The following is a 72,089-nucleotide window of genomic DNA, read 5'->3' on the forward strand; positions in this document are numbered from 1 at the left end:
TTTTATTGTGTTAGTCGTAGGACAACACTCTGGGGTATCTTTTATTACTTAAAAAAGTAGCAATCTCCAAACTAAATAATGAAATAGAATGTATGCAAACCAAACTTTACTTTAACATCATAAAAGCATTATTTTAGTAAAGAATCATGATAACTACCTGTAAGTAAATTAAACTGGTCTCTATTCATTACAGCAAACCAAACAAGACTGACAAAGCAAAGCTTGAAGATGCATGCTGTTAAGAATATCTCAAGGAAAATATGACCCCTTTACCTACAGTACATGTAGGTACCTAGTGTACATGATTGATATTGTAGATTTACAATCATTTCTTTCCATTTGTGTGCGTATGCTGTTATTAAGGTGTTATTTATTTTACAACCATTTCATTCTGAAGTATTTTGAAGCTGTTGAATTATTTATTACGATATTATATTTAAAATGACAGCATGGAAGGAGTGAGAGGGACTTGGGAGAATATTATATATTCTTGATTTTCTCAAATTATTTGCATATTCCTGTTTTTAACTTTTACTGAACAAACAAACATATATATGCAACAATACATTGTCCACCATTAACCTCCCGAGTGTGAAGTAATGACGTATAAGAAATTAAATAACTAACAGTATAATTGACAACAAAGCAACCTCATTTTAGACACAATCTGTAATAAAACAGAGGTTAAGACATTTTGCTAGATATATAATTATATGATTAATTCTTACAATTATGTTTCCAAACAAACAATTGCATACTAAATGTGTATAATATTATTCATTAATACTTATTGTGTTTCCAGTCGCAACATTTCTGTTGTTGAATCAGGCTGAAAGGTCCTTAATAAAAGTCCAACATGGTTAATACTTTTGTAATGACATTGACAGAGAGAGTAATCATATTTTTTCTGCAATATTTCTGGACCTGAGGTGACCCAAACCTGAGAAAAAGATGGGAAATGCAATTTCTATTGAATTTGGTATATAAGCTTAATGTCAAGCTCTAAATCGTGTCACTGTAGCCTGCAATATCAAATGTTTCATTTTGTTTAGCAGGCACATGCAGGAGGTTAACTATTGGCCACTAGGTGGCACAGTAGTTGTTTCTATAACCACAGCACAGGCTGTTGCCTATCTGAATGGCTCCCAAATACACACAGCATGTTTAATAATGATAATAATAATAATATGTTTAATTCACTTAAACCCCATATGTTGTTGAGCGGAGTCCCGATCAGGGCTCTATACTAGCCTATTTTCTGTTTTCGCTCTACATTAAATATCTTTGCTGAAAATAGCTGATTGACAAGGTCACAGTGCGTTGAAACTCGCATTGTGAGCTTGTCGATCTGCTATTTTCTGTGGACATGTTCCTTGAGGTTGAAGTGGTTAATGCACTTTTCACAGGTCAGCCCAGTGGCACTGTTAGCCTATACCCCTAATGATGATAACGGTGTGCTTGGCTTATTGATAAATGATTGGTTTCAAGGAAATACCTGTGTTAAAATTATATTCTAGAGCAGGGGTCCTTCAACAGGGGGTCCGGAACCCCTAGGGGATCCTCAGAATTACTACAGGGGGTTCGCCAAATCTTTGTGTGATGGTGAACTTTAGCCAAAAATAGCAGATCTACAAGCTCCACAACGCCGATGCGTTGTGGAGCTTGTAGATCTGCTGTTTTCGGAGAGCTGGTGCAGAGGGGTTTTTCCCCTCTGCAGACCAAGTAGAGAGCCAATGGTCAAGTTAACTAAATATTGAGGGTTAACCATCTGAAAATACACATTATGATATGAATCCAGCTGTATATGAAATCTATGGAAAAGGTTTAATCTGCAACACAATTGTAAACAATGTAGTGGGGGTCCCTGCTTCATCTCTCTCTCAGCTAAGGGGTCCTTGGCCTGAAAACGTTGAAGACCCCTGTTCTAGAGCAATGGCAGAATGAATAAACATACAAATGCAAACTCCCATTTGCTTTGTTGGATACCCATTACCATGTTAGCTGGAGCATTTCCACTGGCTGGCCCCTATAACCCTGCATGGTTCCAAGACTGATATTAGGCTACATCACCAATTCTGTCAATGAATGAATTCCCTGTTCATACAGTAGCTATCTTATCTAACAATTCAATCTCTTAAAATAGAATGATGTATTGTACAGCAGGGGTCTTCAACGTTTTCAGGCCAAGGACCCCCTAGCTGAGAGAGAGATGAAGCAGGGACCCCCTCTATATTGTATAAAAATTGTGTTTCAGATTTCACTTTTTTTTCGTTTACTTGGTCTGCTCTTCTTTCCCTCTACACCAAACACCTCTTTGCCAAAAAATAGCCGATCTACAAGTAGATCTGCTATTTTTTGGCTAAAGTTCTCCTCAGAAAAGGGATGCTTGGGTTCAAGTGGTTAAGGTTAGAAAAAAAATCACATCACACAAAGATTTGGCGGACCCCCTGTAGTAACTATGAGGACCCCCTAGGGGTCCCGGACCCCCTGTTGAAGACCCCTGTTGTACAGTATCAGTATAAGAATTATACCACAAACCCATAAGTAATTGGGAGGACCAGCAATGTGGCCCCTTTAAGCCCTATATAGTGTACTACAAGCTCACATTGCATCTCATCTTGACCAGTTACAGTATAAAGGGCCATTCACACTGAGCACTATATAACTATAAAGATAACTATAACTATACAGTATCATTCACCGTTGTATTTTTGTATATAGTTGGTGTGTTTATAGTTATAGTTGTATATAGTGCTCAGTGTGAATGACCCTTCAGCTTGTAGATCTGCTATTTTCGCTATTTCTGAAACATTTTGAACCCTTTTTTAAAAAGAATTGTGAGAATTTTCCCTGATAATGTCATGGCCAAAATAGAATGGCAGGTTAAAGTGGTTAAATGATCGACTTATTCTATGCTTGAATTGTTCTAATTAGCAGTGTATAATAAGATGTAAAAGTAAAGGTGGTTTTCACTGTCTGGCACTGGGTGATCACAACAGCCTGGAAAAATAGCCTGAGTGACCATGTGCCCGGAAATGTTGCTCACCCCTGCACTACACCAATACTGGTTTAATATCTGTTATAAATGTAATATTACTTGATATAGCCTATAGGAGCTGTTAGAAATCTATTGTGAAGACAGTTAAACAGTTAACCATTTGGCTGTAGGACTCAACTCTATAGGCAGGCTTGTGTTTTTGTGTGGTATTGTTTTGGGAGCAGGGATTCCTCTGATAACAATGTCAGAGACATACTCCTTGACTACGGCATTAAGGCACTGGTCTTAGAGCTGGAGCCGGTCTGTGGTGAGTGCCATGCAGTGCCCACTCCTCCTAACAGGACCAATGCAGGGTGAAAATTCTGGGTGTGTGCAAATCTACTTGGCAAACAATGGAAACAAACTACTTCAAAAGTAAACATTTTCTAACAGAAAAGTGCATTTCCAACATTCATGTGCCTCTTCCAACTGCATCTTATGAGATAAACCTTTTTTGATCCATAATAATATTGGGCCTGTCGCAACGGTGCCCATGGTGGACCTAAGAAGTTCTCATCAGTATCTGCGCTCATTTATTTGATTTGAATTGTATCTTTATTTTCATTTATCTTGGATTAGTTCTTGACTCTTGGAGTCTTGGGCTACCTGTTAGTAGGCTACTTCTCAAGTGTTTTGTCCAAGGCTCAGCTGGAAGACCATCCCTCTGTATGAAATGAAGTTAACAATGAAAAACCTAATGTTGCTTTATTAGTATTCTGTAGCTAATGTTCTGCACTGTTCACTTTACCGCCATACAGTCTCTCACTTATGTGAGCTATAGGCGTTATATAGCCTACTGTACTGTATATAATACTATATACAGTATTGCTTTATTTTCTCTCTCTCATATAGGCTACTCTCTCTATATATATATACAAGGGAATTTCTTTCCTTGCAGAACTACACGCAGACCCTGCACACACACACACACACACACACACACACACACACACACACACACACACACACACACACACACACACACACACACACACACACACACACACACACACACAGAGAGAGAGAGAGAGAGAGGGGGGTTATACGTCTACAGATATATGTCTTTCCACTGATATTAATTAGTTATGTGAGGATCAAAAGAGAGGATCAAACATGGCACATCCACTTTTCCATTTAAAGGCAGGTGCTGAAAACTTCAAACTTCAAACTTATAAAATCACAAAATGACACCCATGTCATTTTGTAGACATAACATATAACTCCATATGTTATGTGACTTCTTGGGTAATCTCTCCAGTCAGACTGTAGATCCTGTCATAATACAGGTTCCCATGCAGTAGCTCCCCACACACACTGCTTCTTTTTTGGGTGGATTCCAAAATTAAACTCCAGCAGCACCTGTCTCCCCCGCCCCGCCCCCTAGTCCCCCCACTGCCCACAATCCTTTGCGTGTCCAAGATGGAGGAACTGGCGGTGGAGGTCCGTGGAGTAAACGGAGCTTATTACAAGGTAGATATACCGCCTTTAAATCACACCATAACAAACACCAAGTTATACGTTGGGTTTATGTTATGCCATAGTTAATACGTCCTTACTGTTGTGCGTTGGGTGACTATAAACAAGCGGGGTTGAATCGTTAGCTTCAACTTGCTAAAGCTAGCCAAAGTTAGCTGGGGCTAAGCTAGTTAGTTAGCGTGTGAGGCTGCGATGCCAAGGATTCGTCAGTGACATCATAACCACGCGTCATCTAGCAGGGGTTCGGGGTTTTCCTGCAAAACAGCAGCTCATGTCACGTAAAACCTTAATGTATTAAAATAGTAGCGTTTACGCGTTTTTTCAGTTGGAATATGTCTTTGTAATCGAGCAGCCCTGGTCAAAAGGGTTGTGTAACTTGTGTGCACTGTTGTGTCAGATGTTGCGTGATAAATAAGCAACCAGGAAAACAAGCCCAAACAAGCCCCTTTGAGCTTGTAGATCTGCTATTTTCAGAGAAATCCTGAAGATGTGAAAAATGTGGAATATTTTTGAAACATTTTAACACGAATCTGGTAGGGGGGTCCCTGGCATACAATGTTTTCAGATGGGGGACAAATAGATATGAATCTGGGGTCTTTGACATGAAACTGTCTGAGAACCACTGATTTAATCAACATTAGGAGGAAGCAAGCTCAAAATAATCAACTTCACTTTAGAAACAAGCCCAAATAAACAACTACACTAGAAACAAGCCCAAATAAACAACTACACTTTAGAAACAAGCCCAAATAAACAACTACACTTTAGAAACAAGCCCAAATAAACAACTACACTTTAGAAACAAGCCCAAATAAACAACTACACTTAGAAACAAGCCCAAATAAACAACTACACTTTAGAAACAAGCCCAAATCAACAACTACACTAGAAACAAGCCCAAATAAACAACTACACTTTAGAAACAAGCCCACGAACCCGCAACCACCAATTTTTACCAACAACTTAACAGAAAAACAAAGCCCAAAGTCGCTTATAAGTGGACTTGGCAACATTACACACGCTTCAGGGTTGTGTAAGCTGTGTGTGTGACGTAACTGTACCATCCTTGGTGTGTTCGTCCTGGGTCGCAGGTCCTCAACTCTCACCTGTTAGCAACGTTCTTTCAAAGATGATAATGATGACCTGATATATCACATCGTATCGAACTGAACTATCTGCCCGATGTTTGCTGTTTGACAGCATTTGGTCTTAAATAGACTCATGCAAAAGTCGAAGGCTAATGCTATTAGCTAGTGGACAAAAAGTTAACGTTAGCAATTGCCTCAGTTTCTTTCTACGTAACATTATACACCCGAAAGAGCCTGGTATCTCTACAGCTGACATGGTCACTCAATATAATGTTCCAAATGAGTTAAAACACATATTAATCACTGGCCAGGGCTCTTCTATAGGTTTCAATTATGTTTATTTCTGGAAGGTAAACATCAGGTTGGGGCATTGAGTTTGTAACGTTTATTATTGAACATGGTTTCCTGGCCGCTTTTGTAACACTATTATTTGATTGTGATTCATAACTCAGCTATGTGGGTTGTGGGTGTGTGTGAGTGTGTTTGTGTGTCAGCTGTCCCGTGTCAATCTGGACCAGTTGTCATGTCAGGACAGGGTCACTGATACTCTGTACTCTGTCTAAAGCTATTTCTAGACATGCCTGCTTCAACAGCCCCTTCCCCTCCTTTCCTCTGGCCCCATTCCTCATCTTTCCTCCCCCTCCTTTCTCCCCTCTTCTCATCACACCCCTCCTGTCCTCTGACTCAGTGGTTTTCAAACTTTTTGTTGGGTCAAGGACCCCAAATTGATATGTATGTGGACCCTCATCTGAAAAGGTTTCGTGCCAAGGACCTCCAGAGGCCAAAATGTTAGCTTTGTTTTTGAGAAAAATAGCTGATCTACAAGCTCATATTGTGACTATGTGCTATGAGCTTGTAGATCTGCTATTTTTGAAAAGCCAAAGTATAAAATATGGTTAAAGTAGTTAAAATGACTGGGACACTATATTAACACATTTGGCTGGGGACCCCCTACCCCACTTTGAGAACCAACTATTTTCTCTCTACTCTGCACCCATGGCTCTAACAATCTGTCTCTTCAAACAGTCATTCTCTTTTCTCTTCCCACTCACTCAACCCTGAATGTATGAGTTTCCCTGTGTGATCCCGTTAGGCCCTCCTGGCCAGTTGTCCAAGCTGAATTACTGAGTTTTATCTACTGTGTGGTGTAATTGTGTATCCTGTTGATTTGATTGGGTTTATCCTGTTTTCCTAGTAGGAATGTGTTTTCATTGATGCGTGTTCCAGTCTTTAACAAATCATCCTGAAGTACAAACCTTTCCGATTCAAAGAATATACAGTATTGTGCTCAAGCACATTCCTGTCAACTGTCCTGACTTTATCCATTAGTTCTTACTGGCGTTAGTTGTTTGGTAAACTTCACGGCTGCTTCTGTTGTGATCTTGATTTGATTCCTGTGGCTAGACTTTATAATTATGATTTGGGTCGTCTCGCTTGGACTTGCGTATCCCTTTCTTGTGGCTTGAGCCAGTGTCACTTGGCCCTACCGCTGGTATTTTAAGGTTCTGGTACACAGACATTTTATCGGTTTATCTTTAACTTTGTTTCCAATAAAGTCATTCTTTTAATTGCAAGTCAAGAAGACGGTGTGCGGGAGTCCGTTGTTTTACGATAGTCAGCCCATGATCTTCTGTTGATCTATAGGTGTGGAAATGTTCTGCCCTTATATCTGTTACAGTAAAAGTTGCAACATTTGGGAGAATTTAATAAGGAGAACATGGTCAATTAGCAATTAATTCATTAGATGCAAGAATAAAATATGACTTTATATAGGTATAGGGCAGTATTGGCTAAGCTTCAGTGAAACTAAGGTTAGAATAGTCCACCAACAGCAGTAATTATTAAACCGGACAAAGCAGTTGGTTTCATTGCTAACCGTACAACCATGGCCTAGAGTGCTCAGTAATTATATATTTGGTGAACAGGACATTTTGGAAGCACATAAAACCTCTCTATCTTTCCCTTTGATTAAATGAATAAATACATTCGACCAACAGCCAATGTTTTGATTTCAGTCTTCCAGTATTACCAGAGTCTTTGACTTAAAAGAATGTAAATAAAAATCAAGGCATAGCCTAATAGTTCAATCCTAAACCTGTGAAAGAACACGCCGTTGCCTCATACATGTGCAGTTTGTGAACACACAACGCATAAATCACAATGTGGTGTTCAGTGGCAAAGCCACATTTTACAGAAACATTCCTGCCTTGACAAACTGCCTGCTTGTGGGCATGTCGACTTGTGCAGTGATGACTGGCGTATGTTTCCTTTGGCCAAATGGAAATGGGGAATCTTTATTCTTCACCTATAGCAGTGGTTTTCAACCCTTTTCATGCCAAGGACCCCTAAATTGATATACAATTGGCCACGGACCCCCATCTGAAAGTGTTTTGTGCCAGGGACCCCCAGAAGCAAAGATTTGAATTAAAAATGTCCTTTAAAAATATATATATATACGCAAAGATTTGCACACATTTTCAATATTTTTCAAAAATAGCAGATCTGCAAGCTCATAGCGCTATGAGCTTGTTGATCTGCTATTTTTGAATAGCCAAAGCTAAGTGGTTAAAATGATAGTGACGCTATGTTAACTAATTTTGCTGGGGACCCCCTGGTACCCCCCCAAGGAGCACTGGTGGTCCCCGGACCACTGGTTGAGAACCACTGGCCTATAGGAACAAAACAAAGGCTTCACAAAAACAATGTTGGTGTAACTTAAGTGATTCATTTATATTTTAGACATGATCTGTCTACAATCCAACTTTTCACACTCATAAGTTTCACTTTCATTTCACCAGGTATTTCTGGTGAAATGGGCCTGGTTGTGCAGACTGTTCATGCTGCATTTTGTTTATGGCTGCAGGGGATTTAGTTTTGTGACATCATGCACATAGTTGCATGAGTTGTAAATCTTCAGCTTTAAAAAAAATAATATATTTTTTTGGCTTTTCTGCCTTTATCCCATTAAGACCTGAGGCCAATTCTTATTAATGTCTTCTAAATCCGAACACTTATCTGAAAAACATATGTTTCTATATCAGCGGTTCTCAACCTTTTCATGTTAAGGACCCCCAAATGACATGTATTTGGCCGCCGACCCCAATCTCAAAATATTTTGTTTCAGGGACCCCCAGAAGCAAAGATTTGGGTTAAAAATGATCGCTTTAAAAGGATATAAATATATTAATTTGCACACATTTTCTCGATTTTTCAAAAATAGCAGATCTACAAGCTCATAGCGCAGCACTTGGCGTCGCGCTATGAGCTTGTATATCTGCTATTTTTGAATAGACAAAGTGTAAAATAATGCTTTTTAGCTCAAATCAAAAAATTACACAGATGCGTTCCAGGTCTTAATGGGTTATTGGATAGTACAGTGAAGAGTGACAGGAAACGGGGAGTGACTCGCAGCAAAGGTCATCAGGCTCTAGAATCGAACCCGCGACTCGCTGTCAGGCTGTGTTGGAGCCTGTATGTGGTATGCACCTTAACCACTAGGCCATCGGCGCCCCGTAAATCTTGTACTTTTGAGGGGACAGGCATGCATACAGACAAATCCTTTTCTAGGCAGCTTGACCTCAAGCCACACCATAAAAAAAGTGATATTTTCTTCATTAGGCTGTCAGTCTGCTGTTCGGTAGCTACAACATTGAAATATTGAGGCTCTGGCAGAGCAAGGCTCTAAGCCAGTGGGGTCTGATTATTCAAAGGCTATGAATTAAGTAGGCTTTTCTTTTATCGTGGCGTATATGTCTTCGTCATTTTCCTCTGCACTTATATGCATTGTCCATGATGTGTCTTGAAATGTCAGTTGCTATACTTCCATTACATATAGTCAGCAAAACAATCTTTGAGCATTATTTTCAATTTTTGTGTCATCAAATGATTATCTTTTATTTTGTTATTGAATCATTTTCTAACTAAAACAGTCCAATGTGGTCCAGTCAGTTTTTGTTTCCAAAGATGTGAGCTTTTTGTTTCCAAAGATGTGAGCAAGTTGTATTTCAAATGAACTCATATTTCTGTCTTTTTTTCTGACCTGCAGGGCTTTGTCAGAGATGTTCACGATGACTCTCTCACCATTGCCTTTGAGAACAAGTGAGTTTGTCTTTTTCTTTTTTGTGTCCAGCCAGTTGCATTTAAATACTTTAAAAAAAAAGGTGTGTCCAAATACCCTTAAGAAAACTATAATATGGTTGTGATGGCATATTAAAGTGATATGTTAGCAAATATTAATTTAGGCAGGTAACCAAACTTAAGACAGGAAGCTAGTGCTGGGTAATTTAACTTAAAAGTAATGATTATACCTTAACGTTTGGGGTTTATTTGGGGGAAGGGGGTGTATATGGGTGGGGGTATTGGGTTTCGGGGGTCTTGGGCAGGTGTGGGGGGGGGTTGGTATGCGGTGTGGTCTCGGGCATGTCACAATTTCAAGTACATGGTATTTGTGGTCAAAATATATACATTTGTATATGTTTGTTAATGTTATCATTGTTTCCAGTTGGCAGCCAGAACGCCAGGTGCCCTTCAGTGATGTCAGGATGCCACCTCCTGCTGACGGGAAGAAGGATATTGGAGAAGGGGAGGAGGTGGAGGTGAGCATGAGTCACACAGTGCAAACATCCAAGACGTTCCATTCAGATAGATGATTTACTTTCTTATTTTATAACCAGGGTTCCCACGGCCATGAAATTCCTGGATCTAGCAGATCTACAAGCTCGAAACGCGCCGCGTTTTTAGCTTGTAGATCTGCTACTTTTGATGCTCTTGTGTGACGCTGTATGATTTACGAAAAAACACAAAAAGTTAAACTACGGACTGTACGGAGATAAGAGGTTTCTGCCCGACAGCAACGAAATACATTGTTTTTGTCTAACATTACGTGAAAGATGGGTAAAATGCAGTGTTACTTGATACGTTGTTAGCTTGTAGATCTGTTATTTTTGTCACGTGACGCCTTCGTTTGAGTCTGTCTTGGGGCATTGATGGCACACTGGTTTAAGAGTCTCATTATTGCACTGTATGATTTCTATAGTCCTGGAAATGGGGTAAAATACTTTGGAAAAGTTATGGAAAAGTTTTGAAAATGCATTGTTAAAAAAATGTGGGAACCCTGTATTGTTGAGCTCTCTTTTTCCCCCTTTCACTGCTTATTGCATTCTCCATCTTTATTTCATTATTTTTCTCTAATGTTTCTCTGTCTCACTTTTTTGCCTCTCTCCTGTTAGATATTCTCCAGAGCCAATGACCAGGAACCTTGTGGCTGGTGGCTGGCCAAAGTGCGCATGATGAAGGGAGACGTGAGTTCCATTTACTTAATAGTTTAATTATGGAATTGGTCAGAGATAAAATGTGGACCTAGAAAGATAGTTTGGATTTCATAGACTGAAATCTCTCGCTGTGCTGAGTCTAAAATAAAACAGTACACTGGCAACAAGCTGAACACGGACTGAGAATAGCGTGTGTGCTATTCGCTCTCTCTCTGACAAATCATGCAAATGCAGTTCGTTAAACTACGTACCTGTGCCAATCTGTGTAGTGTTTACATGCATTATGTAGCTAGCAAGCCCGGTAAAGTTAGCTAGCCCAATGCGCACGTCATTGTCAAGTACTATGTGCAATTTGAGAACGGGTGATAACTTATTCCGTCCACTACAACTTGCCATCTCAGGCGGCGTGCTTGTGGACACACAAGTTGCTGTCTGTGCGCCTGCCTTGTTGTCAAGGGATGTAAAAATCATAGTAATGGGGGTGTGGTTTGCGTAATTTGTCAGAGGGAATAGCATTCACTGTTTGTCGGTAATCTGAACCTAGGCTGGCTAATGTGACTGGTACAGCTAGATGTATCCACTACGTCTGGGTTAGCCTCACGTAACCACAGAGCGTGTTTTGACTGGTTCTCATATTTGAATCCACAGTGGCTCTCGCCTACCAATCAGTTAGCCACGCCCTTACTAGAGAAAACCAAGTTGGTGGCTCGTTTGGTTCCCTAAGGTGGCATATGCACATCGGGAGTCATTCAGTTCAAAGTGGCGATATGCAAATAGCATAGGAACTTTCCTTAAGGTCTGAGGGCGTGTAATATGTGAGACCTAAAAAGGGTTCCCAGACTCGGGATTCAGTCTAGACTTGCGTTAGCTTGAATAACCTCAAGCACCCTCACACACTTTTTCCACTACTTTGTAACAAGTGAAATCCAGTAGCTGACTAAAATGTGGACATCAAAAGAACATTGTTCTTTAAGTCTGTCATGAATTTTTTTTATGTGTTGACCCTCTACTTGTCATGACTCATGTGTCTTTTTTTATGTGCTGACCCTCTATCTGTCCAGTTCTATGTGATTGAGTACGCAGCATGCGACGCCACCTACAACGAGATAGTGACCTTTGAGCGTCTGCGTCCGGTCAACACCAACAAGGCGATGACCAAGAACTCCTTCTTCAAGTGCACTGTCCCTGTTCCGCAGGATCTTCGAGAAGCGTAAGTACAGTAAAGCAGCTACAGACTTGCAATGTTAATTCCTACCATGACTATTTTATACTATCTACATAACTAATTTGCTAATGGCATTTAGCAGACGCACGTATGCAGAGAGTAGGTTAGAGACAAAATAAGTATGTGCTATAAAGTAACTTGAGCAACAAGTAAACACCATACTTGGCATCTAAATAACATGACTGGCATCTGTCTAAAATGGTAAACAAATGGGAAGTGCAGACACAAAGATAATAAGTAAATGCAAGGAGATGAGTTCTCAGATTTTGGCAGACGATGGGGAGTCAAGTGACTCTGCAGCTGAAAGGACGTTTGATGGGAGGGAGGTCATTCAACAGCTTGGGAGCCAGGAGGGAGAAAAGTCCGAGGCTGCCTGGAACATTGGGACAGGAGAGATAGACCTGTGTTTGTGGATTTGCTGATCGTAGCATGCAGAAAGTGTTGTAGGCAGTGGCGTGCACAGACATTTTGAGGGGCAGGTGCTCAAGTAAATTATACTTTTTTTGTTTACTTGGTCTGCTCTTTTTTCCCTCTACACCTATACCTCTTTGCCAAAAATAGCAGATCTGCAAGCCCACAACGCCTCGCAGCGCGAGGCGTTGTGGGCTTTTCTAGCACCACCTAGAGTCTATCTGTGCACGTCCCTGGTTGTAGGTCTGGATCATACCCCGCAAGTAGGGGGTGCCATGGCCCCCTAGCTGCCTTGTAGGTCATGTTTTGAATTGTGGAGTGAGAGCACAGAAATCAGGAGACTTAAAATATTTTGGGAGGTTGAAAGACCAGTCCTGTTTTGGCTACTTTACTGACATCATGACAATGACGCTTGCACACAACAACGTAAATACAAATATCTTTCCAATGCTTACATATTAGAGTAAACAAAAACATCTACTGAACCTGGAAACATCATCAGTGTTGTTTCCTCGAGTCACTGGGTGTTTCGGGTCTTGTAACAGACACCGTCCACCAGGCAACCAGATCGAGGCTGATCAGACCCCTGGCCTGTTTCCAAGTGGCATGCGGCTGCCCCCACTGTCTCTTGAGGGGAGTAAGAGACTGTGCTAATTTGGGGGGTTAGGGTTTAGGGTAGCAGGTGAGATGTTAGCAGCATGTGTTGGCGACACTAGGAGGCTCAAGGCACTGTGGGTTGACTCCGGGCCTGGCTCCTCCTTCGTCTGACCAGAAGTGGGCATTCTTCTGTGCGTTGCGTCGTCATCATTGCTGCTAGGCAAGAACATCTCATTCTGCCTTGATGGATTTTTTCATTTTTATTAAATATGATATAAAAATATATATAAAAATATGTATGCATGCATACAACAACCAAAGTACGACAAGAAGTATACAAGCACTATATGGTGCCTCATACAAGATTTCGGTAGGCTGAATGAACCAATCCAAACTCTGCTATATACGTACCTCATCCTGGAAAGAGATTGATAATTTGCAGATTGCCTTTGCTAGAGAAACCCAAGTTAACAATTGGCAGCCTGAAAGGCTGACATTCATTCATATTTATACGTTTTGTCCTTTTGATTTCAGGTGCCAGAATGACCCACATAAGGACTTTAAGAAAGCTGTGGGAGCCATTCACATCTCCTACTGCCCCGAGACCAGCCAACTAATCATCATGGTGACTGTTTTTTGTTGTTTGTCCTTCTGCGCTGCTTCTGTTCTGTGCCTGTAATTCTGTGATGGCATTTTGGGATAACATTATTGTAGACCAGGGGTCTTCAACAGGGGGTCCCGGGGACCCCTAGGGGGTCCTCAGAGATACTACAGGGGGTCCGCTAAATCTTTTGTGTAATGGGCAACATTAGCCGAAAATAGCAGATCTACAAGCTTGCAACTCCTCGCTTTGCGAGGCGTTGCAAGCTTGTAGATCGGCTATTTTCGGAGAGTCGGTGTAGAGGGGAAAAAAGAGCAGACCAAGTACAGAGCCAACGGTCAAGTTGACTAAGTATTGAGGAGACTCCTGTTGTAGACAATTCCTGTGAGAGCTGTGTTGCTACAGTAGATGACTGCTCTGGGTGCTCTTTTGGTTCTTATCATCAAAGCACCAGTGAAGTATGTGTTGGTGATTCTTACTCCTGCTTTGTGTGTGTGTGTGTGTTTCTGTGTTTAGTCCACCAATGAGGCCACAGTCAAGCGTGTCACCTTGCTGAGTGACATGCACTTGCGCAGCATTAGGACCAAGCTGCTGCTGATGTCACGCAACCAGGAAGCCACAAAACATCTGGAGGTCAGTACACTAACCATAGTAACAAGTTAATAATGTGATTTTTTTCATAGAACCGCTGATCCGACCATATAAGGGGATTAGCGTATTTATAGTTATTTTTAGGAGAACCGCTGATTCGACCGATTTCACACCGGGCACTGTACTCCCTCGGATCTTAGGTGATGCACATGCCGATTTTGAAGTGGATCGGTCGGGCGGTTCTTTAGATTGGCAGAGGACAGATACACTCATAGAGATTTTGGGCATTTATACTATAGTACCGCTCCACTTGTGACTTGGCATGAGCTGGTCCTATCATTTTCCATTATCAACAGAATTCTTTCTTATGGGAATAAGCTGGAGAATAAACGTATAGAGAATAATACAGTATCTTAACCCATTAAGACCGGGATTGATTGAAATTTTTATTAGGCAAAAGATTGTAAAAACAACACAGTTACATTTATAATACTTTTTACTAAAAGGTCTGACCAAAAAAGTCCTTGCGGACTTGTTTCCGTTGGGGTCCTTGAATTAATTTCATAACGGAACGGATACTGTGTCATTTAATTTAATTTTGCTATAACCATTTTATACTTTGGGCTATTCAAAAATAGCAGATATACAAGCTCGTAGTGCGGCACAATTTGTTTTTGTGCAAATCTTTGAATACATATATTTTTTTGAAACACATTTTTTAACTAAAATCTTTGCTTCTGGGGGGTCCCTGGAACAAAATATTTTACAAATATTTCCTTTAAAAAAAAATATATATACAAAGATTTGCACACATTTTCACAATTTTTCAAAAATAGCAGATCTACAAGTTCATAGTTCTTAGTTCTATGAGCTTGTATATCTGCTATTTTTGAATAGCCAAATAAATCTAAAATGACACAGATATTTCCCGGTCTGAATTGGTTAAATAATATTAATAATGTGTGTATATCTTTACAGTATATGGACCTATCTGTTTATCCATCTGTCTAATAGAGCTCCAAGCAGCTGGCGTCATCCTTCCAGGAGGAGTTTACAGTGCGAACGGACCTGATGGGGCTGGCCATTGGTAGCCATGGCAGCAACATTCAGCAGGCACGGAAAGTTCCAGGCGTCACTGCAATAGAGCTGGATGAAGAGACTGGCACCTTCAGGATCTATGGAGAGGTGTGTGTGTGTGTGTGAGAGAGAGGAACAGGAGAGAATGAACATATCGATATCGCTTTGCGAGGCAGAGTAGGAGAGAGAGAGAGTGTGTGTATGTACCAGGGTCCCCACGGTTTTCCTGGAAATATTTTGAAATTAGTCAAAATATTGACTTGGGTCCACATGGTTTTCCTGGAAATATTTAGAAATTAGTCAATTTTGTCAAAGGTCCTGAAATTTACCAAAGTTCCTGGATAAATATTTGGCTATGCATTGTTTTTGGCTATTGATTTTGTTAATACAAACATTTTCCAAAAGAGGTATAACATTACACGAAATATGTAACATAAGTAGTTTTTCGCCGAACGGGCTGCGTCATTGCAGCCTAATGTATACCGGACGTGACAAAAAGAACAGATCTACAAGCTCACAACGTGCTGCAGCGTGATGCGTAGTTGGTAAATTTGGCACGAAATTTGGAATGGAATTATACCATTCTATGCTTTATTTTTGCTACACTTCCTGTCTTTGGGCATTGCACATAGGAGTAAGAGACTCATTATTGCGCTGAATGATCGTTATATAGGCCTGGAAATTGGGTTAAATATTCTGGAAAGGTTTTGGGAACGTTTTGGAAATTAATTGGTAAAAATGTGTGGGAACCCTGATGTTCTGTATATGTTGGTTTTGTACAGATTTGATGAAGTAGGCTTGATTTCCAGTTTCCACACAACTTACTTGGTTCTGAGTGTATACCAATTAATCATTCTCAATACTCAAATACTTTTGCAGTATGCCAGGTTAGGAGTATGTAACTGTGCTTATTCTCTTGTGTTAGATGGCTAATATATCTGTTGTGTTGTTTTTCAGACAGTGGAGGCGGTGAAGAAGGCCAGGGGCTTCTTGGAGTTTCTAGAGGATTCTGTTCAGGTGCCTAGGAACCTGGTTGGTACGTTGACATATACATTTCCACTTGAGTCTGGCCATAAATGATCCCCAATGCCAACAGTGCCTTATACAGATCACTTAAAACTGGTGCAAGTGATGTTGTTTAGAAGTGCTCCGATTGATCGGCAAATCGCCAAATGACTCGGTGATTGGCAATTTTCCCGATCTTGAGAAACCGATCTTTTATGACCGAGCTGCACCTTTTTAAGTGGTATAAAAGTCAATCAGATGTATAGTATAATATCGCTTTGCATCTTTGTGACAGGCCTAGACATGCCCCCCCCCCACCCACCAACACACACACACACAGGAACAGTTTTGACATATAATAATTTTGGAAATATTAGACAAGATCAAGACAAGACACACAAGATCGGTATTAGCCGATCGTGGGAGGAAGAAATCGGTGATTGGGATCGGTCCCAAAAAACCTGATCGGAGCAACCCTAATCTTGTTAACAATTTCCATCTGTTGTGTATTGTTGCTATAGGATAGTGCAGGGGCTGCTGACACTGACCATTCATTATCCCTGCTCTGTAGTTTACTAGTTTCCTGAAGTCTCATAACATCTGTCAGTTAGCCTCAGTTTTTCTTATGATTGTCACGTTTTCAGTCTTTTCTTCCTGAATGTCGGTCTGTCTCTCTGTCTCAGGCAAGGTGATTGGTAAGAATGGCAAAGTGATCCAGGAGATTGTGGACAAGTCCGGTGTGGTCAGAGTCAGGATAGAGGGAGACAATGACAACAAGCAGCCACGACAGGACTCCCGACAGGACTCACGACAGGACTCACGACAGGACTCACGTCAGGACTCACGTCAGGAGCCAAAACAGGATACAAAACAGGAGCCAAAACAGGACGTAAGAATCAACTGCTCTGCTACTACTATTACTACTAAATGTTACACTGTACAATCCTGAGGGTTAATTTCGTACACTCTCAGAGTCACAAATGGATACATTAACACAAGGATTTTACTGTGTACTACTTACTTATGGTTACAAATGTACGACAAAGAATGAATATGCCAACTAGTAGTTTAGTGAAGTTTATGAGTGTCCTGTACCAACGTTGTGCCCTTGGATCGTGTCTGTGTCACAGGGAATGGTCCCCTTCACCTTTGTGGGCACCAAGGAGAGCATCGGCAATGTCCAGGTCTTACTGGAGTACCACATCTCCTACCTCAACGTAAGTACACGTGTGTGTGTGTGTGTGTGTGTGTGTGTGTGTGTGTGTGTGTGTTGCAGTGAGTTTGAAAGAGTGGTCTGTGAGTAGTAGGTATGCGATGATAATGCAGTCTCATTTTACCTCTCCTTGTAACCAGTGGTTTAGATTCAGTTGGGCATGTGAAAGTTTACAGGAAAGAAACCCATACTGTAAATACAGGCAGAAAGACGGGGAAAAAACTAATGGTGGATGACTTTCTTCTCATGATGACATTTAATAAGAGGGGCATGAAAACAAGCAGATTTTGTAGTTTATTTTCCCGCAGTGATGTTGTTATATACGCGTCCCGTGTCAAGAGACACATTTTATTCCGAAAGCACGCTTTAAACTCACTATCGTTTCGTCCGGGGGATGCATGATATTTTACCTCGACAAAATAACAATACAGAAGAATCAGCATTTTTGTTTTACCGTCTGCTTTTCACCTGCGAGTTCTGAGTCTGAACTAATTCACAAGTTGTAATTCGCTATGCATGTACAGTCACAACCACTATCTTCCACACAACAAAAAAGTCTGTCTGTCAGTCCCGCCTTGTCATGCTGTTGTCTGTCTGTCTGTGTGTGAGAGGTTAATGGGGTGCTCCGTCATTTTATGACGTCCTGCGATATGACAGGGTATAAATACCCAGAGAGAGAGAGAGAGAGAGAGATGAGGATGTGTTTGTGTGAGAGAGACAGGTTGCTGTGTAGCCTATATATATATCTGCATTTATGCTCATCATACTGTAACCACCATGTCATCAACACAGGGCACCCTTTTACCACTTAGTCTTTATTTTATCATTTATCTTGGTGCTAGTAAAGCAAAAAGTTAGCTTAATTTTTTCAGACACATTTTCAACATACATGAATATACTGTAACCATACTTATTATAACTATATAAGGTCAAACCCGAGTTAAACATTGCAATTTGTCAAAAACCACACATTTTAATTTGGGATGCTCCCCGGGAGTCCCGGGATGCATCACATTGAATGAAAACCTAGCAACATCACTGTAACTGTACAGGTAGAAAACTGCAGAAGAGTAAAAACATGGTAGGCCGCTAGTAAGCAATCCAGCTGCAGCTAATAAGATTAACAATGGGTGTTTTAGATCTAGGTGTGCCCAGAGCCATGGGTGTGTGCCAAGCCAGTAGTCAACAGTATTGCCCATGCTTGCACTTTGGCGCACCTAAATCTATCACACCCGCACGCACCCATTAGTAATTGTATTAGGTGCAGCTGAATTGCTTGCATCACTGTGTGTACTGCAATAAGGTCAGTGCAATGGAGCCTGCAATGTTTTGACCCTTCTGTAGTTTTTAACCTGAACCAGAAAACAAAATACAAAATCCGCCTAGAGTTCCATGTCCCTCAGCATAGGGTGTACTTGGCTGGGCAGTTCTAATACAGTAGTAATGAATACCCAATAAAGTAATGCTTCGAATTGATCAGTATTTACCATATGTTTAAGGCTACTTAATGTGTATTTAATTAATATCCTGATAAAGTGGATTTCCAAATTTGAAATGGTTATCTGACTCAAGTTCATTTTCTATAGCATGGCTTTGAAAAATAACCACCAAGGGAAATATGCCCCTCTGACTGGCCAAGACACATGTGGGGTAAATTAATTATTTCTATCACTAATGAGAAGATTATTTTTTTTACAATTTGTTCCCAGCTTAAAAAAACAAAAACAAATCAGTGCTTACACTGTACTTCTAATTCATGAAGGTGCTCCAGTTCTTAATTGGTAACACCTGGGGGACAAACATATCTTAAGTTACTGCAGCTACATTGAATGAATTAACATTTTTTTTTATTTTTTTCTAGATGTTTTAATTAACATTTCATATTTTTGGCAATTATGGAGACTTCACAGGTTAGCTGTTGTATAAGCGGGTTAATGCACTGTGAGCACATCGGTTATGAGAAAATCACCTGCTAAGTATTTTCTCATAACTGACTAGCTCCCAGTGAATTATCCTTTACATCAGTGGTTCTCAACCTGTGGGTCGGGACACCCAGGGGGGTCCCCACATGATTTTGAGGGGGTCCCCAGATGAGTGAAGTGACAATTTAAGGACTTTTAAGATCGTTATAATACCTCAAAAAGACAAAGACCATTACTGCATCAAAAGTAATCAACAAACTATGCTATAAAAACTGGTCAAACATTGGCCAAATTGTCACACAATGTAAGAAAGAAAAGTTTGAAAATAGCCTTTAATATCTACAAGCTCACAACGCCTTGCAACGCTTGTAGATTTGCTATTTTCACAATATTTATCTGTGGAACCGAGTCAAACTAAATGTAATGCCTCAACTCCTACATTCCAAGTGCTTGTCAGGGAGGGAGGTCCCAGTTCAAATATTATTATTTGGGGGGGGTCCCCAGTTCAAATATGATTTATTTTGGGGGGGCCCCAGTTCAAATATGATTATTTTAGTGGGGGTCCCCAGTTCAAATATGATTATTTTAGTGGGGGTCCCCAGTTCAAATATGATTATTTTAGGGGGGGTCCCCAGTTCAAATATGATTATTTTTGGGGGGGTCACAGCCTGAAAAGGTTGAGAACCACTGCCTTACATAATCTGTCACCAGTCTTGATGAGCATACCTACAGTTTATGTTTTGCTGTGTGTTTTGTGCGTTGTCTGTGTGTGTGTGTGTGTGTATGAATGTGTTCCTCACGTTCTTGTTTTGCATGTCTTGTGCTGTTTTGAGTGGTGTGTGTGTGTGTGTGTGTGTGTGTGTGTGTGTGTGTGTGTGTTTTGTTGCATCCTTTTTTTTGTTTTTGTGCATGTATGTGTATGTAGGAGATGCTGCTGCTTGATAAGGAGAGCCAACATTTGCACGAGGAGCTGAGGCAGATTACACAGGGACACTGCCTAGCAACACTGAGAACAATCAGCACAAGGCACCCATATGTTGTAGACGTGTGTATGATGCATGAGACCATGGATTAACCCCTTCAATCCGGGAACGCATCTGTGTCATTTTTAGATTTCTTTGGCCATTAAAAAATAGCAGATATACAAGCTGCTGCGCTACGAGCTTGTATATCTGCCATTTTTTTCAATATGTGTTTACATTTTTGAATATATATATATACACATTTTTAACTGAAGTATTTGCTTCTGGGGGTACCTGGAACAAAATATTTTTAGATGGGGGTAGGTGGGTCTGTGGACAAATACATATCATTTTGGCGGGGCCCTTCGACATGAAAAGGTTTGCTGATATAACAACCTAAGTAAAAAAAAAAAAAAAACTGTTAGGATTTAGAAGACATTTGTAGAATCGCCCGAAGCAAAGATTTGAGTTAACCCATTGAGACCTGAAGCCGATTCTACATGTCTCCTAAATCTCAACAGTTTTCTGAAAAACGTTTGTTTCTATATCAGTGGTGCTCAATCTTTTTCATGTCAAGGACCCCCAAAATTATATGTATTTGGCTGCGGACCCCCATCAAAATATCTTGTTCCAGGGACCCCCCCAGAAGCAAAGATTTGAGTTAAAAACGTTCGCTTTAAAAATATATATATTTAAAGATTTGCACACATTTTCACGAATTTTCAAAAATAGCAGATCTACAAGCTCATAGCGCGGCACTCGGTGCCGCGCTATGAGCTTGTATATATGCTATTTTTGAATAGCCCAAAGTGTAAAATAATGCTTTTTTAGCACAAATCTAAAAATGACACAGTTCCAGGTCTTAATGGGTTAAAATGTTTGCTCTAAAAAACATACATATTCAAAGATTTGCAAAAACAAATAGCAGATCTACAAGCTCGTAGCGCGGCACCGAGTGCAGTGCTATGAGCTTGTAGATCTGCTATTTTTGAATAACCCATAGTATAAAAAAATGGTTATAGCTAAAGAAATCTAAAATGACACAGTAAATGCGTTCCTGGATTCAATGGGTTAATGCTTCTGGAATATACCTGTGCATGAGATGATGAAATGACTCTTTTTGGACAGAGACCATTCTTTTGTTTATGTATTTATTATGTATCAGGCTCTTTCTTTCTTTCATTCTTTCTCTCTCTCTCTCCCTCCCTCCCTTTGTCTCTAATATCTAATATCTGGGTTTCTCATCATCCATTGTCTCTCCCATCTCTCGTTTTTCTTTTCCGTCTCCTACCTCGACCCCTCTAGGAGGTGGAGCAGCTTCGCATGGAGCGTCTGCAGATCGACGAACAGCTGAGGCAGGTGAACCAGGGCCACCGGCCCACCGACAGAGAGAGAGGAGAGAGGATGAGGGAGAACCGGGAGAACCGAGAGAACAGGGACAACAGGGAGAACCGAGAGGACGGCAGTGGCACGGCTTCTTCCGCTCTGCATAACAGCCGCTCCTACTCTGGCCGTGGCCGCGGACAACGCAGGGGGAACAACTACACCTCTGGATATGGTAGGCTTACGTCTTTGATTGATTGATTGAATTTTTTATTAGGCAAAAGGAACGTAAAACAACACATTTACATTTATAATACTTTTTCGACCGACCAAAAAAGTCCTTGCGGACTTGTTTCCGTTGGGGTCCTTTGGTATTAATTTCATAGACATATATAGTAGCAACCAAACAGTTCAAATATCAACATAAAAATACAGAGAAAAAATACCACTATGTTAAAAAAAAAGCATGAAAAAAAATATATATACGAAAAAGGGGAGGGGGGTCGTCTGTCTACCGGGAAACTGGTACTACCTCCTCTTTTGGCCTCCAGGAAGATGAGTTTTTAGGGCTGTTTAAATGAGCCCAGCGAACTGCATTTTTTGAGGGATGGGGTTAGACTATTCCATACCTTGATGGCCGTGCTGTAGAAGGAGAATTTGCCCATGTTTGTTTTATGGGTGGGTGGTACCAGATTGTTGTTTACGCTCCCTCTAGTTTCGGGACTGTCGGTGTCACTAACATTTTGGAGGTATTTAGACAGATTTTGAGGTATTTAGACAGTCACGGCCATATTACACGAAACAGCCATATTACACAATATTCATTGTTGTGGGCGCATGCCATGTCTCTTAATCTCTTAAAACAATGCAAGGAGAGAGATTAGGTTTCTTTTTTCTTTTTTTTAAAGTGAGAGCCGAATATCAATACTTTTTCCTTAACCCATTTAGACCGGGAACCCCTATTCGTTGTTATACCTTTCAATCCGGGAACCCCTTTTTTCTAACATTATTTGTTGCTATGATATTTATAGAGAGGGACTTAACGGTTCAAGCGAGGATCGAGGAAATATCAAATAAGAGACTTGGCAGGAAGGACCATCCTTCTGTATAAAATAATTTGGATGCACCCATTGTGTCATGTTCATGAACTTAGCCTTTGGAACCCTTCACCTCTACTAATATCTTCATGTATCTCCTGCCTGTTTAAAAAAATATATATCTATGTTTCTACTAGGCACCAACTCTGAGCAGTCTAATGCCTCAGAGACGGACTCGGAGCGCAGAGATGAGCTGAGTGACTGGTCCCTGGCCGGCGAGGACCAGGACAGGTGTGTGTATGACTGTTTAACTCATTTGAATTTAGCTATTGCCTGGCAAAAACATTTATAAACGTTTTTGGCAAAAAAAATACATTTTTACAACAACAAAAAAAATCTAAAATTATTCTTTATTTTTTGGGTTTTTCCCTTTTTCCGTTCGTCACAAAGAACCAGGAGATAACATTTTCCAAAAAGTTGCTGCTCCATTCACTTCAATGTTAAAAAATAAACAGACAAAAAAATATTATTTTTTTCTAAGTTTAAGCTGTAAACATGCTGGCAAAAAAAAACTTCTGCTAGTTTAAGTGTTAAAAGCGTTTGTCTTCAGTTAGCCACGTTATTCTCCGCAATCTTTTTTGATGGACATGGTTTTTGATTTTTGAAGTACAGAATAATGTTGTCTTTGTGTGACGTTCTCATTGAGTCATTAATTGGTTGATTGACAGGGACAGGGAGCGGGAGAGAGGCCCACGCCCACAAAGGGACAGTCGCAGGAGGCCGGGACCCGGCAGGGGCCGAGGAGGAAGAGGAAGAGGATACGGTAACAGCTCTGGTAAAATGTGTTAAGAGGACACAGAGAGTTTGAAACGCACACACACTGCCTGTCGCATGTCAAGTCCGACTGTAACTTTAATTTATATTGTGTGTTTCCCCTAGCCGGTACTCGTGATGCTGAGGGTAACCATGGTTACGGGGCCTTGGAGACAAACACGGAGACCGACCAGACCGCCGACACGGACGCCAGCGACTCCAACTTGACTGCTAACCGCCGCCGAAGATCCCGGCGGCGCAGAACGGATGAGGACGCCACGCTCATAGACGGCATGAGCGAATCGGACAACGCCTCAATGAGCGAGAATGGAATAGGTGAGGGCGTTATGTCTCTTTGTGTCCTTTTGGTTTGTGTGTCATTTGTTAATGTCCTTGTTGATATAAAACGGTGTCAATTCATAATGATTAAAGGCCTCTGACAGTGCAACCTGGCCAAAAGGGCAGCACCACGTATACAAACAAGATAAAATACTTAAAAAACGTATGACGTAGTTACAAAAGAATTGTCCAGTTATGACAATAAGTTAATGAATCATCAGTGGCAGTCTTTAAGAAGGCTGAGTTGTTGGGGCACATACTAGGGGTGTGCTGATACACTAATTTTACGAAACGATACGATATTGGGCTCACAACTTCGATATGATTTCGATACGATACACACTTTTTTTATTATGAAAATATATGGGGGAGAAAAAAAGCAAATGCAAACAAATAATTCTGTTTTTGCATTATTCAGACATGCAAACTTGTAGCTTTTCAGCTACAATAGCTCTTTTGAATCCATATAGGGCAATAGTGTGACACCTGACCCAAAAAAAAAAAAAACATGTTGTCACCCTTTTCACCTCGGGGCTGTTTGCATGCCTGATTATTATGATTGTAAAAAAAAAACATTTTTCTTTTTTTTTTTTTTTACGATATTTTTTCCCCCCAAAACGATACATATCGTCATGAAAACGTATCGCGATATATCGGCACACCCCTAGCACATACCACATGGGCACAATGCTTTGACCAGCGAGTCTCCAATTCGATTCCCGGACGGATGTACCATTTGCTAAATGTCATCCCCCTATGCTCTCTCCGCATTTCCTGTCTCTCAACTGTCACTGTCAATAAAGGCCTGAAAATGCCCCCAAAATATCTAAAAAGGAAAAAAAAAGATGGCTAAATAAATACCTACTGTAAGTAAAGGTTCTAGCGTTCAGCCATCCGCAGTGTGCAGCGGTACTTCCTCTCTGTTATGGAGACAGGAACAAAAGCAGGTAGCTCCCTCCCCCCCCCCCCCCCCCCCCATTTTTTCTGACACCCGCTCCACCCTGGTCCCTAGATGATGGCGAGGTTAAACCTCAGCGCCGTAACCGTAGCCGTCGCCGCCGCGACCGCCTGCCAGAAGAGAGACAGCCAGGTAACCGTGGCAACAACAACTGGCTGCAGTGTGGTCACTCTTAACTAACTGCTTGGGCTGAACCCAGTGTGGACCCCAGTTCTGGTGCTTGTTTGGTTGTGTGTTACCACCAACAACAACAACAGCAACAGCAGCAACATACTTGTGTTTAAGCATTCATTGTTTTAACCACTTAAACCCTCTAGGCTTAGTGAACTGGACCTGAGTTGGCTCTTTACTTATGGACCGCGTTTTTCAGAATATGGATGTTGCGGTTCAAGTGGTTACAATGTTAAGGAATTGGTTGTCCTGGTTTGTGCCGGTTGACTAATTAACTAACTTATAACATAATGCACCTCTAAATGAGTGTTATGATCTCTTTGCGTCTGTACTGCACAAAATATACTATATTTGTTATAATAAATGCACTTATTGTGTGGCATTGCACTGTATGAGTTGATCATAACTTGTGTTACCTAATATTATTTCTCCACTGATATAAACTATAGGCCTGCAGCTGCTACTAGCACTACTGTGGTGTATTTTATTTATTTTATGTGTCGGTAGCAGCCATGAGTTTTGCACAGTCACAAACTTCAATGTGTCTTGTGCCTTGTCATCATTGCAATGTAGAGGGCACTAGTCACACCAACATTTCACTGCCTTCACCTGAATGAGTGAGTGACAAATAAACCTTCTGTTTGTTGTTGTAGAAAAAAAAATCTTGGTTCCAGAAATGTGACATAAACAGAGTGGCATTTTCCTTTGGTTTGAAGAACCTAAGATGAAAACGCTTTTAAGAATCACTGTTTAGTAACATTGTTCCACAATCATAGGGGAATAGAAGTTCCCCTATGACTCAGCATGAGTCCCAACCCCTAGTCAAAGAAAGACTGAAATATCTTGACTAATTGGCTTCTCTATTGTCTTGCCAAGTGACAGTGGCTGACTACATATCCAGGGCGGAGTCTCAGAGCCGACAGAAGCCTGCCAAGGACCCCAAGAAGAACAAGGTAATGGTTAGTTTTATGGTTGGATGCCACCTGCTTTTTATTTATTTAGCGCTTGTCATATGCACTACAGCTAATCCATAAAAGGGTTGGACCATTTGTCACCGTTTACGCTGACTGCGGATCAAATGCTTGTTGAAACGTCTATACAGCTATGCACAGACATTAAACTATAATAAACCTAAGTAGTATTTTTCTGATCAACTGATATGTATTTAGTGTTGTTTCGTCTAATATATATGAATGACTTCCACTGGGCAATCCTAACACATTCATTGCCAGGTATTCATTAATTAATTCATCTGCCACTGCCAGCGGTTTTACCTTCTCTCGAAGTCAAGGCATCATTCATAGGTTGTCGAGGAGCGCCCTCTAGCGTAATCACAATAACATGATTATTTTTTATGATGACGTAATATTACATCTTTGGCAGTGAAGCGTTGGATTTGAGATGACGTAATATTACATCCCAGTCAATGTGTTAAGAGCCATGTAAACATTTAAGTCAAAAATAAGTGCACTAAAAATTTAAGTTGGACTAAGTGTAACCAGTTGATCTTCAAATAATCTCTTACTGAGATGTATTGTAAAGTAACCAGTTTATCTGTCGCTCTACTTAGGGCGGTCAGGAGGATGCCATTGCAGAACACGGCTCTGCCTCGGCAACTACCAACGGCAATAGCAACGGTGGGGAGAACGGCAAAGCAGCCAGAGATCCCAGGCCTTCCGCCGAGAAGCCTGCCAAAGTCTCCTACGAGGGGGATTCAAACCCCCAAGCTGTTGTCAATGGACTCTCCTGATCAGACCTCGACGGAAGAAAGAAAGAAAAGAAAAAGGTTTTTCAAATGTTTGAACATCTTTGTGTGTTCTTCCTTTGTACTCCCCAGGAACAAATCAAGCACATGCAAAGAGGCCATTTGTTTTGGACAGCATCGGAGATGGAATATGAGAGTGTAATAACACAAGCTCTCCTCTTTTTTTCAGATATTTGAGACCTGTAGGTTTTTGCTGAGGTCTGCCACTTTGCCCCCCGCCACCCCCCCCCAAACAGGTTCTGTCCAACTTCATTCATTTTGCTACCGTTTTTAACGATAGTCCTTCTTGTTTGAGCTTGCCAAAGATAGTCAAAAACACAGACGTGCAGATATCTCAACTCACTGCGCTTTTCAGTCCCTCCTCCGTGGGAGTGGCCAGGGAGGAGCCGGACTGAATATAAAAGACTTTAAAAAGACATAGAGATTCCACACAAACCCAGACTGTGGTATTAATGCAGTAGCTCTCTTTTTCACATACTTGAAGAATATTATGGCGTGGTTTTAGTGTTGAATACTTAATCTTCTACCAGGTGGACTCATTGAGACGTTTCCAATGCTTTTCTTTTCTTTCACAGAATATGATGTTTTTGTGCATCAAATGTTTGTAAATTCTACATTTTTGCATGAAGGGTACCACAGTGTAGGTTTGCTGGAACCTCCAGTCCAAGTATGTTTACCATACGTGTGATCAGCTGTTGTGCCTTGAGAGTAGATTCAACATGTCGTTGCCTGGCTCCCCCATACCACCCGAAATCCCTTCATTTACTTACGCGTTAATTGATTGGTCTCAGCCTGCCAGAGCTGTTGAATTGATCCCCCAAGTGGGAACTATTCCCTTTATGACATCAGAAGTATGCCAGGCTGAAGTAAAAACGTTTAAAGCATATGAAACTATTTCGGTGGCATATTCTTTTCTGAAATCAGGTCTCTGTTCTATTCATGGGAAAAAGATGAGTCCAGTTATCCTTTTATCATATCTGTTGAGGAGTGTGTCGTTTAGCTGCTTTCTGTTGACTTGTTTTCTTTTTTTTTCAATATGCAACCACTTCTGTCATAAGAGGCAATGTTATTACAGTGTGTCTGGAGAAGAAACAAACAAACAATCAAACAATATAAGAGTTGTTTTTCTTTGCACTGAATTGTAACTTCTTTTCCGTAAGAATTAATTGTAGTTAAGTCTGGAAAGTGGCCTATTACTGTTTCAGTGCTGGACAAAAGAGGTAGCCATCGCAGCTGGGTTTCTCCAAAGCATCTTGGTGCTACGCAGTGGGTTTGTTGTTTGCATTTAAATGGACAATGATAATGGGAAGTGTTGTCTTTGTCACATTTCTCCATGAACCATTCTTAGAAATGGAGAGACCAGACATTATTTGTGTTTTAACACAGAGGGGACTCCCTCACTCCTTCTGTCTTCATCTCTCTCCTCCTGCTAAGACTAGACTCTATTGAAAGGTTAACCACGTGAAACCTGGTGTCCCTATTCTTGGGGGGAACACGCGCTAAAAATGGCCGGTCTACAAGCTCACAGTGCGCTCGTTGTGAGCTTGTAGATTGGTTATTTTCAACAAAAGAGTGTAGAGTGAAAACGGGAGATGGCATATTACAGCACCCTTGGGAATCCGGTCAACTATGGGGGTTAAAGATGACCCTACTGTCAAGATGCTTCTGGGAAATTGAGCCCAGGTCACGATGATGTCATTTTCATGGTTCTTCCACAGACTGGCTGGCTGGAGACGGTCACGACTGTTTCACTAAGGAAGGAGATTTATTTGGTTTATTTATTTAAAAAAAGAAAAAAAAAAGAATGTACAGTATTTAAAACAAAAAAGAAGCTGTTTTATCCTTTCTGACACTAAAAACTGGCGTTGGCAAGTCATTTTCTGAGGCAGGTGACAATTTGGACTACTGAGAGTTGTATCTCCCCAAGTGTTTTTGTTGGGTCGACTACAGTATGTTTGTCTGTTTTTTTAAAAGGATCATTCTGGTTGGTTGATGTGCAATATGTTTTGTATGCAGGTAGTTCTTAAATAAATATGATCTTCCATCTAGATCTAAAACCCAAACCTTTTGTCTGTGCCTTTGATATTTAGAATGAGAACAATTTATCTTCTGTAGGTATATGATACAGTGAAATTATGAAACTCCACTGGTGTATAAAAATAAGTACTTGACTCATGAGAACAACCAGTAGTTCACATAGCCAGACTTCATCAAAGGAGCAACAGATGCAGCAATTGTTACAAATTGAGACAATGCCTCCCAGGTTCATGTTTGCCAACTCCTGTGTAATCCGTTTAACCCATTAAAGGAACTAGCTCATAGCGCGGCTTGTACATCTGCAATTGTTTTGCAAAAAATCTTAATTGTTTTGCAGATCTTTGCTTTTGGGCATCCCTGGAACAAAATATTTTGAGATGGTGGTCCGCGGCCAAATACATATAATTTTGGGAGGTCCTTGACATGAAAAAGTTTGAGCACCACAGATATATAGCAACATACGTTTTTCTTCTTCAAAAATCAATACAATTTTGAGTTACAAATGTCACCTTTAAAAAACATATATTCAAAGATTTGCACACATTTTCACGATTTTTCGAAAATAGCAGATCAACAAGCTCATAGCACTCTGTGCCGTGTTGTATGAGCTTGTATATCTGCTATTTTTGAATAGCCGAAGAAATCAAAAAATGACAGATGCTTTCCTTTTGGTTTTAATGGGTTAACCTTCAACAACTGTTTCTGTGATGACTCACTCAACCACCGCAGGCAGAAGAACCCTGACGGTGGGAACCACTTGTCTTTTTCCCCAGGCATCTTCAACTTTCTGTGCACTGTGCCAACAACACATTGATCATTACTATGTAGTCATTCAGGGGTTCTCAATATTCTTTTAATACCAGGATTCCGCTTTATGGGGGACATGCTTTGGTGACCCCACACTTGATAGTGCAACTTCAAAGTTGAAATAAATAATATATGCTTGAATATGAATATCGTTGCTGTCGGGCGGAAACCTTGCAAGTCCAAAACCGTTCCTTTTTTATCATTTTAAAATAGCGATCTACAAGCTCACGAGTCGCTGTGAGCTTGTACATCTGATATTTTCACTACTTTTGCGTGACGTTATGAAGTAGGGAATTAATTTACAAATCAAAGTTGAAATGGAGACAGGCTTTCTGCCTGACAGCAACGATATTTATTTAGAAAATCTGTTCCTGAGTCCTGCCGTTTCTAATTCGATTGACTGAATACATTAATAGTCAGAAATGTAAACGGCACATGGTACAGTAAGACATTAGGCTAAAAGGTCAAAACAAAAACATCCTGGGGACTCTTTTTCATTGTGGTCCTATGTATTCCTAATGGAAGAATATACGTACACATAGCCTACCTGTTGCCAGAACAAAAAAACCCAAGGAAAATGCTATGCTTTTTTAAAACGAATGTGAATGATACATTTCTTTTTTCAGTTGTCAAATGTGGTATCGACCCATAGTTTGAGAATCTCTGAATAATTTTACAGAGGTGGTGGTGTTTGCAATTGCATGCATGCATTTGCGAGAAACAGCTGGCATTAAGTTAGCACTGCTTTCATTTAGACAGTATTGTTTGGATTTAGCACATAGGGCTAATACTCATACTGTTAACTACAGTTTGGATCAATGGGAAAAATCGGTTGGATAAACAAAATGATACATTAAATGAACAGCCACAAGCAGACAATAAGTGAGAAATCAATACATAATTTATTTGGGCACAATCACGTTCAGAAAAGACCCTTGCTCAGTCAGCAGAATAACATCAATATCAACAACAGTATGAAATAGCATAATGTCTTCTATATCTTATTCTGGCCATCCATAAGATCCTTAGCTTCATTTATCTTTGCTGCTAGGTAAGGTGATCCACCTGGGAGAAAAGAACACAAACGAACAAACACACACATATATTTCATAAGTAATGCTCACTCTCTCTAAATTGATGATCAGTCTGAATGACCCATGCCCTACTGGACACTCAACACACCTTGGCAACTGGATTCCATGCTGCCTGAATAAACACTGACTGAATGTTGACGGTATATTTGAAATCAAATATTTATAGTCTACTTTCCATGTACCCTAGCTCTGTATTTAAGGTATCTATGCCATGTGTTTCAGAATGTGCCTATTTAAGCTATCAACATATTTCTGCATCAATGTCACGAGACAAATTTAATATTCTGATTCTGACAGGTCCTCTCTAATGAGATATAACAAGGGCTGATCATATACAGTACGGTTGTAGGGTGGTAGGGTTTTCCTGAATAGTTCTGTTTACCTCTATCAGGGTGATTTAGGACCATCAGTTTTCTGTGGGCATCTCGTATCTTATTCTTGTTGGCTGTGGGACTGGAGGACAGAGGGAAATAAAGAAAAATAATTATCATATTCTATAAAATATAGTTTTTAATGGTACACTGATAGTGAAGAGTGCAAGGAAAGATAGAATGGATAACATGCAGCAATAGCTTTGAGTAACTTGTGACGTAAAAACTAAAACACAACAAAGAGCATCTTGTGTGACAGTGAGAAAAAAGTATTGTTGGTCCAGAAATCGATCAAATATTGTCGAGTAGATCTTATCCGTATTCATTTAGCTCACATACAGTAAATGCTAAACTCTAGCCATGGTCTACACCAGGGGTTTTCAACAGGGGGTCCGGGACCCCTAGGGGGGCCTCAGAGTTACTACAGGGGGTCCGCCAAATCTTTGTGTGATATGGTTTTTCTTTTTACCTTAACCACTTGAACCCTAGCATCCCTTTTCTGAGGAGAACTTTAGCCAAAAATAGCCGATCTACAAGCGCGAGGCGTTGTGAGCTTGTAGATCTGCTATTTTTGGCAAAGAGGTATAGGTGTAGAGGGGAAAAAATAGCAGACCAAGTAAACAAACAAAAAGAAAATCTGAAACACAATTTTATACAATATAGAGGGGGTCCCTGCTTCATCTCTCTCTCAGCTAGGGGGTCCTTGGCCTGAAAACGTTGAAGACCCCTGGTCTACACAGTATGTCATTCAAAACACACACCAACGTCTTTAAAAGGAAAAGCTACATAAAATGCAACATAATGCTGCTTATCTACAAGTGAGGGGTAAACCTTCAGATACACACCTGACACCTAAAACAAGTGCAGCCTCTCTCTTGTTCATCTTTGGATCAAATCCACCTTTATAGTATCCTGCTCCAAACGCCTGTAGCAACAACCAAAAGGTCAAACTGTGCCCTGTACCTTCACACATAATATACAAAACTATGTGGTAGGGATGCACCGATACGGAAATTATTGGTCGATACCGATGTTTAGAATAACAATTTAGCCGATAGCCGATACTGATACCATTATTGTTTATTTTGCTGCCATTAACCACTTTCAACCTGGCGGCCCTATTTTGGGCACGTCATTAAAGGGTGGAAATGTTCATGATGTGTGTGGTCAGGTCAGGAATACATACATTTCCATAATGAAAACAAAATTGTGTCTATTTTGTGTGTGTGCGCACTCCATCGTACCGATTTGGGCAAGTTCTGGAAGGCTTGTTTCATCTGAGGTTCCATGTGTTTCATAGCCTGGATTACATAGCGCCCTGGAAGACAAAATAAATGTGTGGAGGGTAAACACACATTTACTGGACAGACAACCAGGTGCTCAAGTAAGTAAAAAGGTATTTGGACAAAATATAGGGTAATGTCTTGTGCTCTTGGAACAAAGAAATAGCCAAACAAGAAAATATAGGTCCCAGGCACTCAAAAAAAATGGTAACAGTAAGGAAATATGTTTCAAAAGCTCAAATATTAAATTGAATTGAAAGTTGTGTATATATATATATATATATATATATATATATATATATATATATATATATATATATATATATATATATATATATATATATATATATATATATATATATATATATATATATATATAAACCAGTAAAAAATACATTGAGACAGAGTCTCAATATATATCTATCTACAAATATCGTCACTATTCCTGATTGATTTTGAGTGCCTGAATAGCCTGATTTGCAAGAAAGTGTAATCATAATGTTCATTCTAACGTTAAAAGTCTTATCTAATTTTATAGTTAATAGTGACAAGAGATTTAAAAAAAAAGGTCATTTACAGTAATACCTAAAAAGACACATTATGTCTAAATAAATGATCTACCCTCTTCCTCTATAGCCTATAATGTACCTGCAAATCCTGCTGCTGCCAGCGCCAATCCCGCAGCAACCACTGAACTGGCCTGTGTGGATGACAGAGGTCAGTTTATGTTTATAACACACACCATGCAGACCTCAGTGTTTACCAGTGGTGGAACTGGAAAAATTACTCAAATGGTTTTCTTAAGAAAACGTAGCAATACTGCATGGTGTAGAAAATATTCTGTTACAAGTAAGAGTCCGGAATTCTAAATGTACTTGAGTAAAAGTACAAAAGTATTGGCATCAAAATATACTTAAAGTACCAAAAGTAAAAGTACTCATTGTGCAGAATGTCCCCCTTTCACAAGTTTTCACATGTATACAGTAAATGAATACAAATATTTTTAAAATAGCAGATCTACAAGCTCATTAAAGGGGAATACCACTCATGTTCAACATTGAACTATCTTTAATACACTTTAGAGCTGTTGTGTGGAAATAAGAAGAAAGTCCCCCCCCCCCTCTATGTTGCCTAGGACTGGATAATTGATTGAGGTCATGTGAGTGACATGCATTCAATGTTGAAAATGAGTGGTAATTCCCTTTGGCTTTAAGTAACCTTTGTTTCATAAAAATCCACCATGGACATGTTATGAGCTACTTTCTGTCAATGAATTCCGTGCAAGTGATTATTTTTCTGTGTTGGAGTTTGGAAGCACTCGTTTTCAATGACGCAGCGTCCTGCTGCCTCCTCCTGCATGAAGTGACATTTAGAAACAGGTGGTAACAGGACAGTTGATTGATTGCCAACGAGCGCTTCCAAACAATCTCCAACACTTAAAGAGGAAAATTCAAGCTTTCCGTACAGCTGCAATGCTGGTGAGTTTAACGTCGTTTAATACAATCAGATCAGACGTTTCTGTTTTGATGAATGGGCTGTCAAGGGTTGGTATTGCAACTCTAGATTTCATATTAAAAATAGGATCTAGAGTTGCTTGCGGCTAGACCATCATGGATTAACTTCAACCTAGTGTTTGCACTTTCTCCATTTACGGCCCGCACATCTACATAAACGTCCAGATTTAAAATAAAGTGCTGATCTCATGGCCACAGATGTTACAATACTGTACGGGTCCTTAGAAGTACCCGTACGTTCCGTATTGTTCAATAGAAAGTATTTTAATCCAATCGGTGGCCATTTTCACATACAGTTATAAATGCATCAGCGTGCAATACACCTCCCAACCGATAGGGTAACGTAGCTAGCGAAAAAAGGTAGAAAATGGCCACCGATCAGATTAAAATGTTTTTTATTGAACAATACAGAAGATACGGGTACTTCTGAGGGCCCGTACATAACTATAACATCCATGGCCATGGCGTAAGCACTTTATATTTGAAATCTGAACGTAGATGTACGGGTCAGAAAGGGAGAAAGTGCAAACACCAGGTTGAAGTTCATGTTCATGTTTCAGGGCTAGTTCGATCGTAAAGCGGGACGTTGCATTACACATGAAGCTAACACTTGCTAACAACACACCAGTCAGACATCCTTCTTTTTGCACTCATTCAAGCTCTGGAGGTAATATAAGGACAGTAAATGTCAACTCACCATGTTTATGTAACGCTGCTGTCTCTGTTCAAATCATAACTTTTGATATGGCCCCTCTGCCTGGTCAGTTATTAACTGTCTGTCACATTAACTAACTGACCTCTCATGTTTACCACTCTGCCGGAAAGTGACTAGCGCTGTCGTAAGTATCGCAGCAGTGTGTCGGCAGTGTAACCTCGCGTCACCAGGCTTTAGCCACAGTAACGCTATGGTACTTGTCAGCCGTTGCCCGCACAACCCCGGTAGCGCAGACTGTGTAGCCTCTCGTCTGTAGTAAAAAATAAATACTACACTTTTGCTACTCACCAAAACAAAGACCGTTTTAAGATGTTGAAAGCCTACTTTCCTTAGTGGGGACCCTCTGAGCCCCCCACCTCACGTCTAAAATACTCTTTTTGGCTAAATTAGAAAATGTTTCACCGGAAGGAAAACATGTTTTAGTTATTCCACTGCGCCCCCTACAGATCTGGTAAATGAAATATTTCTGTTGACAATTATTTTCCCTTCCGGTGGAATATTTTCTTTTCTGGTCAAAAAGTGTATTTTAGACGTGAGGTGGGGGGCTCAGAGTGTTCCCACTAAAGAAAGTAGGCTTTCAGCATCTTAAAACAGTCTTTGTTTTGATGAGTAGCGAAAGTGCAGTTTTTATTTTTTACTAGAGACGAGAGGCTGCTTTACCTGGGTGTGAGGGCAACGGCTCGAAAGTAACATAGCGATAAGGAGAACTCATTGTAATGCTATGGACCAGAGCTACCCACAGTCTGGCCCCCTCAGTTTCAAATTGTGCCCCCTCAGTGTATGTTCTCTAAAAAAAAAAAAAAAAAAAAAAAATGTTCTCTAAAAAAAAAAAAATATATATATATATATATTGGCTGAATATTATAATTACAATAACAGTATTGAAACATACAATCTTCCCCTATAGGGCTAGGGTCTATAATATAATTATGGTCTAATTTCCCGATTTTCTATCATCTGCCCTGACGGCCACGACACCCAGCGCAGCCAGAGCGGCTGAGAGCGCACTGAGTGTCTGAGCGCAGTAGCGGTGTTATTTCAGCACCATGGACAGAGCAGCTATTTTGTGATTTATTTTGACCCAAACCTCTTCCTGTTCACGCGAGCGAGGGAAGTGGAAAAGCGCGCAAAACGAATCAAAACAAAAAAAAGTTTGCTCCGTTCCTAGCCATATCATGTGCCATAGCTTGTAGAATGGACATCAGAAAGTGGTTTAGTAGTAAAAATAAAGAAGACACAGACACAGTGACTGTCACTGCCAGTGCGGAGGCAATTAGCCCCAGTAGCGATGACAATAACAACAACGATCCCGGTCCTGACTCAGAGACCGAAGATCTCCCGTCTCTGTCAGCCGTGGAAGAGCCCTCTACCTCGGCCACGGTGAGGCCACCACACCCACGTCCTGCTGGGTCTCCGCCGGTTGATTTAGGAACAGAGAAGCCAGCCCAGGTGCGGCTACAATCCTACCCAACTCGGATCTTGTTAAAAAAAAAACACGTTCGTTTACCAGAAGCTGGTTTAATGAACGGGAATGGTTGGAATATTCAGTGGTTGCTGATGCTGCCTTTTGCTTTCCATGTCGGAAATTTAGTATTGGTTCTAGTGCTAACAGTGGAACTTGTTGGAAATTGTATTTAAAAAAAAAAAACGAAATACACCTTTTTCTGTCCAGAACATTCAAATAGATATGAAACTATATGTGACAATTTATAGCTGACCCTGACAGCACAGGACTTAGTTATTGGATGATTAGGCAGTATGAGTCTAAATACATGAAATGAAATGTTATCACAGTAATAATTCTAGGGCTAAAGTGCACTCCAGCTTGCTTTTAGGACTAGGCCTACATGTCAATAGTTTCTCATTAACAGGTTGTTATATATTCATGTCGCATTATAGGAACTATGTCCTAATATTGTTTTGTTAGACAATATGAGTTATTTATTTGCCTGTCTTTTTGTTTGCTTATAGGCAAGGGCGTATCGTCATAGAGGCCAATGGGGCCATGGCCCGGTCTGAAAAACTCTGCTCCCCCAGGGGAAAAAAAACAAAAAATCAACATAACAACATTAGCACCCCATCACCCATTCTGTTGTAGCCAACCACAGAAATTCGCCTTTGTTTTCAAATCGGGCGTATTTGCATTCGGCCGGATTGTTAATGGGTGGCCATTAAAAACCGGTTTCCCCGTCAAACCATCGTTGCGCGAGCCCCCCCCGCCGGCCCGCGGGGGGGTTTAAGAATCTGGCCCGGTCCACGTTAGAACCCACCATACGCTACTGCTTATAGGTTAACCTACATCAAAGTCACAAGAGTGCCAGAAGGCAGGTAACTTAACGCCTCACACACACACACACACACACACACACACACACACACACACACACACACACACACACACACACACACACACACACACACACACACACACACACACACACACACACATAAGCAAGGGTTAATATTGTTGACAAGGAGGGGCTTCCTACCTTCATTCACCTTCATTCTCCATGAAATACCATAATGTGATATGATATTATAGTGCATTTATTCTCTGAAATTGTGGAGCCACATACATTTTGTCTTTGAATATTTCAAGCTCCAGGAAAACGAGTAGCCTACTGACCTACGTTTTGGGAGCGACTGGCCCATGTCAGGCTATATTACAAACTGGTTCCTCATCAGTGTTTGCACCACTGAAACCTCAGCAAGTCTCTGCTTCATTCCTACATTCACAGTGCAAACAGTGAGCCCAGGCCAGCTCTATCGCTAACTATAACTTAAAAGCAAACAGACAGGCCCTCTACTAACAGTCTATAGGCTCCGGTATTGTAATGCTGGACGAAAAATAGCAGCTAGGCTGTTGTTGAGAAGACCTATAGGGAGTCTGTAGCTACAGTATATGCGAGCATAGTGCATATACAAGCAGGCATTGTGGCAGGAGCGTATATGGCTGAAGTTGCTATGAACATCTGCAAGCTGTCTGTGTGTCTGTGTAAGGAGCAATTTAAAACAGAATGTACCCTACCGCGTTGCTTCTTCTGCCATTGGAACGGAACATTGCAGCAGCTAACACAATGGGACAGCAAAGGGCCTAATTATTGCCCCTATCATTTGCATAATTACAATGTTTTTCCGAGGCAGGGGCAGTATAGAAATTGTAAATTGTAGTGGACCTGCTGTCTTTCTTTAGTGGGAGTCAGGTTTAAACGGGGAGAGAGAGCCTGGCTCTGTTCGCGAGCCAACCAGGCAGCCAGACTGCAGGCAAGAGGTTCCAATCAGCCAGCCACACAGGCTGCTTTTTCAATAGGATTTAAAAAGCCAACTGTGTGGAGAAATGAGAGTTTTGCCCCCCAAATCATATGGAATTACAGTGCTGGTTGCATGTGGTGGGGGGGGGGGGGCAGTGGCAAAGGCACAAAAGCCCACAGGAAGCAGCTATTTCTGTGTGTTTTATTAACCCAACCAAGCAATTTAATTCTTTTGTTCGGGGGAGTTCTACTTCATTGATTAACAAAAGCGGGGATATAATTTTTTTCAGCCCCGTTTGAAAAGCCTGAAATGTCAAGCCTTTTAAAGGAGATTATTCTGCCTGTGTGCGATGAATAGAGCCCAGAGTAACCTTTTGTCTACAATTAACCCGTTGAGACCGGGAACGCATCTGTGTCGTTTTAAGATTTCTTTGGGCTATTTTTGAAAAATCGTGAGAATTTGTGCAAATCTTTGAATATATATATATTTTTAAAGCAAACATTTGCAACTCAAATCTTTGCTTCCGGGGGAGGGGTCCCTGGAACAAAATATTTTGAGAAGGGGGGTCTGCGGTCAAATACATTTTTTGGGGGCCCTTGACATGAAAAAGTTTGAGAACCACTGATATAGCAACGTACGTTCTTTTCAAAAACTGTTGATATTTCGTAGAATCGGCCTCATAGGTCTTAATGGGTTAAATATTCCAGCATAAATATAAAAGAAAATCAGAGATGGGGAAGATTGAGTCAGGAGAGATTGGAGAGGTAGATCCTCAGCCCGATAGTGGCAACAGCCTGGCTCTAATTAGATATGCCAGGCGGGCTCTGAGCAGTCACTCCCCGCAGCACGCAGAGAGAGGAGGTAGCCGACTAGAGGAAGAGAGAGAGGGAGAGAGAGAGAGAGAGAGGAAACCTATCTGCTCATCTGTCTGTCCAACGTCTTCCTCTGGGCATCCACAAGGTATTTCAGGAGACTTTTTGTTTTGTTTTGCTTTCCATCGCTGTTTGTTTTCCGCGTTAGGTTCCTTCTCACAGGAGAGGCCATTCTAAAAAGGCAATGCCTTTTGGGATCTGCATGAATAGAGTGGGATAAAAAGTTGTGGGATTGTTTATGATTCTGAGGAGTGATTAGGAATGACAATAACATACGTTGGGGACTATGAGGTTTTTTTTTCCTTTGACTCAGAGAGCATAATTGGAGAGCTTTGTGGAGGGGATGAGCAGGCACGATGCTAACTTTTCATTCGTGCTGATGAAGTGTTACGTTTAGCTGAAGTTTTGGACTTGACTTAGATGCTGAAATATGCATGGAAGGAAGTGACATGTATTCTATGGTATGAATCATGACTTAAGCTATACATGACTTTATTTTCATGTTTTTAAATGACAGTTTTGTTTAACAGTCATTCAAGTTTTGACATTTGATTTGGTTAAAGAGGTTTTAAATTTGTCACATGCTCATAGAAGTACTGTATGTGCAATGGCATGTTTGTGTGGCATACTCCTCCACGCTGTGCTAACCATGACTAATGTACTGTGTTAAAAACAATATATAATACAATTTGGTATCGATTGACAGTCAATCAGAAGTTGTTGAGACAGAACAGACATTGAGGCTGTTGGTAACAGTCAGTTGTCTACAGGCGTTAGCCACAAATGATGCAGGACAAGGGCCTTGCCTTCCACCCCACTAGATTAATTTGAACAAACTGCCAACTTGTAGCAAGGTGCTGAGGTTGTGGTGACCTCCTGACCGACTTATTGGGCGGATTATTCTCCAGGCCAATCACTTGCTAGAATGAGTTCATGATAATGACACACTTCTGCCAATAGAAGCGGTGCTGAAGGCTTTTGACAGGAAACTTGAACCCAAATGTGACATTGGAGTCGGCCTTGTACAGTTTAAACTTTGTCTTCTTAGCAGACTTAATTGAGATATTTAACCCTCTTGTTCTAAAGCCAGTTTTCCCCATTTGATGAATTAGCAATGTTCTCTTTTTAAGTTTCTGTGCCTTGTTGCCTGGTTGATAAAAAGAAAACATACTCTTAAATATTAAATGACTGATCTGATTACTTATGTTTATCAATTAGCTATAGTTGCTGTAGCTGAATAATCATATAGGCATGCATTCCTTCCAAACAAAACACAACTTTACTTTTGATATTTATATATTTTATATATACATTTTATATTATAGGAATGTGGGAGGAAGAGCAGAAGATGCACTTTTTTTTTGATACTCTGTTGTGGGTTAGAGAGAAATGACACGAGAGTTTTCTCATTGCATTTTATAGACATTCAAATTAATTTGAGATTATTTTGAGATGTTCTTTCTTCTGCCCAAAGGGTTAGGGTTAGTAACTGGTAACATCAATGACAAAATAGGCCAAATTAAGTTTTATTCAAGGCTTTTAAGCTGTTTCACCCTGCACATACCAATACTGCTATTTGATAGTGGGCTAATACAATGCCAAAAAGGTGGAAGAATTATTATTGGACATGTTTTCTCCCCCAAATCCGACCTCAAGAGCCATGTGTAATATATTAGTATTTCTTTTCCTATTTCGCAGAAAGTATGTCCTTTCAAAAGTGATACAAGTTAATTGGATCACAGTTTTGTGTGTATCACCAATGTGTGTCAAAGTCTAAGCATATGCAGTCAGTCAAAGTAATGAATCAGGTCAACACTTTCGCCATTAGCCAATTCCTTGTTCTTGATGTTAACCTCAAGACAGTGTGGTGTCGAAACAGTTTTACTAAGATAACGTAAAAAGTGTGTTTGTACTGTATGGCATTTTTTTCTCCTCTCCTCTATAGTCGACTCCTTTTAACTATTGTAGGCTAAAGCTTAATTTATCATCGTTAGCACAGTGCGTCGAAAATAGCAGATCAACAAGCTCAGAACGCATAGGGAAGCATAAGTATACAGTAAATCAGGCTTTAAGATCCAGAGGTCTTGCATTTTATTTCATGCCTTCGGTAATAAATTAAATATTTTGTTTCTTGCACTATGAAGGAGGCTCATTAACTGCTTCCATAATTTGAAGGAACATAGTATATGCTGTCAATATGCTGGGTCCTTACTCTTGATTATTGTACCGTAGTACAGTAACGTCTCTCTAATATCTCTTTAACTCCTGTCATCATATGGAGACCCACAAGATCTATTCACCGGAACCATTTGGGCCCTTCTTTTATAAGACCTAGAACGCATCTGTGTCACTTTAGATTTCTTTGGCTATTCAAAAACAGCAGATATACAAGATTGATTTGATATGATTTCATGATCAGTGCAAAAACAAACCAGAAAAGTGCGCTCCTCTGAGCGCAGATCTCTGCCAGGCCTGGTTGCCTACCCACGGCTGGCTCAGTCATGGGTGCAGCTGTCTGGACACGAGGAAGCTGTGAGGGGAAATAGTTTGTACGACAGAGTCGGTGCAACTGTTTGCAGTTAACCAGTGTTTTCCAATGTAAAACCTGTGTCACTTCCTGACTTGCCTTCGTAATTGCAATACGAGTAAAATAGGACCCTGGCCAGACTGAGTAGCAAAGTGAGAAAAAGACAAACGTAGCGAATCAGTCGGGCTATTCCAGGCTAACAAAAAGTGACACTTGTAGCATTTGTTGTGGACCCTATGGGTTTAAGTGACATCACTTTTGGCTTTGCGTTGTTTAGCCCCCTCAATGAGTGATTCAACTTTGGGCCCGATCGGATGCTACTTACATGATTTGTGGCATTTTTTGCTGAACAGGCCTCTCTCGCAAGTATTTGGATTCCCATCTTAGCCAATGGAAGATGAGAAAACCAATACAGCATCTTGATCACATGACTCCAGGGAGAATGTGTACCGATTTGTCTGAGTTTTGTACAGAATCTGTAGGAGGAGTAGTACGTTTTGAGGATAATGGAAAATGGCGGAATGGGTGTGGCCTATATGGGGAGTTGCATCATGGTCCACAGAATCGAGGGGGGGCGACATTTTGATTGTATGACATACGGTTCAAGAGTTATAGATCAAAATGTTCAGCAGCCTGTTATAGCGTCACCATGAGGCCTATTTGAAATACGGTATTTGTTGATATTCTCCCTTGGCCTTGGTGCAAAGCTTCACACTGATTGGTGGTGCCTCTGAGGTGAGCTAGAGGCAGATGGCCTCTGGGGAGTAGCTTCGGAGATGCTGAGCTGGCGTTGCCCATATATACCATCTCTGTAATGTGTACTATGCAAAGAGGTGGCTGTATGGATGTGAGAGGTCAGTTGAGGTCATTTCACCTCTGCTCCTATCTCTGGTGGTGTACAGGGCTGTGATGTGGCCAAACAGTCAGCCTGTAATCTTCTCGGCCAGGACCGGATCCGAGTCTATGGGCCCCCTGAGCCCGAGACTGCCTCAGGACCACACACACACACACACGCGCACACGCACACGCACACGCACACGCACACGCACACGCACACACATGCCGGCACCAGAGCCAACCTACGCAGTGTGCGCACGTCGATTATGCACACACACTACACAGCTGTCTATTTGCACTTATAGGAAACCAACACACAAACACGCACGCACGCACGCACGCACGCACGCACGCACGCACGCACGCACACACACACACACACACACACACACACACACACACACACAGGGGTCTTCAACAACCACGTAGAACCTATTTAACGGTTAGATAATGACATGAGCTAGGGTTTAAAGCCTGACACATACGTAGAACAGGCCTTATGCTGTAGTGACGTGCCATATACCATCAACAACCAGTATACAGAGGGTGCAGGGGCAACCAGAAAGGACAGCAAAACGAAGCCTCTGCAGAGTATGTGATGACTTTTTGGTTCAGCCTGAAATTCAGGGTCAGGCTCTGGAAGTGGGTATATTAAGTTGGCCCAATTTAATAAAGGGCTGCCTGGGCCCGGAACAGGCCCGTTTGGAGATCCAGCTCTGTTCTCGGCTCAGGGGGACAACGCGTTGTGAGCTTGTATCGGCTATTTCCAGGATGCAACCAAGTGTAAAATCAGCCATTACGATGCCATCACGGTCGGACAAAATACGTTTTAGTCAACTAAATCAACTGTAGATTTAGTCGACTAAAATGTTATGATATTTAGTCAACTTAAACTAAAACTAAAACATTTCAGATGACTAAAATATGACTAAAACTAAATGGAACTTTATTCAAAAGACTATGACTAAAACTAAATCAAAATGTGTTGTCAAAATCAACACTGTCGGGCCTGGGTTAGGGTTAGGCTTATCAAAGAAGACAGCAATAATGACTGGTCACAAGGTCGCAACCCTCCTATGAGGACTAAACACTGGGGTCAAATCCCTAAATGGCAGCCTGCTCAATCTGATAACAGCAGGTGGATATGACCTGTCTATTTAGCCAGTGGTGTAAAGTACCTAAGTATATGTACTCAAGTACTGCACTTAAGTACAATTTTGAGGTATTCTTTTTACTTTACTGGAGTATTTCAAGATTTCAGTACTTTTACTTCTACTCCACTACATCTCAGAGGCAAATATTGTGCTTTTACTCCACTACAATTATTTGAAAACTTTACAGTAGTTACTTTGTAGATTTTGATTATTATTACAAAACCACTTCAGCCCTATGTACATTTTGGCCATTTGAAAATAGCCAATCTACAAGTTCACAATGCGTCGCGATGCAACGCATTGTGAGCTTGTTGATCTGCCATTTTCAAAAGATTTTTATGCATTTTATACATTTGAAAGCTTGTGAAATGGGACATTCTGCATAATGAGTACTTTATACTTTTGGTACATTTTGATACCAATACTTTTGTACTTTTACTAAAGTACATTTTGAATTCTGGCCCCAGTAGGATAAAAGAAAAGAAAATCAAGTACAGGAAGATTTGGAAATGTGTAGATTTGCTGTTTAGGGACATCTATACATTAGGATGTATTGTTGTATAATTATATAGATGTATGTGTGCATATGTTTGTGTGTGCAATCTTAGTATGAAAAGTGTCAGGTGCCGGTGTGTGTAGAGGATATGTTTAAATAATAGGTGAGTGAGGGGTACTGTGGTACGTGTGAGCGAACTGCATTGATGAGCCTGCACAATTAAGAATTTCACCCATGTTACATGTAATACTATGATGTGACAATAAAGTGTGTGTGTGTGTGTGCGTGTGTGTGTGTGTGTGTGTGTGTGTGTGGGTGCGTGCGTGCGTGGTAGCATCTTCTGAAACAGTCCATGGCTGGGGTGACTAGGGTGGCCAGCCCATAGGAATCCACTGTATTTCAGCTGTAGTTAGCCTACATTAAAATCATCCTATCAACTGGAGGTGATATTGATTAATATAAAAATATGATTCCAAATGCATGGTGTCTCTTTATCAATTCGTTTTTGTCGTCCATCTATACATTTTGTGGAATCTGTGTGTGTCTGTCTGTCCCGGGCATAAATCAAGCACTGTCCGACCCATTGACCTCAAACCTGACCTTGTGTGTCTCAGATGACCAGTGGTGTGCAGTAGCAGTTCAGTCATTGATTGATTGATTGATTGATTGAATATTTTATTAGGCAAAAAAAATGTAAACCTCACAATTACATTTATAATATTTTGTCTAAAAGGTCCGTCCAAAAAAGTTGTTGCAGTCTTGTTTCTATTGGGGTCCTTGGTATTCAATTCATAGACATAGTGTATATAGTAGCAACCAAACAGTTCAAATATCAACAGAAAATACAGAGAAAATAACACTATACAGTATGTACAAACAAAACAAAGATGCATCAGACCAACGGTTTGAGAAAATCGTTGGGGGGCCATCATCAGCTTCCCCACAGGTTGGTGAGGCTTTGCAGCATTTTTGTGCTGCTGCACCACTGCACAATAAACTCCATTCGCGTGTGCCCATGTATATCATCAACACAACGTCAGCAGTTCCTGATGACATCAGGGATCCCCGTATCCCCATATTTAGTCGATCAGTCGTATGTATAATGGGTCCCCTTTACACTGAGAATGGGGAGGCTGCATAAAAGGGTGGTGCATGCATTCCCATCGTTCCTGAGTAGGAAGGTTGGAGGCCAGCCTATAATGTCATGCGTTCAGAACGCATGCCCCTCCGGTTATTCAATACCTGTTGTATCCGTGATGGCCGTACATGGAACACGTACGACGTGGAACACGCATGATTTCCATTGGGAAATCTGACCCTGGTGTCTGGTAGGAGGACGACTGGTTGACAAGTAGTACTGCCCGAAGCTCATATGCAGATTGTCCCCAACCAACTGGGCATTCCTTATTGGGAGAGCGGTAGCAGTTTGGTCTCCCACACGAGAGACCCTGTTTATCGAATCCTGGGTACGACAACCTACGGATTGCAACTTTAAGTGACATGGTGGAAGGGTCACATTTGTTGTATTGTTGTGAATGGAATTAAGCAGACAGAGAGAAGAAACCTGTTCAAATGTATTTATTTTTTTGTAAATCTTTTTATTGGAGAATAAACCTGTTTTAGAATTTTTGTTGCAGTTATGGACACAGACAGTGTTAGTAGACAAATGTAGTCCTGTAATCGGATGGTTGTGCATTGATTGATTGATTGATTGATTGAATACTTAACAGTTACAATAATGCTAAAAAAAAACGCACAAAAAGCCCAGGGTGCTTGTTTCCATTGTGGTCCTGTGTATCCTTTCTTTTTTTTCTCCTGCCTTTTTATTTGATAGAATACAGTAGACTGAGAGATGGGAAGTGACACGCAGCAAAGGTCGCTGGGAACGGGATTCGAACCCGCGACACGCAGCCTGGGTGCCCGGACCACTATGCCGGCTGTCCGGGCCTGGTCCTGTGTATTCTATTCATCGAGACATAAAGACATACAATACTATACAAGAGAGCATCAATACTAGGATCATTAAAAGTATATTTACAGAAAAAACAGTGGGAGGTAATTTCTTTTGGCAAGCTAGAATACTTGTCTAGGTCAGTGGTTCGCAAACTTTTTCATGTCAAGGACCCCCAAATTGACACTTATTAGCCCGCGGACCCCCATTTCAAAAGATATGCCAGGGACCCCCATAAGAGAAGATTTTTTTTACGGCTCTAGCAGTGATTCTCAACCATTTAAATTTCAAGGACCCCCAGTTTGACATGCATTAGGGCTACGGACCCCCATTTAATGGCATTTCTATCTCTGGGACCTCAAATCATATTGTAAAATCAATGTTAATTTAACTCTGAGAGTGTACAAATGGAATCAAATGGACCCGTTAGGGTCCATTTGATTCCATTTGTACACTCTCAGAGTTACAGACCCATAAGGGTCCATTTGGTGCCTAATCTATCATTTAGCTGGGGACCCCCTGGAACTCCCTCAAGGACCCCTGGGGGTCCCCGGACCACACTTTGAGAACCAATGGTCTAGGTCCAGTTGCAAATTGCAGACAGGTGCTCTTTTATGGCACTCTTTGATGACATATCTCTAGAGAGAGAGAGACAAATGGACAGTGAGTGAGGTAGACTAAAGACACAACGAGGCAGGCAAGACTGGCAGACAGACTCACAGAAACACACACAATATGCAGGCAGACAGGCTGGTAATGGAGAGATAGGCAGGCAGGCGGGCAAGCCGCCAGGCAGACAGGTAGACAGAAAGATGGGCCGGCCAGCGGCAGCAGCAGAAAAACCAAATGCATTAAATCTGGCATAATGCTGAATTTTTAGTTTTCTAAAGAGGACTGCAAGCCTGGCAGAAAGGAAACAAGAATTATTCAATCAAACAGCTTCTCCTTCCATATCCAGATTTGACTCCAGCCGCATAAAGCTGGCTGCATAATCCTTTTATCAAAACTACCGATGGAATACTCTTATTGGAAAAGCCCAGAGAGAGAAATAATATTAACCCTTTAAGACCGGGGAACGCATCTGTGTGTCATTTTTAGATTTCTTTGGCTATTCAAAAATAGCAGATATACAAGCTTGTAGATCTGCTATTTTTCGAAAAATTATAAATTCATGCAAAGCTTTGAATATATATGTATTTTTTTTTATACATTTGTAACTCAAACCTTATTGCTTCTGGGGATTCTACAAATGTCGTCTAAATCCCAACAGTTTTTTTGAATAAATGTATGTTTCTATAATATTAGTGGTTGTCAAACTTTGTCAAGGACCCCCAAAATGATATGTATTTGGCCGCGGACCCCCATCTGAAAATTTGGTGTTCCAGGGACCCCATTTTCACAATAAAAAATAAATAAAAAGCAGATCTAAATAGCAGCTCAAAATAGCAGAATAGCAGACAAGCTCATAAGCTATGAGCTTGTATATCTGCTTTTTTTGAATAGCCATAGGAATCTAAAAATGACACACTACGTGCTGCGTTCCCGGGCCTTAATGGGTTAAGGTCACTTCTATCTCCAGTTTATTTTCCTCCATGGAGAAAAAAAAAAAAGAAAGAAAATCGCCACTCTTTCCCTATTTTTATCAGAGACAATAATTACTTCAGGTTTGTGGAGGGAGAGACCACAGTGCTGATTGTGACTGTTCTCTCTGACCACAGACACAATCTAGGACACAATCAGCAATAGCTGAATGAAATTGTCCTCGTTTCTTTTTTCCTACCAGTTTCTCTCTCCTAGGAATGTGTGTGTGTGTGTGTTGGTAGTACTGGTCTCTGGCACTCCATGGTTACTTCATGGCTAGGCAAGAAGGTTGGGAAGGAATATGGAATTACCGGTGATGATGGCTGCCTCCTGGTAGTAGTTATATCTCTACAGTTGTAGATATAGAGGCACTAAGGCCTGGGAGTTGTGTCACTGTCAGCATTTTTTACAGCTCTCTACGTAAAGGAATAAGGGCTCACCGGGGTTAAACTGTAGATGTCTTTGTGTGTGTGTGTGCGCGCGCGTGTGTGTGTGTATGCGCGCACATGTCTGTGTGCACACGCACATGTCTGTGAGCACGCGCACATGTGTGTGTGCGCACGTGTGTGCGTGTGCGTACCAGTGGTGTAAAGTAACTAGTACATTTACTCAAGTACTGTACTTAAGTAAAATGTTGAGGTATTTTTTACTTTACTGGAGTATTTCCAATTTGCGACGCATTTTGAGCTTGTAGATCTGCTATTTTCAAAAGATTTTCATACATTTTATAAATTTAAAAACTTGTGAATTGGAATTCTACATAATGAGTTCTTTCTACTTTGGTACATTAAGTATATTTTGACACCAATACTTTCGTCCCTTTACTCTGAATATTTGACTTTTACTTGTAACAAAGTATTTCTACATTGCAGTATTGATACTTTTACTTATGTAAAACATTTATATTTTTTCCACCACTGGCGTGTATGCGTGCGTGTGTGTGTGTGCTTGCGCAAGCGGACGTGTGTGCGTGCATGTATTTATGTGTGTTTATAAGTGTGTATTTTACTGCTGTTGCCATGTTATCAAAGCACTCAAATTTCCCTCTGGGGATCAATAAAGGTTTATCTAATCTAATCTTATGTAAGTGTGTATGGGTGGTGCAGTATACTGGCTTCTCAAATACTGCATTAAAGCAACATTATATCATCACACACTGACCTTTCAACCTGGGATCTTATTGATATGAGACTGATCTGGGATCGTCTCTGTATAGCAGGCTGGGAGCAGACCAGTGTTGATTTTAGACAGCAAATTTAGATTCTATATTCAATACTCTGCTTCGAGGTCTTGCTATGGGAGAGCGCCCTCTAGTGTGTTCGCGCTAGAAGGCGCTCTCCCATAGCGAGATCTCTCGCTTTGTATTTCATAGAACCGGGGTTATGCTAGTAACCTAAAGCAAAGTAAGCAAAGTTTGTTGTTTACCCAGGGTGTCGGACTAAGTACGAAACTTGTTTCCAGCCGGACCCTGCATGGAAGCCTTGCTCAAGGGCTATTCAGCGGTGATTCATGATTGATGTGATGAATTGGGGAATCGAACTAGGGACCTTCCGGTATCAAGGCCGCCCCTCTAACCACTAGGCCACCGCTGCCACATAAGACTGTTCCCTGACCGGGAATCGAACCCGGGCCGTGGCGGTGAGAGCGCCGAATCCTAACCACTAGACCATCTAGTGCTATATTCAATACTCCTCTTCGAGGTCGACGTCTCGCTTTGTATTTCATAGAACTGGGGTTACGCTAGCAACCTATAGTTTTCATTTTTTAGTCACCTGAAATGTTTTAGTTTTAGTCTAGTTTTAGTCGACTAAATATCATAAGATTTTAGTAGACTAAATCTACAGTTGATTTAGTTGACTAAAATGTATTTTTGGTGGGCCGTGATGGCATCGAAATTATTTTCACTTACAGTAGCTTCATGCCGAAAATAGCCGCTCAACAAGCTCACAACGCGTCGCAGCGCAGGGGGGGAACATTAGGCAAACATTGCAGATCTACGCGGCGCGTTCACAACTCGATGTGTTGTGAGCTTGTAGATCAGATATTTTTTGGGCGAAGAGATTTGGTGTAGACGGGAGAAAAAGTGATCCAAGTACAGTTGTAACTCAATTACGTTTCTCTGAGAATAGTGGGTTTAAGTGATTAACCAACAATTGGTGCACTGTCTGATACCAGCCAGTGTACATGTGTCCACATGGTCCAAATACAATTCTCCTAGGTCCCGGCGCTATAGCCCTTGTGGTCGCTGGATATATGTGTTTAACATCTTTACTCATCACTGACTTGATCTCTTTTTCTATAGACCTGCCCCACTGACTGTCCTGCGACCACCAAATCAGTGTTCAGTGTGGGCCTGATAGTTCAGGTGAGGGTCCATTCTTACCCCCAGATTAGTGACAACGGGATTAGCCCATTCAATCCGGGAATGCATCTGTGTCATTTTAGATTTTAGCTATAACCATTATTTTTATACTCTGGCTATTCAAAAATAGCAGATCTACAAGCTTGCAGCACGGCACCGAGTGCTGCAAGCTTGTAGATCTGCTATTTTTGAATAGCCAAAGAAATCTAAAATGACCGGATTGAACGGGTTAGAGGGAAAGGTCTTGTCTGGAGAAGGTGATGCTGGTTATGGGGGATGATTGAATCTGGTGTGGTGGTGCCTACTAGTAATACAGTGTAAACACTGGGGCATCAGGAGGTAGAGATGCCGTTGTGGAATCAGAAAGTTCCCGATTTGATACCCCGCTCTGAGCTCCTGGCATGCGTGTGGAAGTGTCCTTGAGCAAGACACTGAACCACTGGCACTAACTGCTCCTTGATGAGCTATTGGTGCCTTGCATGGCTTCCTCTGCCGTCAGTCTGTGCATGTGTGTGTGTGTGAGTGGGTGTGTGTGTGTGTGTGTGTGTGTGAGTGGGTGAATGTCATGCACATTTGTAAAGCTTTGGATCGACCTGCTGATGGTGCTATAACAGGCCAATGTGAAAAGGGTGGCATTTCTTCCTCTGCTTGGGAATGTGAGTGCAAAGGTTCACGGAAATCGCACGCTGCGCTCATGATTCGAGGCATTTTGTTAAAAACGGACCAATCCTGCAAACTTTGGAAGCCAATGTTAGTCAATTAGGATGGACTATGATATATCGGACTGATCCGTCTTGATCACATGACTATAGAGATACTGTGTATCTATAGCCTTCGGCCTGGCGCAGACAATAAGATATAGTGCATATTTTCTGTATTAATTCATAGCACACTTGCAAAACATATTGGGTCAAAGTCAAAGAATGATTATATGGAAACTGTTTCCATAATCTGCATGTCATATTGTAGATTCCTTGTTTTAGTAGAGCTGAATTTTGACACGGTGCACTCTTGTTGTCAGAATGGAGTATGTACATGAGGCTTTACAGTTCCAATTACCTGACGTATACAGATACATGGGCAAGCCTTCTTTAAAGTTAAGAAGAAAGTCATGGCATGGTTTTACATTTTATACCAACAAAGCAACTAAACTAAATGCAATGCTATAGGGAGAGTACAGACAAACATATTTCTTCTCTAATACATGTGACATCAAGTCCGCTTCTTTTCACCTGACAGAGAGAGGTTTCACGGGGAGAACGTAAGGCATGCAGAGGTACATGCTATTCCTGCTCCTAGTTCCACACCCCACTGAACAGGCGACCTGACCATCCGGTAGGAGTCACTATAGTGCAGTGACGGCGATCGCCCTTCCCTGTCGGCTTCCCACCCTTTGAACGCGGTCAACAGTGTTTGTTGGAACACCCGGCCTGCGCCGCGGAGGATTCAAACCCCTAGTTTCTGCTGTGGTGGACAGGAACTTTAGGCCTGTGCCACCCAAGGGCCCTACGACCTTGTTGATGGTTACTGTAGTACATGATTGAAAGGCTGCCTTTCGAAAACCACTGTACCATTTGTCTAGTCTGGGTTGCATATACTGTACCTGACTTCATCAGGTACCTGAAGGCCCTAACCCGTGATGGTTAACGCATTAAGACCGGGAAAGCATTTTATATTTTAACCACTTTAACCGTTATCTTATATGCTATTCAAAAATAGTAGATATACAAATACATTTTAGAAAATTAGATTTTTAGCAAATCTTTGAATGTATGCGTTTTTGTAAACCGAACATTTGTAACATTTTCATGTCAAGGACCCCCAACATTATATGTATTTCACCGTGGAGCCCATCTCAAAATATGTAGTTCCAGGGACTCCCAGAAGCACAAATTTGAGTTACAAATGTTCGCTTGAAAATATATATATTCAAAGATTTGCACACATTTTTCAAAAATAGCAGATCTACAAGCTCATAGCGTGGTACTCGGTGCCGCGCTATGAGCTTGTAGATCTGCTATTTTTGAATAGCCCAAAGAAATCTTAAAATGACACAGACGCGCTCCCGGTCTTAATGGCTTAATGGCTGACTTATATTATGGCTTTGCCTATTGAGTCCCACTGATGGAATGACACAGCCTGGCTTTTGCTTCAGATGGGCCGCTCAACAGATCCCTGGAATGATATGACATGTCCATTAGTCTGTCTGGCAAAGACGTTTTTTTTTTCAATGACATACGCAGTGTGTCAGGTCAGCTCCTCATTCAGACCTGATGCAGGGATGTGCTAATGGAGAACATGCCCCAGAGTTCACCCCTCATCTCACCCACGCCTTCCACCACGTCTGTGGTCATCTGTGGGCAAGAGAGTAACTGAGAGAGCTGGGAGAGCTGCGTGTGCCTCTGTGTGTGTGTGTGTGTGTGTGTGTGTGTGTGTGTGTGTGTGTGTGTGTGTGTGTGTGTGTGTGTGTGTGTGTGTGTGTGTGTGTGTGTGTGTGTGTGTGTGTGTGTGTGTGTGTGTGTGTGTGTGTGTGTGCCTTGTCTTTTACACATATATAGTTATCTTCCCATAGGAAAAGAAGCACAGCGTGAGTCGTCTATTGTGACTGTATAGAAACAGGATTACAGACCCATGTTTCTTCTTAGAAAAGGAATACTCCCTGTTTTGTGTTGGCAGATGTTCCCTTTAGTTTGTTCTAAGCGTGTGTATGTGTGTGTGTGTGTGTGTGTGTGTGTGTGTGTAACTGTGCAGATTATTAAAATAAAAATTCAGCCAGTTCAGCGTACAGACAGACAGACAGGAAACTAAGGGTATAGAGAGAGGAGAGACATGACGGGTGTCGGATTTGATGCCATGTCCTCACACACACTCACAAGGAACATAGGGCGAGGGTCTGTTCACCAGGCAACCCCCCCCCCCCCCGCCCACCCCCCCGGTCGTGTTGCTTTATCTGTGTAATTGTCAAATCCAGTCTCTCCCTTTGTCACTTCTCCTCCTTTGACCATCTTGTTGAAGATGATGATACCCTGCTTTCTCTGGGCGTGTGTCCAGAAATTGTAGTTATTAATATGACATTAGGTGCACGCACGCACGCACGCACGCACGCACGCACGCACGCACGCACGCACGCACGCACGTGCACACACATTCTGTCTTTCTCTTTCACAATCAATCAAACACCTTGTCTGTGGTTAGTTTTGATCCAGGTGAACAGCCGCAGAGAAAGAGAAGTGGAGAAACAGAGAGAGAGAAAGAGAGAGAGAGAGAGAGAGAGAGAGAGAGTCTTTTCTTTCACAGAGTTCCCGTGTCAGTCATGTAAGCAAGCCGCCAAACCAATAATTTTAGCCACGTTCCCTTTCTTAGCAAAGCGGCTGAAGCGGCGGTGGATTGCCACACGTATAAAGGCAGACCAGATAAAGCCATTCACAGCGTCTGAATGAACATGCCATCTGTGGGGCTTTCTTATTTCCTCTCCTCTTTTCTTCCCCTCCTTTTTCAAGCCTTGTAATCAAATTTGAGCAAAATCAAACGGCGGGAGGACGGAGGAGAGAGGGAGAGAGGGAGGGGAGGGTGGTGTTGAGGACGTGCGTGCGTGTGTTTGTGTGTGTGCGTGCGTGTGTGTGTGTGTGAGGGGGGGTTCAATGAAAGTACCTTTTGTTGGTCTGAAACGAGCAAGTAATTTACAAAATGCCCTCCCTTTGTGCGGGGGGCTAAGGGAAGAAAGAAATCAGTAGCTTTTAGAAGCTAGGCCTTGCACTGCGACGGGCAAGATAATGAAAGCCGTCTTGTGTTTGTGGGCTAGAGAGCATCTCAAAAGGCAGACCGGGCCCCGGCTCAGGGTTAGCAGCTCTGCCGCTGGAAAAAACACAACGCTATCCTTGATGTGTGAGTGTGTGTGTTTGTTTTGCGTAGAATGGCTAAAAAAAAACAGGAGTTTTGTGCCTGCATGGGCTACTGTTGGCAGAGATGCACAGAGAAGAGGAGAGTTCTCAATGCTGAGGTTACGAAGACAGAACGAGAAGAAGAAAAGAGAGGAGAGGGATGACGGAGCACTTTACACACCGTCATGGACGCCTGTTGCACTCCTACCTGTTCTCGGTGTGTGCAGGTGGTCCTGGTATACAGCCTCAGGCTTCAGAGGTGGAAGAGGACATCACTGGACGTTCTAAATGATGAGAAGGAACATGGGGAGAGGAGAGATGTCTGCCAGGTTCCTCTCCTTGTCTCTTCTTCTCCAGCGTGGTGTGTCTTGGCATGGAGCCTCTCTAGACTTGTCTTTTTTCCCCTTTTTTGGGGGGAGGGAGGGGTGGAAGCAGTCTACCTGCCGGCTGCACCTTTTTTATTTTTGGAGTACAGCTCATCCAGCCAAACTGGAAACTTTTGTCAGAATGTTGCAGTGGAAGGTAAAGTTCAGCTCATTTGGAAGACTCAACCCCTTGATAATGGATTATTGATGCTGCCTGGAAATGGAGTCAGGGAAACGCAAGTCCAGTTGAGTCCCCGAGGTGTTTGCTTTGGAACGAGAGGCATCACACTAAATAATGGAATCTATGGCTGAATGTAAAACACACCACTTCCATTGGAATGACGGCCCTGACTGCTGTATCACGTCCGTTTCATCAAGGTGTCAGATCATTTGAGTAAATGCCCTGTGTTTGTGTAAATCAGTTATCTGCCGTTTCATGAATTGGAGTGTAACCCGTAATGACAGACTCCGTTTGTGTCTATATATATACAGACAGCTGGACTAGTGCCTGGATCAAAGTGAACAAGCTAGCTGCCTAAAGACAAGGACCGGCTGTCCACAGGGGGACAGTGCACACTTGGTGAGTTATGACAATTTATAATATATGTATCTCTTTATTCCTCCTGCCGTCTGTCCCTCCCACTTGGATGCTCTCCCTCTGTATCTGTGCCGCCCTCTCTCATATACTTGTTCTCTCTCTCTCTCTCTCTCTCTCTCTCTCTCTCTCTCTCTCTCTCTCTCTCTCTCTCTCTCTCTCTCTCTCTCTCTCTCTCTCTCTCTCTCTCTCTCTCTCTGTGCCCCCCTTCTCTTTCTGAATCGCTATCGTCCTCCTGTATGTTGGTGTTGCCTTTTTTCAAGCCTGACCAACAAAAAGAAGAAATTCAAGTGTCGTTAAAATATCGACATTATCTAGTCAAGATGAGTCAGCGTATAAGGTCATATGTAACTTACTGTGTTCTCCACATTACGTCTTTCTTTTAAAACAAAAACTAGGCACTGTGTAACTTTTCTTTGATGAATAAAATATGATTTGGTCCTATCTGTATGGTAGAGTATGATAATACAATCTAACTTTTGGGGTGGTTGTATTTTGTCGCCCTGCTCTTCTATTGTGACATTTAGATCGTGTCAAAGGTCATGTCTCACCTAGAGAATCTGACACAAATTTGGACCTGATGGTCAAGATTCTATTCAGCACCTGAGCAAGCAGGCAGGCTCTATTGGCTCGATGGTAAAGATGTCAGCACTTGCACAGGAAACCGCGTTCAAATCCGGGGCATTGCAAAGCAGTGTTTTAGCCTTTATTGAAATCCATGATCAACATCACCACAATTGCAAACGACAGCTACAGGAAACTGCAACCACTGAGATGGTGTTTACCTGTAGAAACACATTTTCAAGTTGTTTCATTTTGTTTGTTTTTGGAAAGCGACTTTGGATATTTTGAAAAGCGCTACAAGTGTTTTGTATTATTATTGCCCTCTCGCTGTATTTTGGTATTTTCACTGTTTTGGTAGACTGGGACGTATTTGTGCGGGTGTATTTGAGCGTTGGAGGGGCTAGGGCGGTAGGGCCACGTTTGAATCCTTGTTTACAAACAGAAAGCTAGAGAAGTTACATACATCGGAGTTGTGTCAGAATCAAAAGAATCCAGGGAAAAAAAATATTGCACCTGCGGTTCAAGAATTATTGGTCAAAACATGAAGGGCGCTGTTATAACGTCACCATGAGGCCAATTTGAAAAAATGGGGCAGAGGTTCTTTCTTGGCCTACTGGGAGTGTGCATGTAAAGTTTTGCGTTGATCAGTCCAACGATACCGGAGATTAAATGCTCTCGGACACGCAGACACACGGATGAGAGCAAAAATATAGGCCTTCAGCTCTCCGACCTAGCAGAGACTCAAGTAAAAAATTACATTTGAAATCTTGAATTTGAAATGACCAAACATGCTACTAATTATGTCACTGGTAGGCATGTTTCTGAACTGTCCACAGCACTCCTCTGAGTGAGTATATAGAAATGGTACCGTGTTATAATGACACATTATATGAAGATAAGGTTGGAAAGTTGCTCTTTAGAATTTTTCTCTTTAGAATTGTTCTCATAGTCTTAGATAGTGTCCCGTTTCTGACAAGTTTCTGTGTGTTTCATCAGTTCCTCTCCACTGAATTTCCCTCACCTGCACCAATCATTTTAATCCCCACCTACAGTACAGGAAAACTGGCAGAAAAAGACTTGTTCGCTGCATTAACTATTAAGGAAGACTCCTTAGACAGAGACTAAGAAAATAGTATTTATATGCTCATGAAGTGCTCTGTGCTCATAGTGAGGGGTGCATAAAATTAGCAAACGTTCGATCCTGGGACCTTTGTCAGTGCTATATGAGCTACGTGACCTACAGTAGAGCAACTTAAAATACATGTGACCTGCTGCTCTACTGAAGCACTTTTTGAGGTACATGCACTGCTAGAAGAATGTACTATTCTTACAGTCAGTGGCCATGTTGCTCTTACAACACACACACAAGGTGGGAAACCCTGTGGGAATGCAATGGCGTGTTCTATCGTGTTATGCTATGTACGTAGTATGACGTTCAGTACTTGTTTTTAATAAGCATAGCCCTCTACTGACCATTTCATCCATTGACCACGCGCTAGCGTAACCACGACCACGCGCAGGGAATGGTTATTGTATTCCCTCCGAAAAAACCTAGAACACACCACTGGGTCAATGAGACTCCTACCGGTATCTTTCAAATCACCATTTGTTATACTCAAAATCAAAGACAGTTAAAGCTACGTTCCATGCGTTTTATGTGTCTCTCAGTGGAGAGCGCAAATTGCTAACGATGTTCGAACTACAATAAAGATGGCGGCACATCTAGTGTCCAAATCCAGTAATTTGCTTCATTTAACATTTTTGACACTGTCACTCAGTCGGTGTCCTCCTACCCAACACCAGGGTCGACATTTCCCCGTGGAAAAGTAGGGAGACCACCACTGCAGATGTGCTATTTATATTCAGATTAGTTAACCCATTAAGACCGGGAACGCAACGCATCTGTCATTTTAGATTTTAACCACTTAAACCATTATTTTATACGTTGAGCTATTCAAAAATAGCAGATCTACATGCTCAAAGCACGGCACCGAGTGCCACGCTTTGATCTTGTAGATTTGCTATTTTTGAAAAATCATAAAAATGTGTGCAAATCTTTTAATATATATATTTTTTAAGCGACATTTGTAAATCAAATCAAAAAATTTCTTCTGGGGGTTCCTGGAACTAAAAATTTTGAGATGGGGGTCCGTGGCCAAATGCATATAATTTTGGGGGTCCTTGACTTGAGGAGTACTGATGATATAGCAACATAAGTGTTTCAGAAAACTGTTAGGATTTAGAAGACATTTGTAGAATCCCCAGATGCAAAGATTTGAGTTTAAAATGTTCGCTTAAAAAAACTAAGATTTGCACTAATTTTCACGATCAAAATAAATAATTAGCAGATCTACAAGCTCGTAGCATGGCACTTGGTCCTGCGTTATGAGCTTGTAGATCTGCTATTTTTGAATAGCCCAAAGTATAGAAAGAAAATAAATAATGGTTATAGTTAAAAATCGAAAATGACACAGTATGCGTTCGCGGATTGAATGGGTTAAAGTAACGTTTCAGTCATTAAATATACTCTGATATTTATCACACATCTATCCACTGTCTTCATGTGGCAAGCAAAGGAGACACTAAGCATATCCATACGTCTTGTTTTGTCCTGCCTTCACTGAAGGGAAAACGTAGAGATGATGACGGATCTCGTCAGCTTGTTATATCTTCCATGCTATTCTCTGCATCAACCTACAATTTACAGCCTTCCAGACTACATTTCTCATCCCAATTCAGTAGTAATTGTTTGCAAATTACACAGTACAATCCCTATCGTTGATTTAGCTCTGAGAGTGTGGAACTGCTGCAGTTACACATGGATAAACTGTCAGTGTGTATGAATACTTTGTCATTACAATCCAACTACATGTTAGTTTTAATACAAATCTGACTGATTTTGCCAGAGGAGGTTGCACATTCTTTTGTGCAAAGGGACCCAAAATGGTAACCATGGGGTTGCGGTCAGAGGTGGAAAGTAACTAAGTACATTTACTTAAGTACTGTACTTAAGTACAATTTTGAGGTATTTGTACTTTGAGTATTTCCAATTTCCAATACTTTTACTTCTACTCCACTACATCTCAGAGGCAAATATTGTACTTTTACTCCACTACAATTATTTGAAAACTTTAGTTACTAGTTACTTTTCAGATATAAACTATGATATAATGAAACCTAACCACTTTAGGCCTATTTTATACATAGGCTATTTGAAAACAGCAGATCTACAAGCTCACAACGCGTCGCATCGCGACGCGTTGTGAGCTTGTAGATCGGCTATTTTCAAATATTTAGTACTTTTACTTTTGGTACTTTAAGTACATTTTGATACCAATACCTTTGTACTTTTATTCAAGTAAATTTTGAATAAACCTTTACTTGTAACGGAGTATTTTCATATTGCAGTATTGGTACTTTTACTTACGTAAAGAATTTCAGTACTTTTTCCACCACTGGTTGCGGTGATATTGAATCACTTTTTCCCTCCAATGAAATGATTTGATTGTTAATATGCACATATCTCTTCTTCGGCATTTCCATTTTTTCTCTTAAGTTGGCATCACATTACCTGGGTTTACCCCACGGTGTGCCTTATCGGTTTCACAAAGTTTCATATGCACTATATTCTCCCTCTTCCATTTCATAACACAGTGAACAATAGACGAGCGAGCCTGCATTCAAATGAGCTGATTTCTCCCTTGGCATTTATTGAAATGTCAGAATTTGCACTGGAACAAATAAGTTGGTTAAAATTCAATTGGAACAGAAAGGGTAATGAGTTATCTCGGCGTTGCCATACACACACACTAACAGGCACACACAGTCCCTCTCTGTGTCTGTGGGGGGTTACACTCAGTTAGGCTCACAGCACGCACCGCTGCTTTGATTGTGTTACCAAGCTCAGGTGTGTGTGTGTGTGTGTGTGTGTGTGTGTGTGTGTGTGTGTGTGTGTGTGTGTGTGTGTGTGTGTGTGTGTGTGTGTGTGTGTGTGTGTGTGTGTGTGTGTGTGTGTGTGTGTGTGTGTGTGTGAAATAATTAGAATGTTTCCTTGTGTGTTGTGTCATCCTTTGCATGACAGCTATACATTCGGTAAAACTGTATTATTATTATATTGTCATATATTACATATTTTATTTAGATCAGGGGTCTTCAACAGGGGGTCCGGGACCCCTAGGGGGTCCTCAGAGTTACTAAAGGGGGTCCGCCAAATCTTTGTGTGATAGGATGTATTTGTTTTTACATTAACCACTTGAACCCTAGAATTCCTTTTCTGAGGGGAACATTAGCCGAAAATAGCCGATCTACAAGCTCTCAACGCCTCGCGCTGCGAGGCGTTGAGAGCTTGTAGATCGGCTATTTTTGGCAAAGACGCTATAGGTTTAGAGGGAAAAAAGAGCAGACTAAATTTAAAAAAAAACTAATCTGAAGCACAATTTTATACAATATAGAATAGGGGGTCCCTGCTTCATCTCTCTCTCAGCTAGGGGGTCCTTGGCCTGAAAACGTTGAAGACCCCTGATTTAGATTATATTCTCTATCATAATAGTACATATTTAATATTTAATCAAATGGTATAGATTGAATTGTTTTTTCGGTTTGAGAAATAAATAATGGGGGGAAAAACAATCAGTGCAGTCAGTGAACATGATCAAAATCAGAATTTCAGATTAAATCCCAAGTGCCTCTTTTAATCTGGCCATAAGTACCAGTGTTAGACATCATTATGGGTTCGACCCTGATGGGCCACGTCTACGTTAAAGACGCACTGAAGTGACATTTTCGGGCATTTTATTTTGAAGGTTCAGCCTGAAACGTCGGCTCAACGACTCTAAACCAATCGGAAGGTCCCATCCCTTCAGGCTATGGGACGTTGGATCTCAATCACTTCAGCCGTGGGCAACACGGCTAGTGTTTGTTTACAAGTGAGAGAGAGACGGCCAGTGAAGCGCGTTTGCTACTACCTGGCTTACTACCTGGCTTATTTCTAACCTATAATGTTTTCAGATACATATTTTAGTGTGCAGATGAAGTTTAAAATGAGTAATACACTCATCTTCAATGAGATTCAAAACGGAGTATCTCTGTAATTAAAATCAGCTGTGTTTGAAGAACGTGCAGCTATGGGAATCAAACAGGTGCATGTAATCAAGATTCATTTATATTCACGAAGGTCGAGTTATGTCATCACGCAGCACGTTTTCGTTTACAGGAAGTAATTAAGATTGGCTTTTTAGGGACTTTAGATGTAAAAATACACAAAAATGTTTTTTTTTCATTTTTTTTGGCATCTATTGTTAGGTATGCCCATATGATGACCACGGATATGCTCTAAAAGTGTGAAAAACATATTTTTCATTTCACTACACCTTTAATGTCCTCGGTTATTAATCTGTTTTAGGTTAGCAGTAGAGTATGAACCCTTACATATCCCCCAGGACCCTCCAATAACAGCTAATGGGCTGTTAAAATAAGGGGGTGGGGCCTCAGCTACTTAGGAGTGGATGGGCGGGTATGACCACCAATTACAGCTCATTGAATGGGTGGGGGGGGGGTGACTGGGTACATGGGGTAAATTGCCCCTGTGCGGATATTAGAGATCTGCTTGTGTGACCTCAGCCATTTTGGTGGACAAATTGCAGAAAGGATGCCAGTTCAGCCTCACGGGCTAATTGCATCTTTAAAGGAGGAGTTCACCCAAAAACGTACTTATTTTCTATCAATTACCGTACACACCCCATGAAGCCTTGATTTCATGGATTTATTTTTGGTTTTGTGGCATTCCTAAGACAATAATTTGATGAGCGTGTGTATTTCCGGTAGGAGACACAAATAATCTACTTTGTGTCTCCTACCGCATACATTAGCCGGTAGGAGACGGGAATCAAATCATTAGCTTAGGAATGCCACAAAAACAAGAAAGAATCCATGGATTCAAGGCTTCATAGGGTGTGCAATTGATAGAAAATAAGTAATTTATTTGGGTGAACTCCTCCTTTAAGCATGTGTGTGAATATGTATGCAACGAACGCATATGTGTGTGCATGTGTGTGAATATGTATATGCAAACGCATCATTGTCTGTGCGTGCGTGCGTGTGTGTCTGTCTGTGCATGTGTGCTTGTGTGTCTGTGCATGTGCAGCGTGCACGTGTGTGTGTATATAAGCACATATACAACGTGCAAATGTCAATGTGCATCCTGCCTGTCAGTCAGGGACCCCTTTGGCAAGGACCTCTTCCACTCCGCCGGCTCTGTAACCCATCATTAACAACAGGAGCCAGTCATTCAACCAGTCATTTAGACAGTCATTTGCACTGCCTGCTGGTTGACCTTAATGTTAACCTGTGAACTCTGATCGCAACCGAATGGTCCATCTAGGGGGGAGATTGTGCCTCTGTTGAGGGGGATAACAGTAGGGGAGGTGTGTGTGTGTGTGTGTGTGTGTGTGTGTGTGTGTGTGTGTGTGTGTGTGTGTGTGTGTGTGTGTGTGTGTGTGTGTGTGTGTGTGTGTGTGTGTGTGTGTGTGTGTGTGTGTGTGTGTGTTTGTTTGTATTACTATACTTGCGAGGACCAAGTATAGTAGAATTTGAAGAAATATACATTGTGAGGACCGTTTTCCTGGTCCTCACAAGACAAATGGTTGTTTTATAGTTAAAAAAAAACATTTTTTAGACATACGTTTACAATTAGAAAAACATTCAGGTCAGGATTAGACATTTAGGTGTCTTAGAGGTTAGGTTTAGGGATTGGAATTAGAGTTCAATATGATTTATACTTAGTTGCGCGCCAGTGTCATGCACCGAAAAACAGCTGATCTATAAGCTCACAACGCGTCGCAGCGCGACGCGTTGTGGGCTTGTAGATCTGCTGTTTTTCGGCTTTAGGCTTATGGTTAAAGTGGCAATTATTATTTTTAAATGGCATTCATAACATGGCTGTCCTAAAGTGTTGATGTGTGTGTGTGTGTGTGTGTGTGTGCGTGCGTGCGTGCGTGCATATGAGTGGCAGTTGTGAGAAATATTCAAAGGGAGAAAAACGAGGACATCCTACAAATAATTATATTCCTTTAATGAATCCGTAAAATTCCATCCGTAACAATGACACTTGCACACCTGCTTCCACTTAACCACTTAAGGCCTTTACGTATATACTTTGTCGTACGACAAATAACGAAGAAATTGCTGATCTACAAGCTGGCCATGAAACCCCTTTCAACAAATGTATTCCCTGCTGCCTAATCCTTTCCGTTTTTTTTAGTGCAATGTATATTATATATTCTCGCTAGAAAATAACTTATGAGGTGTTAATCCATTAAGACAGATATTCAAAAATAGCAGATATACAAGCTCATAGCGCGGCACATGAGCTTGTAGATCTGCTATTTCTTTTGAAAACAAAATTGTGCAAATCTTTGAATATAATATATTCATATATTATATATATATATATATATTTAAAGCGAACATTTTTAACTCCAATATTTGCTTCTGGGGGGGTCCCTGGAACAAAATATTTTGAGATTATGGGGGTCCGCGGCCAAATGCATATCATTTTGGGGGTCTTTGACATGCGAAAGTTGGAGCACCACTGATATAGCAACGTACTGTTAGGATTTAGAAAACATTTTTAGATCTGTATTTGGCCGCGGACCCCCATCTCAGAATATTTTGTATTTTGTTTCACCCCCCCCCCCCCCGAAGCAAAGATTTTAGTTAAAAATGTCCGCTTTAAAAAATATATATTCAAAGATTTGCACAATTTTTCACGATTTAAAAAAATTGCAGATCTACAAGTGTGTGTGTGTGTGTGTGTGTGTGTGTGTGTGTGTGTGTGTGTGCAGGGCTAATCTTTGAAATCACTGGACCAATCATCATAATGTTTCTTGTCCAAGCTGCCAGTAGGACAAGAAAATGTTATTTACCTCATATTTTATACTTTTTTTAAATTATAAAACAAAAAATCACACCCTGTGTGAAGGTAGCGGCGCTCGATATGTGTTTATAATGTGTTTATAGCCACGTGTCACGTGAAGCTTGACCAATCACATTGTTGACGTGTCTGACCAATCAGAACGTTGACGTGTCTGACCAATCAGAACGTTGACGGGTCTGACCAATCAGAACGTTGACGGGTCTGACCAATCAGAACGTTGACGGTGAACACGGACAAAGTCAGGTATAGAGCAGGATCCGCTCTATACCTAAAGATATAGAGCGGCTAGCGCCGCTAAAAATCACACCCAGTGTGAAGTGAGCGGTGTTATTTAAGGTCATCACAGTGATGGAAGCTCACTTAAATTTTTTTTTTTTTTTTAAGTGCGTGGTGATATTTATAGGTTATGCATTTCATCATGCGTCTCACTAGCCAATCACAGAGTGGTCTGAATACTCATCAGCCAATCACAGTACAGGGAAAGACACATTTTCACGACGGATGGGTCATGGGTCGCAACCCCACTTATAGGAGCGGCTACACCGCTCAAAAATCTTAAGTTTAATTATATACTCAATGTCATTACAGGTCGGCTTTGGCTGAGACCTTGCCCAAATATGGAGATGGCTGGTGTCATAGCAATGATGTCATACAGTACATGAGTGATGTCATAGACTGCTCACATGGAAGCCACAGCGTCTGGTTTAGTTGACTCAATGTTTTCTGTATTCCCTTTCAGTGAGGTTGACAGTGAGCACACTCATGTTATTTATTATTACACTGTTGATGTTGTTGATGTTGTTGGTTGTCATGGCTACCAGTTCCCACCTGATGTCGTGTGGGAGTTCAGACTGCTCCAGATTGTAATGAATAACTGCTAGCTTACATAGTGTCTTAAGACTAGGATTTAAGTCTAAGATGTACAGGCCATCAGAGAAGAATCTGTGTTTGCGTCCTCCAAAGAGGATGATACGATCTCCCATCATGCAGCAGCACATGCCATGGATTCCATATGGTCCTTTCCCCTTGGGCTGAACCCTCTTCCAGGAGAAGGTCTCTGGACTGAACTTCCACAGATTATTGAAGGTATGGCTCAAGTCGCAGCCACCAAATATGTACAGCTCTCCATTGTAGGCAAAGGCTGAATGACTCCTGCGTCCTTCTGGAAGATGTGAAGGTGTGTTCAGCCAGCAGTTGGTCTCTGTGTCAAACACTCTGGTGTTGTAGTCCCAATGGTTCCTCTCCAAGCCCCCAAATACAATCATCTTTGTCCCGATGATAGTGGCAGAGTCATCATATGAAGCATGTGGTGGAGTTCCTCGGGGGTTCATTAAAGACCAGACCATTGTGGCGGTGTCCAACTTGTACATGTCATTAGTGTATTGTACTAGTCCATTCCGCTTGGTGGATCCTCCATAGATAATCATGACATTCTCCAACACACAGGCCGAGTGGTTGCACCTTCCTTCTGAAACGGTCCCGACAACCCTGGGTTTCGACCATCTGTGGCTGTCGACATCAAACGCATAAAGCACGTTGTAGTACTCCTCACTCCTGTATCCTCCCCAGATATAGACTGTATCTTCTATCAGCACAGCTGAATGGCCGTAGCGATTGGGGGGAACCTCAAGGTGACGTTCTCCCCCTGCAGGTGTCACTGGACACTTCCTCCAGCATAAAGACACCGTGTTGAAGACACAGACATCCATCTGAGCCATGTTGTTGTAGGTCCCTCCATCTTTGATGGAGGCACCTCCAAAGGAATAAAGGTTGTTCCTCACTGCAACAGCAGCAGGATCGTCTTGCTTTGGTCCTCCTGCTTTTGAAACAGTCCAACACAACATAACTCTGTCTGTCTGTCTGTCTGTCTGTCTGTCTGTCTGTCTGTCTGTCTGTCTGTCTGGTCTCTTATCCTTCTCTCTTGACGTCTACAGTAATGTTGAACACAGCGTATCAACTTATATCTTCTGGTGTGAAATCACAAACTGTTGCCATGCATGCCTTAACGATGCCAATTTGTGCAGCTATTCTCTTCTGCACCCTTTTACTCTCTTTAAAACCCTGTTCATTCACACTCACTGGAAATTGTTGGTACAGTAGTTGGTACTCGAGCTTGTAGATCTGCTATTTTTTTATTTTTTTTAAGAAAAAATGACACAGATGCATTACCAGATTGAATGTGTTAATGTGGACATACCTGTGTGTTTGTACTGTACTGTATATGATTCTTTGACTCTGTGTGTGCTGGTGTGTTTGCATATAGTATGACATAGGTTTTCAACATTTTTCATGCCAAGAACCCCTAAATTGATATACATTTGGCCGCGGACCTCCATCTGACAATGCTTTGTTCCGCCAGGGACCCCCCAGAAGCAAAGATTTGAGTTAAACATGTTTCCTTCAAAACATATATTCAAAGATATGCACACATTTTCAAGATAAAAAAAAAAATAGAGTGCCGCGCTACGAGCTTGTAGATCTGCTAATGTTTGAATAGCCAAAGCTAAGTGGTTAAAATGATTGTGACGCTATGTTAACTAATTTGGCTGGGGACCCCCTAGCCTGGTACCCCCTCAAGGACCACTGGTGGTCCCCGGACCACTGGTTGAGAACCACTGCAGTATGAGGCTTCTTTCCATGTGTGTGAAGTGCGTTTGCTTGGAAGTTCTCACATAATTCACAGTTGGCACATGGATGAAGCAGTCGTCCCCTCATTTGAATATTCCCTTAATACTTTAAATGCTTCTAGCCGGTGAGGCTCTATGGATTAACCTCAAGCTACTTTGTCTTAGCCGCTGAACAGTGTACTGTAACTCTCAGGAACCCGGTGAAGCCCTGCCGCCGGTGATAGCAACGGAAATTAAACAGCTTTTTTTTTTTACCCCAAAGTCACTCCTTTTTTAAAAAGCCCTCACCTTGGCCTTGGAGCTGTGTTAGCCCTGTGGCTAATCCATAGCTAGTGAAGTCAGTCAGCCGGTCCTTAACCCATTGAGACCGGGAACGCATCTGTGTCATTTTAAGATTTATTTTGGCTATTTAAAAATAGCAGATCTACAAGCTCATAGCGCGGCACTTGTTGGCACTATGAGCTTGATCTATTTTTTGAAAAATCGTAAACATTAAGGTCAAATATTTTCATATATATATTTTTAAAGGGAACATTTGTAACTCAAATCTTTGCTTCATGGGGGTCCCTGGAACTAAATATTTTGAGATGGGGGTCCGTGGCCAAATAAATAAAATTTTGGGTGGTCCTTGACACGAAAAGGTTTGAGAACCACTGATATTATAGCAACATGTGTTTTTTTTCAGCACATTTGAAGAATCTCCAGAAGCAAAGATTTGAGTTAAAAAATGTTCGCTTTAAAAAACATATACATTCAAAGATTTGCTAACATTTTTTTTTTTTTTGCAGATATACATGCTCGTAGCGCGGTACTCTGTGCCATTCTATGAGCTTGTAGATCTGCTATTTTTGAATAGCCTAAAGTATGTAATAATGGTTATAGTTAAAAATGTAAAATGACACAGTATAGCCTATGCGTTCCCGGATTGAATGGCTTAAGCTGACGGAAACTGCCTCTGCCCTGCCTTGTCTTACCCAGATAAGGTAATGAGGATATGAGAGGGTTAAGGTGAAGTTTGGGTGCTTACGCATTAGAAGTTTAGCCACCATATTTAAGGGATGACCAGCAGCTATCTCCAGTGTGTAGTGCGCCAGCCTCTCAGGTGTAGCGGGGCTGGCAAGTGGCATGGCATTGTCTTAAGCCATTAAGACCGGGAAAGCGTCTGAGTCATTTTAAGATTTCTTTGGCTATTTTTGAAAAAAATCTTGAACATTTGTGCAAATATTGGAATATATATATTTTTTAAACTCAAATCTTTGCTTCTGGGGGTCCCTGTAACAACATATTTTGAGATGGGTGTCTGTGGCCAAATTTATATGATTTTGGGGGTCCTTGACATGAAAAAGTTAGAGAACCATTGATATTACAGCAACAGGGTTTTCAGAAAACTGTTGGGATTTAGAAGACATTTGTAGAATCCCCCAGAAGCAAATATTTGAGTTCCAAATGTTTGCTTTAAAAAAATATATATTCAAAGATTTGCACACATTTTCACGATTTTTCAAAAAATAGCAGATCTACAAGCTCGTAGCGCGGCACTTGGTGCCGTGCTACGAGCTTGTAGATCTGCTATTTTTCAATAGCCGAAGAAATCTAAAAAACAACACTGATTCTTTCCTGGTCTAAATGGCTTAAAAATGATAAGTCAATGAGAATAGATGAGAGGCTTAATAGGTGGGGTATATGTATCCGTGGGTGAGGATGGGGACACTCCACTCCAGCGGTAATATCCGTTATCAAGATGTGATGCTTCGGGTTGGCCTGGAGTGAGCCAGACCATGTTAATATTACCCATTGTCTTGTCCCAGATAAGCTAATGAGGCTTAGTACAGAGGTGATGAGAGTGTTAAAACCATGTATTAACCGACGGGGCAGCCAACAAGAGACAGCGAAATGGTGGAATATACCCTGTGCAGTAGATAGGGCATATTATAGTGGTTATTGGCTCATGTTGATAAGGTAATAATAATAATGAGAGGAGCATGTGGTAGCTGACCAATACCTGTACAGGATCTTGATAAGCTCTCTTCTACATCAGGAAGGACAATTAATCAGACAGCATATTATATTAACCAGGGACGGATTAACCGCCGCACGGGCCCCTGGGCTGCCAATTTTTTAGCCCCCCCCCCGCACTTTTTTTGTTGCAAAAAAAAAAATCATGTAGGTTGATACAGTACTCTGCTTAACTAAATCGTTTTTCATAGCCTTTTTCTTTTGTCAGTTAGACACAGTGGTGGAAAGTAACTAAGCCCATTTACTTTTTATTTAAGTACAATTTTGCGGTATTTGTACTTTGCTTGAGTATTTCCAATTTCCAATACTTTTACTTCTACTCCACTACATTTCTGATCCAAATATTGTACTTTTACTCCACTACATTTATTTGAAAACTTTAGTTACTTTGTAGATTTTGATGATTATTACAAAATATACATCAACCACTTCAGCCCTGCATACATTTTGGCCATTTGAAAATAGACGATCTACAAGCTCACAATGCGACGCGATGCAATGCATTGTGAGCTTGTAGATCTGCTATTTTCAAAAGATTTTATACATTCGAAAACCTGAAATGGGACATTCTGCATAATGAGTTATTTTACCTTTGGTACTCTAAGTACATTTTAATGCCAATACTTTTACTCAAATAAATGTTGAATTCCGGACTTTTACTTGTAACAGACAGAGTATTTCTACATTGCAGTATTGATAGTTTTACTTAAGTCAAAAATTAGTTAGTTTCAAATCCAGCTAGAACAATGGACACAGCGGGCAGACATACAATAGTATTATTCACGTGCATCGCTGTCCTCACCCATCAGGGCCAAAGTAGCAGCGCCACCAGAAGGATTTACCTGTCGAGATAAGGACACATGTATATATGCGGGACAAGAGCCGCCGTGATTGTGAGAGAAAGAAGAGAGAAAAATAGAATTAAACCCTACCTGACCTGTAGTAATGGGGAATTTGAGATTGCTTGCCAGTACTAACATGACGGACAAGCTGTCATCCCTGATGAAAGACCAACATAAGTCCGGGAGGCCAGTATGTTGTGCTTTATGCAGACAAGGTTCAGTGGTGTAAAGTAACTAAGTACATTTACTCAAGTACTGTACTTAAGTCCAATTTTGAGGTACTTTTACTTTACTGGAGTATTTCAAATTGTCTATACTTTTACTCCACTACAATTATTTGAAAACTTTAGTTACTAGTTACTTTGCAGATATAAATTATAACATTATAAAACATACATTAACCACTTTAACCCTATTTTACAAGCTCTACAATCTGCAAGCTCACAACGCGTCGCGACGCGTTGTGAGCTTGTAGATCTGCTATTTAACATTTTAGTACTTCTACTCTTGGTACTTTAAGTACATTTTGATACCAATACTTCTGTACTTTTACTCAAGTAAATGTTGAATTCCGTATTTTTACTTATAACAGAGTACTTCTACATTGCAGTATTGATACTTTTACTTAAGTAAAACATTTGAGTACTTTTTCCACCACTGACCAGGCTGAATGGAAAGATACCGTAACAGACCGTTTAGTTGAACCGGACGGCTTCACGGTGGTCCGAGCCAACAGGGATGAACAGAGGCATACAAAGAGAGGCGGAGGGCTTGATGTCTTTGTTAACTCCAGATGATTATTTATTGATTTAAGTGCAAAAATAGATAGCGGTAGCAGTATTTATAGGGGTAAACAAACAAAGAAATTCTTGGCCAATACCGATTGTTTAAAATGACAATTTGGTTGATAGCCAAAGCCAATGCCAATATCGATGTTTGTTTTGTTTGACAAAAAATAGACGAGCAGACAGGAGACAGTGGGCTATAGCTCAGTTGTAAATGAAATTGTATTCATAGAAAGAAGAAAATATTAAGAAACTCTGTGTTTTATTATATATTTTTTTGTTTTTGTTACGCCGTATCTGCCAGTAATTAAGATGTTCTGTTTTGTTTTTAAGCGATTACAAAAACAGCGTGCAGAGTGCAGGCAGAGGCAACGGCTATGAAACGTTTAGGAACCCTTGGACCCTTGGTTTGTGATAAACATAAAAAACAAAACTCTAGTTAAAAAGAGTAAAAAGGAGGCTGAGTCGAAATAAACAGACGCAAAGCTTAAAGGTAAAATGAATACGCACTCTATTATGAGAAAAGAATAATCAGGAGTCACGGTGCAGCAAAAATCCTTTCTGACAAACATCAACTTTGACAAGCTTGTTATGATGAAATGGCAGATGCATTTATGACAGGTCAGTCGTGGGGTGAATCCATTGGCCGTGATGAGAGGGTGACAAGTTTATCTTGGACAAACAGTGTCCAAATGTCTTGGACAACAACAGCACCTTGTCCTTGGCTTCTTTTTATCTGTTGGTCTGAAAGAGGCATCTCCACACAGCCTCGCAGAGTTTGCTAAAATGTCAGCGCCAGGTCACCAACATAAGATGCTGTTCCAGTCAGAGTGAATCTGAGGGCCTTGGAGCGATAGAAATGTCCCTGTTTGTTGTTCGGACACAGACCAGGCTCTAGAGCATACGTGGGCAACTAGCGGCCCGGGGACCACATGCGGCGCCTCCCACCTTCACTTAACGCGGCCCGCAGGTTAATATCGGATTACTGATACATTGTTGATTTCCAAACATGCAAATGTATTTGTACTTTTGTTCATAAAGTTAACATAAGTATAACTAAATGCATTTGAAATAAAATAAATTAAATAAAAATGTTACTTTTCAGGATTCCAATTCAAAAATAGCAAAAATAGCAGATCTACAAGCTCAATACGCGTCGCGCTGCGACGCTTGTGGACGCTTGTAGATCGGCTATTTTTGCTACTTTTGTGTGACATAGAATGGCGAAAAAAGTTAAAATACGGAGAGACAGTACAGTATATGCAATGTGGCCCTCTGGAGTGAGTGTGGAAATATAGTGGCCCTCTCCATCATCAAAGTTGCCCACCCCTGCCATAGCCATACACCAGGGTTGTCAACTTCACACCTCACAGGCAGCCAGGGGGGGGTGGGGGGGGGGGTGGTTGGTTGACTCAGTGGAGGGTGTACAGTCGAGGCAGGTGACTCAGTAAGGGGCGATGATGCAACAGAGGGGTGGGACCTCATGGGAGAAATTGGGTGACGATGAATGCAGCCGTCACTTTATTTGTTTGTTCTTCTGAGCCTCTGGCAGAGGCTGATTGTATAAGTGGCAAAGCAACGCACGGCAGGCCGATGTTGACATGTGCTAATGCACTCCGCTTTCCTCCTTGGCTGGATAGTTGTCCATTATCTGAAGCACATTCACATTCAGACGTTAATGTTAGGGGCCATGCTGCGGAGAACATGTCACACAGCCCTGTTTTCTCCTCACTCACTCGCTCACTCAAACACACACACACACACACACACACACACACACACACACACACACACACACACACACACACACACACACACACACACACACACACACACACACACACACACACACACACACACACTCACGCACACGCACACGCACACACACACGCACACACAGGTTTGTATTACTATACTTGTGAGGACATCAACACTTTAGGACAGCCATGTTATGAATGCCATTTAAAAAATAATAGTTGCCATTTTTAACTGTAAGCCTAAAGCCGAAAAACAGCAGATCTATAAGCTCACAACGCGTCGCGCTGCGACGCGTTGTGAGCTTAAAGATCGGCTATTTTTCGGTGCTTGACACTGGCGCGCGACTAAGTATAAATCATGTTTAACTCTAATTCCAATCGCTAAACCTAACCTTTAAGACGCATAAATGTCTAAACCTGACCTGAATGTTTTTCTAATTGTAAATGTATCTCTAAAACATTTTTTTTTAACTATAAAACAACTGTGAGAACCAGGAAAACGGTTCTCACAATGTAGATTTCTTCAAATTCTACTATACTTGGTCCTGGCAAGTATAGTAATACAATACACACACACACACACACACACACACACACACACACACACACACACACACACACACACACACACACACACACACACACACACAGACACACACGGCTGTTGTTGGCTGTTATCTAAACCACATATTGTGGACCATGACCGCCGTTGCACTCAACGCTCAAACAGGGAGGAGGCGATGTCAGTCGGCATAATGTTTATTATAGTGTGGATGGAAAGTGGTTGAAAATTGAGACATAAGGAGGAGAGGGGAGTGGAAGAGAGGAGAGAAGAGGAGAAGGAGGTGGAAAGGGATGCGGGGTGCAGATAACCGCTCAAGACAGAAGGCTACAGGAGAGGAGAGGTGGAAAGAAATTGGGGAACGTGTAGGAGAAGAGGAGAGGATGCGGCTGGTGGAGGAGTGGAGGGTAACCCTTCTTTTAAATGAA

The 72,089-nt window shown here is 41.3% G+C and overlaps 2 protein-coding genes across 7 annotated transcripts; one reads left to right on the forward strand and one right to left on the reverse strand.

The window, feature by feature from the left end:
- Positions 1-4,439: 4,439 nt before the first annotated feature.
- fxr1 (FMR1 autosomal homolog 1) lies at positions 4,440-28,944 on the forward strand. 6 transcript variants are annotated; one of them, XM_084065714.1, is made up of 19 exons: positions 4,440-4,507; positions 9,647-9,699; positions 10,103-10,196; positions 10,830-10,901; positions 11,933-12,081; positions 13,639-13,729; positions 14,222-14,338; positions 15,311-15,481; positions 16,331-16,409; positions 17,062-17,267; positions 17,509-17,595; positions 21,781-22,033; positions 23,033-23,126; positions 23,564-23,670; positions 23,775-23,984; positions 25,000-25,077; positions 25,993-26,069; positions 26,687-26,902; positions 27,051-28,944. In XM_084065714.1, the coding sequence occupies exons 1-18, from the start codon at positions 4,457-4,459 to the stop codon at positions 26,864-26,866; spliced, it is 2,169 nt and encodes a 722-aa protein (XP_083921840.1). In that variant the 5' UTR covers positions 4,440-4,456; the 3' UTR covers positions 26,867-26,902; positions 27,051-28,944. The 6 variants fall into 6 exon arrangements, with proteins under 6 accessions (XP_083921840.1, XP_083921839.1, XP_083921841.1 ...); XM_084065713.1 differs by having other exon boundaries at positions 26,687-28,944; XM_084065715.1 differs by having other exon boundaries at positions 25,999-26,069; positions 26,687-28,944.
- A 1,664-nt stretch (positions 28,945-30,608) lies between these two features.
- dnajc19 (DnaJ (Hsp40) homolog, subfamily C, member 19) lies at positions 30,609-34,817 on the reverse strand. Its single transcript, XM_084065724.1, has 6 exons — positions 34,685-34,817; positions 33,122-33,173; positions 32,435-32,508; positions 32,036-32,115; positions 31,202-31,272; positions 30,609-30,790 (listed from the first exon to the last, which is right to left on the reverse strand). Exons 1-6 carry the CDS (start codon positions 34,685-34,687, stop codon positions 30,720-30,722), a joined length of 351 nt encoding a protein of 116 aa, XP_083921850.1. The 5' UTR covers positions 34,688-34,817; the 3' UTR covers positions 30,609-30,719.
- Positions 34,818-72,089: the final 37,272 nt, after the last annotated feature.

This window comes from Gymnoscopelus microlampas (assembly GCF_963454915.1).
Source record: "Gymnoscopelus microlampas genome assembly, chromosome: 9".
NCBI classification, from domain to species: domain Eukaryota; kingdom Metazoa; phylum Chordata; class Actinopteri; order Myctophiformes; family Myctophidae; genus Gymnoscopelus; species Gymnoscopelus microlampas.

Coding starts and splice junctions, on each gene's coding strand:
- dnajc19 (XM_084065724.1), bottom strand. Junction 32,116..32,434: donor TCCAGAACTTGCCCAAATCG/GTACGATGGAGT, acceptor TTGTTGCTACAG/GCGTTTGGAGCAGGATACTA. Junction 30,791..31,201: donor CCTAAATCACCCTGATAGAG/GTAAACAGAACT, acceptor CTTTTCTCCCAG/GTGGATCACCTTACCTAGCA.
- fxr1 (XM_084065713.1), top strand. CDS start 4,457: ATGGAGGAACTGGCGGTGGAGGTCCGTGGAGTAAACGGAGCTTATTAC. Junction 12,082..13,638: donor CCGCAGGATCTTCGAGAAGC/GTAAGTACAGTA, acceptor TTTTGATTTCAG/GTGCCAGAATGACCCACATA. Junction 23,127..23,563: donor GCCGGCGAGGACCAGGACAG/GTGTGTGTATGA, acceptor GTTGATTGACAG/GGACAGGGAGCGGGAGAGAG.